Below are 64,488 nucleotides of genomic sequence, written 5' to 3'. Positions count from 1 at the left end.
AGCTCCTCCCTTAAATTTTCGGCCGATAATCTGAAGCCGATCACGGCTCATCATCTTCAACCAAATCAAAACCTTCAAAGAAACTTATCGCCGTGAAGTAAAACCTCTAAAGTTTCATCAAAAGGCGACATCTCCATAACCAATTGGGATACCCGTGAGCATTGTGAAATCAAAGAGGGTAATCCCAAGCTCGCCCCATGGGAAATGGAATGTGTGGGTAGTTTGTCACCACCGCTCAACTATCCCAAACAACAACGCTTTGATCATTTTGTCCTAAATTAGAATTTGACAAGTTCCCCAAATGGTGTGGTGGATATAATGTCGGGTAGCGTGACAAAATTAGGATCGTTTTTTGATTTCATACAACGCCACCACGACACAACATTTGAAAGTGCACAACGCACTTTCCATAGTGTACTTCTTACATTCAACCAACACGCAATGTCCCGATAGAATTACAACTAATTTTTTTAAAACAATCGCGACAAATTCAAACTAATTACACAACAACAAACTTGATATAAACTAACATAAAAATAATAATTAACATAAAAAATCAAAAACTTACTTGAGACTCCGCCACTCGATTTGCTCGTGTCGGACCGATGTCGACGCTAATGGTGGGTGTTCCCTCGATTTCCACTAGCGGTGGAAAATTGAACCAAGTTTAATTTCATCCTCTACCCACATTCTGGCGTTCTTGGCAGCGATCCTTTTGCCCTTTTTTTGGAAATTTTGACATTTCCAAACCATGAAATGCTCTTCATGTGGTGAGGTTGGTGGGGATGCATTGGGTGGTGGAAAGTCATTAGGAATGGAAGTTTGTGTAAAAGCTTGTTAATGGAGGCTAGAAAATCGCTTAATTTTGGCTCGGAAGGAAGTGAAAATGGAGCCTGTTCACGTCTGTTCATATTGAGTCATCAGACGGGATGTTACATCCCGTCTCGTTATAAAATATCAGACGGGATGTTACATTCCGTCTCAATCAAAAACCTCAAGACGGAATCTAACATCCCATCCGAGATATTTTATTCACCTTTGTATTGCACGACTTCACCTTGGTTTTTACCGGGAGTGAATAAGTGATGAGGTGGCGGTGAATAAGGAGGGGGGGGGGGGGACTTTCACCTGCATTGCAAATGCTCTAACTAGGAAAAACAAACACTCCCTTAGGGGCTATTTGTTTTTTTGGGTTAAGTTATAAGAAGGTCTTATAAGACCATGTGTTATAAGAGGGTCTTATAAAGTAGTTTGTTTTTCATTTTAAGTTCCTCTTACAAGTACTTGTAATAATAGAAAAAACAAATACATGACATCTTATAGATGGTTATTTGACAAATATAACCCTACTTTACATCACATTTAACTTGAATAGATTAATTTGAAACAAGCATATAGTTTGATTTTCGATTTCAAATCAATTTTGATAATTAGAATATCAATTTTAGGAAACTACCTTAATTGGCGGTGGTAGTAGTGGTCTTAATAGCACGGTGGTGGTAGTAGTGGAGGTGATGATATTAGTCTTAATAGCACGATGGTGGTGGTGGTGGTAGTAGAAGTGGTGGATGTCTTAATATAGCGATTGGTGTTGGTGATAGTCTTAATAGAATGCGATGGTAGTGGTGGTGATGATGATGATATTGGTTTTAATGTAATGCGGTGGTAGTGATGGTGGTGGTGGTAGTAGTAGAAGTGGTGGTGGTTTTAATACTTACGGTAGTGGTGGTGATAGTAGTAGTAGTAGTAGAAGGCGATTGGATGTCTTAATAGCACGGTGGTGGTGATAGTCTTAATAGTCACGATAGTAGTGGTGGTGGTAGTAGTAGTGTATGTGATGATATTGGTCTTAATATACGGTGGTGGTGGTGGTTTTAATAGCGCGGTGGTGGTGGTGGTAGTAGTAGTAGTAGAAGCCGGTGGATGTCTTAATAGGCGATTGGCGGTGGTGGTGGTGATCTTAATAATGCGGTGGTGGTGGTGGTGGAGGTGATGATATTGGTCTTCATTACACGGTGGTAGTGATGGTGGTGGTGGTAGTAGTAGTAGAAGTTGTGGTGGTTTTAATATCGCGGTGGTGGTGGTGGTGGTAGTAGTAGTAGTAGAAGTGGTGGTGGTTTTAATATCCGATGTGGTGGTGGTGGTGGAGATGATGATATTGGTCTTAATTACCGGTGATAGTGATGGTGGTGGTGGTAGTAGTAGAAGTTGTGGTGGTTTTAATAGCGGTGGTGGGTGGTGGTGATAGTCTTATGGTTACGTAGTCGTGGTGGTGGTGGAGGTAATGATGGTGGTGGTAGTGGTGGTGGTGATGATGGTAGTGAGTGGTGGAACTGGTTTTAATAGTTTGGTGGTGGTGGTGGTGATAGCGGTGGTGGCTAGGACAATAGAGTTATTTGGAGAAGAAGATAATGAAAAGAAGAAGAGAAATGAGGCTAGGGGTATATGGGCCGGGGGTGTTTGAGTAATTTTCAAGTTATAAGACTTATAAAATTGAAGTAGATCAATTTTGGTACTTATAGAATTGGAGCCTCTTATAAGACATTTCTAATAGAATGCCTCTTATAAGAGGCAAAAACAAACTAAAAAAATGTCAAAATCCTTTGGGCTACATCTTGGCGACCTATTATACGGACTTGCTACATAGATAGCTAATGACTCAAAAGCCTAAAGTCGATTGAATAAATAATATATGTATATTGATAGCTAATGATTCATTGCATACTTTGTTTGAAGAGTTTATGTTTTTTCTATTTTGTTTAAGAGATTGTAAGCTTTCAAACCTTAATCTGAAATGCGTGTAATGCGCCACAAATCGATGTCAATTTCAAATCTAGATGAATATCATGATATAGATGACAAATCTAGAAGAAAACTATAAATATACAAACATTCACAAAACCTAATACCGACTTATATAGTGCAACACATTTATTCGGTCATATAACTAAGTTATTTGTCTTATATCAATTTGGAATGAAACAAATGTACTATCAAAGAAATGCACTTTTGCCTAATGGCCTTCCCACAGAACGCATTGTTCTTCATACCTCTTTAAATTATATGCATTGAAGGTACATTTTAACAGGTCATCCCTATTAGAAGTAAAACCATTTTCTTGCGTATATGTATATATACTAAAACAATCGACATAAATTCAAAGTGAAAAAGCATTGTACTCCCCATCTTGCTTGAATTCAGTAAATTTTATCAAGTATGCAAATTCATTCCAAAATTTAGTGCTAAATTAAGAAAAGTACTTGATATGAAATATTCTTCTGGAAAGGATCAAAAGACAGTTTAGGCATACATATTATCTGTAAAATCAAAAACAAAAACCAAAAAACATATATGCAAATTCAATTAATTTTTTTTTCTTTCTTTTTGATGATGTACAACACAATCATTGTGTAGCAAAGCGGACCTTTGTTCATATCATTTTAAAAGCAAGTTAGATTATACATTTATCAACTAAACAAATGAAATAAAAATGAGATGTGCCTCGGCTAATTCAAATTAGAGAATTACCCACCAACTATACCATGGTGTAGCACCAACAACTTTAATAGTAGAAAATATTTTCCGAGGTTGGGAAGCAATGCCACGAAGGAACCATGATTAAGGACTTGAAGTCACGATTAGGTGGTGCCATTACTTTCTCAACAGAGCGGTTTGGTTAAAAGAAAATTGAGTAGGAGCAATTTCTAAATTGTGCACTAAGCTATCATTATACCTTGCTCAGATCCAAAGGGACAGACTCTAAACACAATTTGAATTACAAAATCAGGCCACCACCAATGTAAAACTACCACCAACCCATTGTGTAAGTCTGAAACAGGGTCCTGTAGGTCCAAAAATACTTGTATAGGCTAAGATGTATTTTGTTTAGTCCCCCATAGAATTTAGAGTGGAAGATATACTATGTTTCGACACTCAAACAGATTTTGCAACCTAAGCTATGCTTTTGTTTACAATTAGGCTTATCAGAAATTCAATATTATTGCCACGAAGATATCCAACGGTTACTGATAATATGATCAGTAACCAAAGATATGTTCTTTTAGTTATTCTTTTATAATTAGGCTTATCATAAATTCAATATTATTGCAGGAATGGATTGAGAGAAGAAGTATTTGGATGTAATGTCAAAAGGAATAGCTACTGTGCTTTTGATCTTGTGTCTACTTGTATTGGTTACTGCTGAAGATGATGAATTCCCGCGGGGTAATTGCGATGAGGAAGGATTTTGGAGTATTGAGAGCATTATGCAATGCCAGCTAGTTAGTGATTTTCTCATTGCGGTTGCATATTTCTCAATCCCTCTCGAGCTCGTCTACTTCATAATAAGTTGCACTAACATCCCATTCAAATGGGTTATGGCTCAGTTTATAGCGTTTATTATGCTTTGTGGAATGACGCATTTACTAAATAGATGGACTTATGCACCTCATACGTTTAAAAAGCTGATGTTGGCGCTTACTATTTTCAAAATCCTCTTTGCTTTGGTCTCAGTGCAAGCTGCAATTACTCTCATAACTTTGATACCTCTTCTTCTTGGGTTAAAAGGTAAGAGAGCTCTTCTTGAAGAAGAAAGCTTGGGAGCTTGATAGGGAAGTTGGGATGATGAAGAAACAAAAGGAAGCAAGTTAGATATGCGAATGTTGACTCATGAGATTAGGAAGTCTCTTGACAGGCATAGTATCTTGTACACCACAATGATTAAGGCGTCCAATACTTTGGATCTTTAGAATTGTGCGGATTTGGATGCCCAATGAGGATAGGGCAGAGATGAATCTTATCCATGAACTGAAAGGCAGGAGTCATGTTTTCAATCCCATATGATGACCCGGATGTATTGAAAATAAAAAAAGTGAGGAGTGAAAACACTAGGCACGCAGTTCCGCTCTTGGGCAGCGATGGTGATGCTAATGAATCAATGGCGCATTGCCATAAGAAGTAGGAGTTGTTGAGACTACCGGTCCACTCATAAACTTACCACGGACATGTTTCCTTATCGTGGCTCGCAGCTGATTTCCACAAACGCCTACCGTTGATTGATCTTGTTGGCTTTTTTCTTTTGTCTTCATCTCTTCATCTCTTATTCTCTCCTCTGCGGCGGCTCTTGCTCCTCTCGGCAATTTAGGTGGATGATCTTATGATTAAGGTAGTTGATCTTTATCGAGCTATATTCAGTTGATTATGTGCTGCATCTTTAATTTCCATAGCTACATCCTTATCGCCTTTACCCATTTGCATCAAGTTACGCATCGGTGATTTCATGAACATCTCATGTTGGGCCTTCACAATAATCGGCACATTCGCATAACCTGAAATTCACATTTTCAGCAGAGACATTAAAGATGCTCCCATTTCCTCGAACAACAATCGAGACCCTACCTACTTGATTGGTTCATCTCCCACTATTGTCTACAACAACCTCTTCAGCGTATGCGCCTGCTTGAGGCTGGATCTACTAAAATTTGAATTAGAAGCCATCAAACCATATTTCTCCTAAACTGGTTATATAGTGGCGGATACTCCTTGGACAATAGAAAACCATCAATCTCAACCTTCTCCTTGTCGGTTGACAAAGGTAGAAGTCTTTCGAAAAGTCCTTCTTTCTCCTCAATAAGCCCGGCATCAACAACTTTCGGTTGGTAATCCAATATTATCACCTACCTCCATCAAAGTCATTTTATGCCATGCCTTGTCTCTAACAACTGTTATTAGCTCTCTGCTAGCTATTCCTGTATCATTCCCACTCTCATCTAGCATATTAGCACCCATATCTTGCTTGTCACCGGTTTGAAATACATAAAATCGAGATTTCAAAGACCAGCGTCGCATCGTGGCAACCGGCGAGAAACCTAGGCGTGCTAATGAAAGACCCACATTGGCTGTTGTTGTAATCTTACGATAAAGATAAAATTGAATAGTTTACCTACGAGATGAGCGTTGAATCTCAAAGCGTAAGTAAACTAAAACTAATCTTATGAGTCTATATTTATCAAAGTTTCTACTCTCAATCCCTTGAGATATAGTGGAGTAAGAAGTTAAGTTCCACTCCTAGTGCTCTAGCATGGAATTGTTTTCTAATCTAATTGATGGGTCTTTAAGTCAATGAGAGCTTTCACTGAAGGTGTGTTATACTACGATACCTATATGAAAGTGATTATGTTGAATCTAACTATGAATCTTATGGCAATATGATTGTTTTGAATCTAGATAAAGGATTAGAGGGAATTGAATCCACCTCGAATCCAACTTAATAGCCTAGCATAGATTCTTGTATCTCGATTCTTCACGTTCTTACGGCAAAAGAAATTCGAGTTCTAATCCCCTAGTGTTCATGGCATTTCTCACCGAAAGTACTAACTAGCATGTGAGGTCGTCCACCCATTCTCATTCGCGAATCGACCTTCTAGATTGGAATAGACTCTACAATGCTTCTACACTATACCATTAAGTTTTCATCAAGGCTTCATCAACCCCTCTAATGGTGGTTTTAGCCTTGAATCATTCATAATCATACCCATATGAATCTAAACTACACATATTATCAAGATTCGAAATTTACTAATCTAATTAAACAATGATTAAATTCTAATTAACAACTAAGAAATGGTAACCAACAATAATTAAAACTAGATCTAATAGATTGAAATAACACAATTCGAAATTGATAAAATAACTATTTTATTTATCTAATCAATCAAGAACAATGATTCAAAAACTTAATCTAAAACAAGAATTGAAAATGGAACTAAAACTTAATTTAATTAATTAAACTAGATCTAGAATTATCTATATTGTTTTTAGGTCTAACTAGCTACCATTAACCAAGAGCTAAGCTTTTGTTTTTTATATGTCCAGATCCAAAATCGTGCATGGGCTTGGAGCCATGTTTTGGGGTTGAGAGAATCGGGCCCAAAACCCAATATTTTCGGTCTAAAAGGCATCTTATTACAATTGGCTTCAACAGACTTTTCGTCTACTTCTGCTCCTTTGATTGGGTCAAGGCTTGGACCATTGGAAAGCTCTTTCCGAGCCAGTCGTTTTGACATAAGGTAGGCCCCATTCCGAGGTCACGAGTCCAAAGATACGACGCCCGGGAAGTTCTGTGACTTGTGTCTTTGTTCGGCCCGTGTCGACTTTTCAGCTTTTGGCCGAGGGCTTTAGGAAGGCTTTGTCTTCTTGAATCTAGGCCTTTAATCACGGAACTCCTTAGTAAGCGACCTTAGCTCCTTTATCGCAAAGCTAAAGTGGCACATTTCGCACATAATGGACTTTGAAACCCAAAATGCATAAAAACACGTAATTAGTGTTAACTCTTAATTATTACTCACATAATTGGTCTTAAAAGTATGGTCATTATAGGGTTAAAACTACAGTTTTGGCTCTTATCAAACCACCCCTTAAACAGCATTTTGCTTGTCCTCGAAGCAAAGATGAGAAATTAGAATAAGTGACCAAAAATGGAGTTATCTACTCTCGTTTATTTGAGTCGCGATTGCATTGACAATTATACAACAAGGCCTTAAACCACTAGGAATTCCCTAGTGAGCGAGTTATAGCCTCGTGAGAGTTTTTCGGTGAAGGTACTCACAAACTTCAACTATACTACAACGACTAAGAAATAAAACTATTGTTTCCTCATTCATGTCTCAAAAATTATCTATACATCTCACTAGCAATGAATCTGAGAATAATCATGTAAACCTAAGCTAATATATATGCATAATAATCAATCATCTACAAATAAACATATATACAATGAGTAATACTATGAAATGTCTAGCGGTTCATTTCTGAAAACTTCGAATAAGCGTCCTTAAGTAGGTCCTCACATAAATGTCAAGACAAAACCACTCGATTTTTTCGCTCAAGTTTAAGCTACTCAAGGTATGCGGTGGCACACTTTACCTTACAATCTTAATGACAACAAGGAAGCTCTGGTCGATCAAACACATTTGCCACTTACTATCCACACTAACCTATTCCTAATTGAGCTAGAGGTCTTTATTAGGTGTTGTTTCGGGGATTAGGGAGATGGTTTAAGAAGGAAAGAAATGGATATTCAAAAGGACAAGTCCCGAGATAGTAGAGTCTTCATATTATGTAACTTAGAAAACCTTATTATTTACTTTTGCTTCTATACTTTGTTTCCATCCTTAGCCCATATTTTTTTTTTCTTTTTTTCTTTGGCTTTTGACTCTTTTTATTCTATTTTTTGGAGTTGTTATTTTATTTCTATTTTTATTTTTTCTTTTCTTTGGATGGGAACTTCTTTTCTTTATTTTCTGGAAGCAATTAACTAACTTTTGTTTACACGGTTTTCTCTTCTTCTTTTCTTCCTCATTCTATTCTCGGACTTATTCTAGATTGGGTAGGTTGTTTTTTTTTTTTTTTGTTTTTTTTTGTTTTTGTTTTGTAACAGGGGTAAAAGGATTTGTGGTTTATGAAAGGCTAAAGAAAGGCTCGGAGGGGCTGACTAGCGGAAAATAATTCATAGGTTTGAATTTCTGGCTATATCGATCCAAAAGGGCCTAAATTCTCGCTTAGGATATGGTTTAGTGATCAAGCAAGTGGGCGTGTGATTTCTCTATCCGGATTTTACTTCTCCCCTTGTGTCATTTCTCAAATGTTTGTTTCATATAAAGGCTTTAGGCTATATTCTCACGAGGATTTGTAGAATAAGTACTCTAGCCTAGATTTGAGAAACTTTCTTGCTAACAATCATAGATACTCATGTAATATATTTATAGATAGATGCAAAGATTATTACCTACATATTAACCCAAGTTTCTAACAATTATTACGATGCAAAAACTTCATTGAGACTTCTAGATTGTTAAGAGCATAGAGAAAGAAAACAATACCAATATTCCTAAGTGTATAGCATAACTTATTTATTTATATTTTTGAAATTTTTGATTTTTTTTGAAACTTTAGCTAGAAAACAAATGCATATTATACATATCTATATCCTAACGGATGCCTTAATTACCGTGTTTCTATGCCCCTCCCCCCCAAACAAGAATCATGCTTTGTCCTCAAAGTATTGTAAATAAAGAGGATAGGAAAAATACCATTAAACGTGTGAAATTAGGGAACATCGCAAAACAAAGTTAGAGCGATACTAATATAGGAAATAAAAGACGATCCCCTCATAAGAGTTCCACCCATTATGGGGTTAACGAATTAAATTGCTTGGGACATAAGCGGACACTAACAAAACTAAAACTTACCTTATCTCCGGCAAACATCCTCTACCGCAAATCGGTGGGGCGAGGTTCCTTCGCGATCTGCCCGGTCCATTTTGTAATTTGCCAAGCTTGCCGGCGGTTATCATCTACTAATGCTAACTTTGTTAAGTGTTATCATAATACGATGGGATATCGGGGCAACCAAATGAGGCTGCACTGCCATCGGATAAGTCATTATTCGGCGGCGGCGAACCACCGATTGGTGGGTCTCATGACTTCAACCCTTTTCCATCTGCGGAATTGTGCACGGAATACGTGGGTAAACAACTACGCATGATGCGGCTTACTAAAAGCGGGCATAAGAAGATACTTACGCCTCATGGTTTGGGCTCTCTTAAGACTAGCGACTAATACTCGGGGAATGTCATCACTACACCATAACAGGCTATTTGCAACGGCAAAAAACCGTTGCTAATAATATTTGCAACGCTTTTTAAGTGTTGCAAATATGGCGTGGGTAAAGTGTTGGAAATATTTGCAACGGTTAATAAGCGTTGCAAACAGAAATTTCCAACGGTTATTAACCGTTGCAAACAGAAATTTCCAACGCTTTTTTATAATTTTCGTACACAAATTACCAACGGTTCTTAACCGTTGCAAAGTTGTAAGTGAATTTAAAAAAAAATCATTTAAAAATCATTTGTAACGGTTATAAACCGTTGCTGATGGGTTGCTAATAAAAAAAAAAAAATTCTCATATATTTTGTAGCGAGACAAGCTAAACCTACAATAAACATATATTACTATGTGCCCGTATTCATAGCCACGCTCACACACATATACAATATAGTGTATCACACTCTAACAAATAGAAAGTCATATCAAACTAAAGAAATTACTAAACTGATCAAGAATTTTTAGTAACCTTCAAGGAACAAAAGCTGATCCCACAGAGACCATTACTCTAGATAGATTCCCATATTATGTGAAGATATAATACAATTTCTTCATATACAAAAAGTGGTGTTAAATTACCAAAATCAGCAGGAGATTTGATTCGCTCGAGGGAGTACATGCTTGAGATTGAGACCTTGAGTTCTCAAAATTCTTAGATCCGGGTGCTTTCGACGAGGAACTATCGAGCTTTTGAATGAGAGAAACACCAATCTGTTCTTTGTGTAGTTTATTCCTATCGGGATGCTCTTTGTCCAATTCAAACCTATTACAAGACAAGGAACAAACCGAGTAATGTTGGCATGAACTGAAAAGGCGATAATTTGCATATAAGCCGATATGTGAAGCAAATATAAAGGTTCCGGCTCTTACAACTGCCTACATTAAAATGGAAAGCATGTTTGTCAAATTAAAGGGGCGTTCCATGGTCATTAACAATAAGAAGTGCTTGCGGGAACATTTGAGAATAAAAAGTGATGGTCGAATTACACTACTTATTTATCAACAAAAGAGAAGGGAAAGGAAAACTACTTTCACCATTGTACGAGCTGAAATCTCTTTTTAGTCCATATGTTTTTCTTTGTATCTTACAAAATATATTGAGTTTTACATTAAAGAGGTCAGGAAATTCAAAAGAGCTGATTTTTGTATGACTTTCCTTCTATGGAGATAATGTTCATCAAGTACATGTTGGCAATCCATTAGTTACTATAACCTCGTAAATACAGTCTGAAGTTTTTTGGAGTATGGCGCCATTTTTATTTTTACTTTTATTTTTTCATTCTAGTTTTCGCTTTCCACACTTGTATAGCATTACTAATATGCTGAAGTGCCAGGATTGGTGAGATTTTAATGTCTAACAACTTATACATATATAGTAAAGTTTCCAATGTTCAATGCAATATAGCAAAACAAGTAATTAATTAAACAAATTCAAGTACAACTTGCTTACCAATGCCGCACACTCTTCTGCAAGGCCAGGCCCAGCTGCAGCATGCAATCCAGGGCTGCTTTGTGCTTTGTCAAAATTCTGTTCATCACATCAAGTCACAAATACAATAGTTCATATACATCCGCTGAAATATTAAGCATGCTCAGCATACACGAATTTGAATTTCACCATAGCTACTCACCTCATTAGTGGAGTTAACCACAGCATCAACTTCAAGGTTCCAAGGATTTCCCCGCCACAAATATATCTTCGAATTAACATCATGGTCAACTGGAAACCTCGAATGCATCCTACTTGTCCCACTCTCAGCTCCCGCCAAAGCCGTTAAGGATCCGAAAAATAAGGATTAAAAGAAGGATCCTCATTATCACAAACCAATGAAAACCTCTGTTTCGCATCTATCCAACGCGGAACTTGATCAAGTCTCACAACAGAATCCCCACCTTCTGTAGGCATCCCGCCTCGAGTAGTGGCTGTAGCCACTCCTATACATATTCCTAATCCAAAAATCCTATATCTTCGATACCCAACTCTTTTTACACAGCCACAAATCTCAATTCTACTCCAAACTCCAAAAACTAACTAAAACAATCCACACCAAAACTTTATTACACTCGCTTTTCAAATCAAAACCCCATATTACATAAATTTAAATCCAAAGACCTGAATCCAAAGACCTAAAGCGATAACCACTTGGCTATACTTTCATTGAATTGCGCTGAATGCCAAAGACCTGAATCGAGAAAGAGTATGACAGTCCTATCGCCAACCCAAACCTGTAAAGTATAATTCAATCGGAGAAACTCCAACATTAAAGCAATACATTGAATATAGTATGGCGGATTATTTGTTCAGTACCTCAAAATCACACCTTAAATTAATTCCATTTTGTCCTTCGCTTCAACACCAAGCGAATTGTTCATATTTGAAAGAAGTAAGAAAAAGTAGCTAAACTAATCAAAACCCTATACAACCATACATCTTAGTTGACAAATATGACAGTATGGCCTCCTTATTCAAACAATAAGGGTCACGCATTGAGAAGACAAGTAGAAGGCTATGTTGTTACCTTCTGACAATTTCATAGCCTTTTAATTCAATCTCTTGACCAGCAGAAGATACAAAGAAAAGAAGATAATGGGTTTGAGCAATTTTTTATCCTAAACTTATTTGAAAGAAACAGTGTAGATTTAAGGTTATGTTTTGGTTTATCAAATCATCACCTTCAAAATCTTGACATAAAGCATGACACAGAAAACATTACTCTATGTTAGATTTTAAGCATTACTTCACAAACTCTGTTGTATAATATCTTGTTCACCCCGATTTAAGATAGAGCCCAAACCAATCCCCTTTTTCATGGTTTAAAATCTTATTTCTCTGTAGAATACTTGGACCAAGATGTTCTGCTCTTCGTGGTAGCCTGAAATAGGACTTTTCAGGAGTCTCCAAGAATAACCCAGTTGAAGTACTAATTCATATCTTTTATTAAGTAAAGGATTTAAGTATGAGACAGTAATGGAATTCAAGAAATTCTGAGTTGCAATAACCAAAAGTTACATTATTCGAATGGGCAGCGGGCATGGTCTTCACCAAAATATAAAGCAAAGCATCTGCATTTCTACCCCGGTCCCCAGACCAAACATCATGAAAGAGAAACATTAGAAAGACTAGAAAAGCACTAAAGCGTAAAATCAAGAAGAAAGTCGAGTGTCAACCGACATACCACTCAAAGATACAACAACTTTAAGGAAGTCACTTCTCTTTCGCAAAACCGATGAATTCTTTCAAAGTCTAAACAACATAATCAAATAGTTAACAACCACCATCATGATCATAATGAAAACTCTTTTCTATATTAAAATGTGAACAGCCATTATCATACATACGGTAATACAAGATAACGTATATCATCGGAGAGGTCGAGATAGTGCGGCCTTGTTGAAATCCCCGGATTGCGGCTCCGGTCATCGTCGGTGGCAGAATCGCCAGCGTTGATCTCAATGTGCCTCCCCAAGGGTCGTCGGGTCCATTACATGGGCTATTTTTTTTTTCTTGGATATCACTCAATCTACACTTTCTTCTTCTTCCACTCTTCGAAAAAGAAAAGAAAGACCAGATCTGAAGCGACCAATCTGTGGTGCTGCTACTTGTTAATAATGCAAGTAGAATCGACTTATTTTTCCCGCCCAATAGAGCAATTGTTTTTTACTAACTTACTAACTAGTAATGGGTACCCAGGTCTCTTTGCTAACCCATGGTGTATCAAATGCACTTCAACCGATTTAATCCGTACACTATAGTCTATAACTCCATATACACCAAGCATTTCAACTCATTTGCACTATCAGAACTTCCTTACACACTTTGGCGTCTACTTTCTTGCAAAATCTCACCCCCACCCACACACACACACAAATGATTCTATTGTTTTATTATTTACTTGTTCACCATATCCTTTCATTATCCTATTAACTAGTCAAAATGCTTTCTTATTTTCTATGAAAAAGAAAGCAGAACTGCATCTGTGCATCCTAATGAGAATGATAAAACCAATATCTTTAGACTTTTTTGGTGCTACGATTTGATCAAATCAGAGCTACTTTTATTGTAAATATGACTGTGTAAAATTCTAAGTGTTGTTCGTATAAAACTAAAAAGAAGTAATTCAAATTTCTTCTAACCCTTATCTCCTTTAAAAACTACTTACTCTGCAAAATGGTTTACCACACATCTTTTAGCAAAACTCAAAGATTTTGTGTAAGGCATTTGTTTAACTATATATCAACAGCAATGACCTTTCTAACAGGTGGTATATCAACATAGGCATAAATGCATAATGTCATTAAGTAGGTTGACAAAGTTTTGAGAAGCTGTCTCGAGTTCAAACATCAAAAGAGTGAACCACATTATAAGTGTAAAGTCCATTTTTTAGATTCATTCCAAGTTTCTAATATTGTGATGCATGTATCAAAGCACAAAATTTCATTCTGGGTTATGTTAACCTAATCAAAGCTAAAGTGTAAATTATAAAACTGAAGAAGAAAAACAACGACCCTTAGCGATATCTGAACTTTACACCTTGGGAAATGAATCGACTTCATGGATTACGTAATGCATAAACTGAAAATAGTAGGAAAGAAAATTAAAACAAAGCGAGAATCTAAAAATAAATAAAAAAAAGGGAAATTGATTGTTTCTACTTACTTGCGTAAGACATGGTTGCATGTTAACGATCTGCCAATTTCAATAGACTCAAACTGCAACAGAAAAAAGAATATCCCAAGATTCAAGAACAAAATATTTGAGAGAAATTGAAAAGTCTATTGCATAGATAATTATTACCATATTGGGCATTTGAGCTCTCTACCCATCTCTAAATTAACATAAAAGGCACAAAACTTCAACAATAGCAACAAATTCGAGTTGTGAAGTAGTTTCACCTTCTTAGTTTGCATCATCAAGCCATTGCAGGTGTAGATACCTGCATCTTGAAGCTTCTTAACATCTCCAGCATTGATTCTTTCTGAAATCACTACAAACAAACAGAAACGTCAAAATTAGGTTGAAATAGTATTGTTTCTATTTCATTAAGAACAATCAACAAATATTCTCAGATCTGAAGTTAATCAAACACAAGTTTCACTCCAATTAACGATGAAAACTGAAAAACACTCAGTTATGAAGTGAAAAACAACTAGAAATGAAATCCACAACAAGTGAAATCGATTAATAGATCATTAATCATGTGAACGATCTGAACTCATGTTGAGTTTTGATCTAAACATGCAAATCTCCCCCTTATTACGAAAACTCCGCATAAACTTCTTCAAATCAGTGTCCATGTATTCAAAAACAAGATACAGAACATTTTTCCCTTCTTTATTCTGTGCTTGTTTAACATCCAACAATCTAATTTGAACAAAACAAAAACTAATTAAATAAAGATTGATTATTTATACCTGACGATGGAGGGATCTAGAGAAAACATTCTGAGAATGGAGATTTCACGGAAGGTTGAAGGAGAGAAAGAGGAACCCTAACCTAGCGGCTGTGAGAGAGAAAGAGAGGTTTTTTATATACCGAGTCGCGATTTCTTTTTTGTTCCCCTCTTTTCGAAATTTTGATGTTGTTTTGGTTTTTTGGATTTGTAACACTTTTCAAACGATTTTCAAGCGTTGGTAATTAATTCTATAAATTCACCAAAATAAAGTAACGCTTTTCAACATTGCTAACGCTTATATAGCGTTGGCAACTTACTAACGGTAAATAACCGTTGCAAAGCAAAAAAGGTGCGTATTGCAAATATCCTATTATGGTGTAGTGCATATCGGCGACGTCCCTCAGCTAGAGCGAGGAAAATGTCACCAGCAGTACTGTTTGCAGAAATGAACTGTCATTCCCCCAAAATATTCATCAGGATGAATAACATGGTGGTGCCTACGTTTAGGGAAAGGCTACCAAGGGCAATGCTATATCGCCCCTGGTCCATTACTCGAAATACCCCTCCCCCATAATACTCATGGAAATATGTATAATCATAAAGATATGCATTATCGGTCATATACGCCCATGTGTGAACAGGATCAGGTATTGGTAATCTTGAAACTAGAGCGACCACATTTTTATCGAATTGATGTGTTGTGTCTTCGACTACGACAGAGAATTCTTGTTCTCCATCCTGATTACAATAGAATTTAACATGGTCGTAGAAATAAGCAGTAAGTTGTGGTGAATATGAATCGTCATCACTTACGGTAGATGGCGCCATCCTAACTGCGAGGATTCTTTGCCGGAACCAATGTCCATAGGTCACCGGTGCCCAACACATCTTTGAAGGATTTGTTCAGGTATGACTATAGGAGATGTCATCACAATAACTCTTTGAATAGCTCCACAAAAATCACGGAATGACCGTCTGAAAATTGGAATTTTCAGCGTTATGAAGAAGCGGAGATTGCTCACATACAGAAGCGGCGATGGGCTCGTGTGTTAATGCTTTTACAGTGTTTTGAAGCGAGGTTAAGCTCAAGGGGAAGCTGGTGGCGCTCGACAAAAATTTTCGAAAATGTAAAAGGGCGGCTTCGTCGTAAATCTTGAACCGGAGTTTAGAGCAAAAAGAAATAAAACTTGGAGTGGAAGGTCGCGGGATGATGGTGGGATGTAGTGTGGTTTGTTAGTGTAGAAAGAAAGGAGTTTAAATAGGTTCCGAGCTACCAAAGCGAATCGGGGAAGTTCCCAAATTTGTTTGAAGGCAATTTAGGAAATAGGAAAAATCCAAAACCGAAAAGCGGAAACAAACCATTTCCATGATTTTCTAAAAATCCTGGTATCTTTCATACTGGATTTAGAATAGTAACTTCTAAGCTCTCCTAGATTTCATGCTAGCACCAAACAAATCATAGATATGCCGATATCGGCCAAATTATCAACCTTTCCTCCAAGACAACTTAACGTGAGATGATCATATAGCGACTTATGCTTTCGGTATAAATAGTACCACCCCAAACAAATTCGGGGAAGGTGGGATTAATGATAAAAACAAGCAGTACTCGAAAATAACCAGTTATATTAAAAATAAAATTTAAATGCAAACAACGTAAAATAAACACATTACTATTTAAATTTAACTACTGAATTAAAATCCAACTAATAAAATGAAATTAGGAAATAACAGCGAACTCCAACTGGGGGTGAACACCTAGTTTTGTGATGATGATGGGCCCTGGGATGGAGATTGGCTTGAACCATCTGTCCTTTGGCGATGATGCTCATGCCTGTCGGACTCGGCTGAAACGAGTCCTCCACGGGTGGCATCGTCGTAGCATCTCTATTCGAACAATATTTGGGCTTCCATCTCGATACCAAATCGCATCTTGGGTTTGTTTATTACGGTGGATAGTCTCCATGTTAGACAAGATATCGTCGGAACCCCCGAGCATTTCAAATCTCCTCGAGAAGGGTTCCCTTGCTTCTTTTGAACTACACTCTGTCTATCTCGGATATTTTCACAAATACCATAAAGCGCGAAGGCGGTTTGCAATACTTGCATCGTTCTAAATTAGAATTACAATTATCTAATGCATCTTCATCCGGACATGTCATGTCTTCCCTTTCATCTCGACTCAACCATTTTTTCTTGGACAACGCCCAAGTCTCTTGGATGCAATCCGATATAGATACTTGCATTAGAATGCAATTTGATCTTAATAGGGCCGGATCTTGCGATGACTCTAAAGGAGAGCATGATCTTAGTGATCAATACGGGGAAGAGGCGCCAAGCTCTTTCCCACTCCTGAATCACATTAAACATTAAATCAAGGATGCAGAAATTATACTTATTTGTTTGCAAAATCCGGAGAGCGTCACCGGACATTGCGGGGCGATATCGACTTTGTCTTTCAGGGGCGTTCCTACCAATCCACCGAGCTCTGACCCGGTTGATTGGTTCTCGAAATGGATGGCGGATTTGCAATGAGATGTCGGATTGTATTCACCCTCCAGGACAGTATCCTTCATCAAAGCAGGAACTCCAGTATACTGGGATTCCTGAATTGTCGTTACCAGGTTGCTTTCAAGCGTAATTCCTAATAGTTCGGCCAACAACTGTCTCGTTACTTCCCTCCTCGTTCCTCCTAACTTTATGAAAATCCTATCCCCTTCCAATTCTCGCTTTTTATAAAACTGTTCTACCAAATCATAGTGATAGAACTCCTCAGTCGAGTACCACAGTCCGTTCCAATGCCTCTTAATCATCTCCGCGTCATAAAATGGTGCTTGGCGGTAAATAAACAAGCGGCGTGTTAGGCAAAATTCTACGTCGTAGCGCCATTGAAGTTTTGTTAGACAACTAATGGTTTTGTAGACTCTGGGGGAGGCGAGTTTGAAGAAAACAACTAAAAACAACGTTGGTGGCGGTGATGGCGGTGGTGGAGACTTTAATTGGTGGCTGTTTTTCGGAGTTGGGTTGGTTTGGATGATGGTTTAGAGAAGATTTTAGGTGGATTTGATTTTCTTCTCTATCTCTATTTTTATTTTGGTGTTCAAGGTTTGCTTTAAAATTGGTAACCGGCGGATTCAAAGGGAAACAACTTGTGCGTCGCGGTTTGGGCCCAAGCCCAATGTGAATTCGAAATTTCGATTTTTCCGCGCAACTTCAAATTCAATTTGCAGCCGTTCTTGGCCGATTTTGGCGAATGAGTTATGGAAACGATCAGTAGAAATTTCCAATCCAATGATCCATAAAATATTCAATTCCAACCATGGGTGACGTATAAGAGGGTGGAAGAACGCCTCGAGAAGTCGTGTGTGGCGTAAGTTATGCGAGCGAAGGAAATCTAAGTTTAGATTACGTCAACCCAATTGAACTACAAGTAATGGGCCTAAGAAACACAAATGGAAAGTTCGAGCAATCCAGATGGAAAGATCACTGCCCACCCCCAAACAAATTTTTTAAAAGCGTGGATGGATTTAAAAGTGATTCCCAAGACTTGTTGGATTGCTATTTCTATGATTTTAGAATTTTTATTTTATTTTATTTTTTTATTTTTTTATTTTTTATTAGTTTATTATAAGAAACACGAAAAACAATAAATACATAATTCACCCCATAGAGAAACATGACTCAAAAACCGAGAAAACATACAAAGGTGGAAAAGCGTGAATTATGTTACCGTGGACTTAGGATCCGGTACTACGACCACACACTCCATAGGGAGGGGCCGGTTACCTGAATGGTGCACTTATCACTATATGGAAGTGAAAGGAAGTACACCAATGACAAAGGTCAATCCTCATAGGCGAGGGTCTGTAAAAGGACTTCCCTACATCGGGGGACGAAGTTCGTGAAAATGTTTTAACCGTTAACCATTAACTTGAAAGATACTTTGTTGTCATTTGGATTTACCAAGGTGATTGCCCCGTAAGGGGTGACTTGATAACGAGAAGGGACCGGACCAGCGGGTTTTAGTTTCCCTAGGAAAATGTGTAGGCGGGAGTTGTAAAAGCAAGACCTTTTGACCGACCACAAACTCTTTTTGCGCAAGATTTGTTTATCATGAACACGTTTCATGTTGGCTTTATAATCCTGGCGAGATCGTACGAATCGCTACGGATTTCTTCAAGCTCATTCAATTGCAACTTCGCGTTTGACACTGCCTCATCAATATTGAAGTTAAGGCTTTTATAGCCCACAAAGCGCGGTGCTCTAATTGTGCGGGCAAATGACATGGTTTCCCAAATACAAGTCTAAAGGGAGACATACCTATAGGAGTTTTGAAAGCAGTTCTATCGCCCATAAGGCATCCGATAGGCGCTTTGACCCGATCTTTCCTATCGGGGTTCTGAGTTGTTTCTAAAATCTTTTTGATTTCCTTATTAGAAACTTCTACTTGTCCGCTAGTTTGTGGATGATAAGGAGTTGCTACTTTGTGTGTAACTCCATACTTTTTCACTAGGGATGCAACAACTCATTTGCAAAAATGTGTTCCACCATCACTAATGATGGCTTTCGAATGCCAAACCGATAGAAAATATATTCTTTAATAAAAATACAAGCGGTCTTATGGTCATTGCTTTCACGGCAAGCTAGGGCCTCTATCCATTTTAGACCGTAGTCCCGCGGCAACTAGAATATAAATGAAACCGTGGGAAACGGAAAAGGACCCATGAAATCAATGCCCCAAAGCGTCAAAAAAATTTCTACTATCAAGATTGGATTTAATGGCATCATATTACGCCAGTGATTAAGCCCAAGTTGTTGGCAGCGAATACCGTCTTGCAATGCACTTGGGCATCCTTAAAAGGGTAGGCCAATAAAATCCACATTGAAGAACTTTAGCGGCTGTTTTCATCCCACTAAAATGGCCACCACACTCTCTGTCATGGCGAGCGATAGAACTTTATTGTATTCCCCTTTGGGGGAATACAACGGCGAATAAATCGATCCGCATAATACTTAAAAGATAGGGCTCATCGGTAGTATAACTTAACTTTCGGCCAAGAACTTCTTACGTTCATTTCTTGACCAATTATAAGGCATAACATCAGCCGCTAAATAATTTACAATGTCGGCATACCATGGTGCTAAAAATATGGCATCTGGATGCTCATCGGGGAAAAGAGTCGGTATGGACTCGGAATCAATCGATCGTCGTTTGTGAGTCTAGATAGGTGGAATTCGGCAACTCGTTTTCGACCCTCTTTTGTCCTTTATTTCTAATGTGAACTCTTTGCGGGAGAAGGATCCATCGGATTAATCTCGCTTAGCATCCTTCTTCGCAAGAAGGTACTTAAGAGCTGCATGGTCGTGTAAACTAAGGTTTTAGAACCAACCAAATAAGGCCGAAACTTATCTAAAGCATAAAATAACGACTAAGAATTCTTTTCGGTAGTTGAATAATTCCGTTGAGCATCGTTTAATGTTTTACTAGCATAATAAATAACGGTGGACTTATTATCTAGTTTTTGTCCAAAGATCGCACCAATTTGCATAGTCACTAGCATCACACATGAGTTGAAAAGGTTTAGACCAATCGGGGAGGCTGTATAATTGGTGCGAGAGGTTAGGGTGGCTTTTAAAGTTTCAAAAGCCTGCTTACAATTAAAATTAAAATCAAAGATTGCATCTTTCAAAAGCAGATTAGTTAAAGGCCTAGCTATTTTTTAGAAGTCTTTAATAAATCGCCTATAAAAACTTGCATGGCCTAGAAAGGTTCTAATATCGCGGACGGTCCGTGGTTTAGGTAGAGTCGCTATCTTATCTAGTTTGGCCTTATCCCGCCGATGCCATCACTAGATACAATGTGACCTAGTACTATGCCCTTTTTCACCATGAAATGACACTTTTCGGTTTAAAGCGAGGCTCTTTTCTTCACACGTGTCAAAACCTTAGACAGGTTAGACAAAAGTCTGTGAAGGAGTCTCCATAGATAGAAAAATCATCCATGAAAACTTCCATAAAGCTACCATGTCACTAAATATATGAAGCATATGCATTTGGAAGGTTCAAAGAGCATTACAAAGGCCAAAAGGCATTCGTTTATAGGCATACGTTTCAAAGGGACATGTGAAGGTAGTCTTTTCTTGGTCATCAATATCAATAATAATCTGAAAATAGCACGAGTAGCCATCGAGGAAAACAATAAAAGCATGACCAGCTAGGCGTTCGAGCATTTGATCTATAAAGGTAAAGGAAAGTGATCCTTTCGTGTCATTGCATTTAACCCGTCTGTAATCAATACAAATCCTCCATTTCATAGGACCTTGTGTGACAACATAGTCACCCTTCCCATTTCGTATTACCGCGGTAACTCCGATTTCTTAGGAACTACATGAATGGGGCTTACCCATTCGCTATCGAGATGGGGTATATGATACCCATCGAGTAATCATAAGACTTCTTCCCTAACCACCTCTTTCATTATGGTGGGTCAAAGCGAGGTGAGGCGAGCGAAGTCTTGGCGTTATCCTCCAAATGGATACGATGAGTGCAAATATTAGGGTCAATTCCCTTAATGTCGGCTAGGGACCAACCAATGCGCAGACCGATGTTCCTTAATCACACCGGATTAAACTTGTCTCTTCATTCTTAAATAACAGAGAAGATATAATTACGGATGACTACCATCGGATCGAGTTGAATATATTTTAACTCACGGGGAAGGGGTTTAAGCAGGGGGGTGGAAGGAAAATCAATAGATGTTTCGTCGGGGTCCTTATTTTGCATAATGAATACTTGCTTAGGTAGCAAGTCTTCATACTCAATATGTGGAGCAACGAAGTGTCTACAAATTGGGGTGGACTCAAGGATGGTGTTGACTTCCTCTAAGTAGGAGTCATTTACAAAATCGACTTTCAAAAAAGAAAGGAATTTGTACATATTGTTTTCAGGAAGCGTGTTGTTAAAATAATCTTGAGCTAAGCTCTTGATCATGCTAACCTCCCCATCTATAGAGCGGATCGGTAATTGTTTCATCATTTTAAAAACATTTACCTCAACTGTAAGATGGCCAAAAGATAAGGACATCTTACCATCGGCGATTTATAAAGGCGTTGGCGGTTGCTAAGAAGGGGCCCTAAGATGATCGATCTGAGTCGTTGGCGACTTACGTATCGAGGATAACAAAATCAGCGAGGATAGTAAAAATCACGAACCTTAACAAAGCACGTTTTCCACTACACCCTTAGGATACTTAATTGACTGTCCGCTAATTGCAGCGTTATTTTTGTAGGTTGCATTTCCTGTAGACCTATTTGTTTATACAAATAATATGGGAGTAAGTTAACACTGCCCCGTGTCTAATACTTGCGATCGTCGTGTGGGAATCTCCTAGGGTGCATTTTCTGATAGGGCGACGGGGGTCCTTGTACTTAACAATTCCATTATTTTCGGATAAAGTTGAGAATTGTTCGGTTAAAAAGCGTCTTTAGGTATGTTGGTCTTACGCCTAGTAGTGCACAACTCTTTAAGAAACTTAAGCGTGATTAGGTAGCTTTTTAATAGCCGAGAAAATGAAGGTTTATCGTTAGATTCTTGAAAGCGTTCCTAATCTCCTCAAAGTTTGTATCCCCGGTTAGCATGGCTAACCGAGGGAATGGTGGTTTTGCTCTATATTTAGCGTATGGCTCGACTTGATTTGTTACCTTGGCTTTCTGTTTCTTAGGTTGTGGTTTAAGCGGTACCTCTCTTGTGGTAGGCTCTTGGGTTTCTATTTCGGTATCTAGTTCGATATCCGGTGTAGGAATCTTGATGGGGTAACTATAGGCATAGTTACTTTGTTATCAACCACTCTTCGAAGCGGAGAGTGGTGATGGCATTCAGTCACCTACTATTGTCGTTTTCATTACTAGTATTACCGTTTACCTCAAAAGGCTGTGTTTGTTGTTTTAGGGTTTGGTATAGCTTGTCACGGAAACCGCCTTTTGGTTGGGCTTTCTCTTGGGCTAATTGTTGTATGCCCTAATTTATGGATTGTAAGATCTGTTGATTTGATTGAGTCATTGATTGGAAAAGTTGTTGGGTAACTTGTATAAAGCGTCGATCACGGGTCGGTTGTGTAGGTGTAGTAGTCAGGTGGTGCGGTGGAACTATCTCACGTTGATTATTTATGGGTGGGTTTTGATAGTTACTATTGTTAACCGAACGATACCTCTATTGGTATTATAACTATTATAATTACTCGACCTTGTGCTACACCTTGTCGTGGTCAAGCTTGGTTGTTATAATTATTATAATTTCCTTAACCTTGTCCCCTGTCCTTGCCTAGGTGGAGCTTGATTATAGTTGTTTGCTTGCCTAACATTTTGGTTATTAAACCCTGGAGGTGTAACTTGTTGATTGTTTCGCCAACTAAAGTTGGGATGTTGTCTCCATGGGGCATTAGGAATAGGATAGTTATTAATGGAGCAAACATTATCTTGCTCTAATTGTTGTTGTTCATAGGCGAGAGGACAATAGGAGTCAGGGTGCTCAGGACTCAAACAGAAATTACATGGGTTGGAGTTGACATTCATGACGGGGATAGGCTTTTGTTGAATAGAAATAGCATCTACCTTTTTAGTTAGAGATTCGATTAAATTTTTAAGTTCTGGATCGGGTTTCATCTCAAACATACCGGCGGCCTTAACTGTTGAAGAGGAACTAGCAGAGCGGGGGATATCATCACCCCCAATTGTTATTGCGTTTAGTTTGTTCTTCTAAAAATTTGTAAGCCTCCGAGGCTCCTTTACTTAGAAAACTACCCCCATTCATTATGTCAAGGACTTCTTTATGGTGATGTCGAAGTTCTTTGAAAAAGGCACAAACTAACGTGTCTTTTGCTAGGTTATGGTGTGGACACTCTATAAGCAGATCGGTGAAACGATTCCAAGCCTCAGAAAATGATTCGTGAGGATTACGCCGAGAAAAAATGAATCTTGGAAAGCATCTCATCCGTCTTTAGGGGTGGGTAAAAATGTTCCATAAATAGCTGAACAAGTTTAGCCCACGAGTCCTGAGTTAAGTTAGGCTTGGGGCGGTTAACCAAAGACGCTGCCTTATCGGCTAAGGTGAAGGGAAATACCACCGGTTTAATTTGTTTCACCAACCGTAGGATGATGGAATGTTGTAAGAACTTGTTCAATCCTACGCATGTGTTGGTAAGGTTTTTCATGGCCTAAACCATGGAAAATGGGTAACAAATTAAATATGTTTGGGGATTCGAAAATCCCCCACGGGTCCGCTAGAAACGATGCAAAGATTTAGGGCTATCGCTCAAAGCTTTGTAGAAGTCGGAGAGAGGAGTCTCTCTTTCTTCACCCATTATGTCGGTATGGTTGGTGGGATAGTAGTTAGAGGTGTAGTGATTGGTATACTTTCGATATGTTTGTTTGTTGACGGTTAATTACGTTCGGTGTTTTTCTCCGACCGGACCTTAATCTCATGCAAGTCTAAGTCTAAAACGAAAACAATCCAAACAATCTTGATATATTAGTATGAGCCTCTGGCGGAGATCGCGAGGTATGGAAGAAAGGAATACGATGATAAGCGTCCTTGCCGCTTATGAATAAGCGTCTTGTTTACGCGTGTTCGATTGTAAATAACAAGTTAGAACACCGAAAAACTTAAAAATCGAAGTTTGAAACAAACTGTTGAAATCCGGGATTTTTGGCTTAGAAGCGCATGAAAGCTTTCGGATAGAAGCGTGATCGCTCCTTATTCGATGAGTTAAGCGGTCCGCTTCGGTGTGGGCGGGTCGGGCTCGTGGTCCAGTAAAATAGGGCAGGTCGCGCTCGGTCTGAGGGCGGGTCGCGCTCGTGTTCCAGACTATAGGGCGCAGGTGCGCTCCTTACAGGCGCGGTCGCGCTCAGTGTAAATTTGTCGGAACTTTTTCAACGCTGAAACGGATAACCACAGTATGAATCAAACAAGGGTGGGTGGGTTTAATGGGACTTTAAAAATGACTAATTTTACTATGAAAACAATGCTAAAGTGCAACTAAGATGGCAGCGGCGCCATTTGATAAAGATAAAATTGAATAGTTTACCTACGAGATGAACGTTGAATCTCAAAACGTAAGTAAACTAAAACTAATCTTATGAGTCTATATTTATCAAAGTTTCTACTCTCAATCCCTTGAGATATATTGGAGTAAGAAGTTTGTTCCACTCCTAGTGCTCTAGCATGGAATTGTTTTCTAGTCTAATTGATCAGTCTTTAAGTCAATGAGAGCTTTACGAAGGTGTGTTATACTACGATACCTATATGAAAGTGATTATGTTGAATCTAACTACGAATGCTATGGCAATATGATTATTTTGAATCTAGATAAAGGATTAGAGGGGAATTGAATCCACCTCGAATCCAACTTAATAGCCTAGCATAGATTATTGTATCTCGATTCTTACGTTCTTACGGCAAGAAATTCGAGTTCTAATCCCTAGTGTTCATGGCATTTCTATGAAAGTACTAACTAGCATGTGAATTAGTCCACCCATTCTCATGGCGAATCACGACCTTCTAGATTGGAATAGACTCTACAATGCTTCTACACTATACCACTAAGTTTTCATCAAGGCTTCATCAACCCTCTAATGGAGGTTTTAGCCTTGAATCATTCATAATCATTCCCATATGAATCTAAACTACACATATTATCAAGATTCGAAATTTACTAATCTAATTAAACAATGATTAAATTCTAATTAACAACTAAGAAATGGTAACCAACAATAATTAAAACTAGATCTAATAGATTGAAATAACACAATTCGAAATTGATAAAATAACTATTTTATTTATCTAATCAATCAAGAACAATGATTCAAAAACTTAATCTAAAACAAGAATTGAAAATGGAACTAAAACTTAATTTAATTAATTAAACTAGATCTAGAATTATCTATATTGTTTTAGGTCTAACTAGCTACCATTAACCAAGAGCTAAGCTTTTGTTTTTATATGTCCAGATCCAAAAATCGTGCATGGGCTTGGAGCCATGTTTTGGGCCAGAGAATCAGGCCCAAAACCCAATATTTTCAGTCTAAAAAGGCCTCTTCAGCTACAATTGGCTTCAACAAACTTTTCGTCCACTTCTGCTCCTTTGATTGGGTCAAGACTTGGACCATTGGAAAGCTCTTTCCGAGCCGGTCGTTTTGACATAAGGTAGGCCCCATTCCGAGGTCTGAGTCCAAAGATACTGACGCCCGGAAGTTCTGGCCGACTTATTGTGTTTGTTTGGGCCCGTGTCGACTTTTCGACTTTTGGCCGGGATTTAGGAAGGCTTTGTCTTCTTGAATCTAGGCCTTTAATCACGGAACTCCTTAGTAACCGACCTTAGCTCCTTTATCTCGCTAAAAGTGGCACATTTCTGCACATAATGGACTTTGAAACACGAAATGCATAAAAAACGTGTCGGTGTTAACTCTTAATTATTACTCACATAATTGGTCTAAAAGTATGACTGTTATAGGGTTAAAACTACAGTTTTGGGCTCTTATCAAGTACCCCGAGATACTAATACTGACATCTAACGTAGTGATGCCTTCTCTATTTCATCTATAATTTCAATGTAGAACTAACACCTCCAACACTTAAAATTCCTCTTCCAACAACACTGACCAAAACAAAAGCAAAACTGCCAAAGGCTTGGAGTATCTTTTAAATCTAACTACTTGAGGAAACCATAACTATTTGTCTTCTTTCACACAATTTGTTTGAAAGAACATGACATTGGAAAATTCAAGGATACACAAAAAGTACAACAAAAACACTCTTCACTTTTACCTCCTTCCTTTAGATTTGGAATCAAAATGATGTTTCTTCAACTTCTTTTTGCGAACTATAGCAGTTTGGCTTCCACCCTCTTTGAATGGCATCCCCATGAGTGCAAGTAGCTTTTGACCTTCTTTATCAGTTTTCGTTGTGGTGGTTATGCAAACATCCATCCCCCTTGGTTTACCAAGGGCATCATAACGGATCTCTAGGAAGACACCTTGCTCTCGCATACCAATGCTATAATTTCCATGCCCATCAAAACTGTTCGGGCTGACACCCTAAAAATCCTTTGTCCTAGGAAGCCCCAAGTTTATAAGTTGGCCCACAAATGAGTACATAATCTGCGACATTTTCAGGGGAGCCTAATAAGATAATGAGTTGATGACCTAGAATGTCGAAGTTTAATCCTCATACAAAAACCATAAGCAAGCAGTGAGAAAAAAGAACACCCACAATTTATCCTCGCTTGATCATCTAGGCGTTGGTATCACCATATAGTCGATTATGCACCAAGTATGTCGGTTGAAAAGAAGAAACTAAAATCACACCAAGAAGTAAAGAGGATATTACACGGTGACTTATCGATCGGCATGTAAATCTCATTTGCGAATATAGTCCTCCAAAGGCGGCGCGCTTCGGATACCGGTCGACATCGAGGCACGATCACGGCGATGCCAGATTTCATCAACCAACATCGTTAAGCGAGATACCATCATATTATTTTAGAAAAAGCTAACTTTGGATGTTAAACTGGTTGTGCAAGTTTTTGCCAACTCATTGTAAATAGAAAATAATTCGAGGGGCGTGTCACATACTCACATGCACTTCAAACATGTCCCACCATTGGAATTTTCTAGGTTAATAGTAGCAAAAGCTTTATAATACTATTATAAGGAGTCATTGAATATAGACACCAAAACGGATCAGCGGCAATGGTGAAAAGAAAAGAAATGGTTTTCATTTTGATGTCCCCTGGACCGGGTTTGGACATATAAAACACGCTAAACTTTTGCAACTGTCTCGCTACGATCAAAACCAACCGGTTCATGAATGTTGAGTGTTTGAACCACCATTTTGGTCCTCACACTAATTTTACGTATTCTCCATTGCTAATTCCAATCGAAAGACCCCCGATTGGAAATGCTCTAAACTCTTTAAACAATGAGAATATTCCAAGTGGTAATCCATTTATGGTAGGTTAAATGAACATCAAAGCAAAAAGTATATGAGCTGAAGTAAAATACAACATCATTTATTGTGATATTAAGTAATTATATAAATCGAACAAATACAAAAGATTGTAGGTATCCGTCCAATTATGATCCCAAAGAAATGGGTGAACTTCGAGAATGTAATGAAATCTAGAAAATCATATGATCCCGGGAGAAGCGGGAAGAAGGCGTATCGAAGAGGGACAACTGCCAAAATATCAACCGACCCAGTGAAGAACTTGATACATAGGTTAATCCTGGCTGATTTTTATATTCCCCTGAAATGGCAGGGTATTTTCTTAATACCCTGATATACTTTAACAAAAGGAAAGTAGTAATTCTAAGCAAAAGGAAAGTAGTAATTCTTGATATATGAAAATATGGAATTTAGGAGTTACAATCTTAGTACCGGGCCAGTTCCTAAGCAAAAGGAAAGTAGTAATTCTACATTGAGATGGGAAGAAGAATAAAAAAAATAAAACAAAATAAGTTAAATGGATTATTACTGTTTGGTGTTAGGTGCATATTTGCTCCTCCGATTCTTGATATAGTGAATAAGTTAAACTTGTTTGTTTGTAATCTCCTCCTTATCAACAATGACTTTTGGAACATGAGGTAGGATGCTCCAATCCTCTGTCCCCTAACCGCTCTTTCAACTTGGACAATTGGTGATACACAATTCTTGAAGCATGGTTAGATGTTTCAAATCCTTGAGCTCGAAGTCAAGGGATTCACAGCGACCTTCAAAATGCAAGCACCGAATAGCGATAATATGGTTGAAGCCCTGGGGAGTGTGGAATTCGATTGAATTGTAGATTGTTGAGTATAGGACCTTTTTGTTGAGTATAGGACCTTTTTCTCTACATAGATGGCACGACTTGAGTCTTGGGCAAGTAACTCCTGTTGTTGTGGGTGCATACCTCATTGTGAGGAAGAGACCTTGAGAAAACACCTCCTAATTTCAGCTTCTCCAAGAGTGGAGGAAGGCACATATCGAAGAGGACAAGATAATTTGCCAAAATATCAACCGACCAGTGAAGAACTTGATACATAGGTTAATCCCGGCTGATTTTTATATTCCCCGAAATGGCGAGTATTTTCTATACCGGGCCGGCATATATCGTGGGATATATTTGTTATCCATCCATCCTGTAAAATCATCTTCCCCGATCATTTCTTTTTTATTTTGTTTAGGATTCCTATTCCTTCCAACTCTCCCGATGAAATGTCGATCATTGACTCTTGACCAATTAGAGAGGAGTTGAAAGTATGATCTAATAGTAAAAAATTTCTTAGCAAAGGTAAGATCGGATGAGACTCGATGGATCATCCACGGTTGTTGCAAACATTCCTCTGGATTGGCATAAAAGTAATCCTCTTCCTTGGGTCTATTTGCAATCAAGAAGAGAGAAGAATACGAGAGAGGGTTTGAAGAGATGATTTTTTTTTTTTTTTTTGAGAGTTGGGAGTGTTTTGTAGAATTGAAAAAAGAGTATAGAAAGAGGTGTTTATGTATTTTGGGTTACGAACAATTGAAATCGGCAAAAAAAGGCGTAGAATTCATTTTTTTTATGTAAAATCTGATGTGTCATTCTCAGAGAAAAAAGGGGAAATGACGTGGGTCACTGGGAGCATTCTCAACTACTTAGTATTAATGGTCTTTGATAGGTTATAAGACCTTGCAAAGGGGCCATTTGTTTTTGCCTCTTATAAGACCTCAAGTCTTATAACCTCTTATAAGATGTGGCCTAGTGATTTTGGACATTTTTTTTGTTTGTTTTTTGCCTCTTATAAGAGGCATTATACTAGAAATGTCTTATAAGAGGCTCCAATTCTATAAGTACCAAAATTGGATCTACTTCAATTCTATAAGTCTTATAACTTGAAAAATTACTCAAACACCCCCGTCCATATACCCCTAGCCTCATTTATCTCTTCTTCCTTTTTCATTATCTTATTTTCCAAATAACTCTATTACCCTAGCCACCACCGGCTACCACCACCACCACTGCCGCCACTACTACCACCACCACCATCATTACCTCCACCACCACTACCACCATACTATTAAGACTATCACCACCACCACCACCACTGTGCTATTAAAACCACTACTACCACCACCACCATCACTACCACCGTACTATTAAGACCAATATCATCACCTCTACTATCACCACCACCGTACTATTAAGACTATCACCACCACCACCACTATGTTATTAAGACATCCACCACTTCTACTACCACCACCACCATCAGTCTTTATTAAAACCAATATCATCACATCCACTACCACCACTACCGTCTTTATTAAGACCACTACTACCACCAGCGCCAATTAAGGTAGTTTCCTAAAATCGATATTCTAATTATCAAAATTGATTTAAAACTGAAAATCAAACTATACGTTTGTTTCAAATTAATATATTCAAGTTAAATGTGATGTAAAGTAGGGTTATATTTGTCAAATAACTATCTATAAAATGTCATGTATTTGTTTTTTCTATTTTTACAAGTGCTTATAAGAGGAACTTAAAATAAAAAACAAATCACTTTATAAGACTATCTTATAAGACCCTATTATAAAACATGGTATTATAAGACCCTCTTATAACTTAACCCAAAAAAAACAAATAGCCCCAGTCTCCAAATTTAGCAATTTTTTTTTATCCCTTTTACTTGGTTGGAAATCACGTGGGCTACTGAGTTGTTGGAAATGGCGATGTGGAGAAGAGCAGCATGTGTTGTTGGATTCTTGGGTAATAATAAGCTGGTAACAATTTTTCCTTCTCTTTTCCATTCCCAGACTAGTTCTACTACTTCCTCTTTCTCCTATTTTGTACGAGACAGATGCAAGTCAGGAACACTTGGGCTTGATGAGGCTTTGAGTCTGTTTAATAAGTTGATTAAGACTCGACCCTTGCCTTGTATTTTACCTTTTAACCAATTACTAGCAGCACTGGTCAAGATGAACCACTTTTCTGTCGCTTTATCTATCTCCAAAAGGATGGATGCCGCTGGTATTCAACCTGATATTTTTACTCTTTGTACACTAATCAATTGTTACTCCAATATGGGTCGGCCTGATTTCGGTTTTGCTATTCTCGCTAGTATTCTGAAACGCGGATTTGAACCAGATGCTGTTCCTTTGACCACCCTACTCAAAGGGCTGTGTAAAGGGGGTAAAGTTGCCGATGCTATAGATCTTTTTACCCAAATGCTGAATAACGGATATCCATGCAATGAAGTCAGTTATGGGACAGTAATGAATGGGATTTGCAAGTCTGGGAATTCTATTGCTGCTCTTCAATTCAAGAGGGCAATGGATAACAAAGAGTTTACTCCTAATGTTCATATATACACTATGCTTATCGACACCCTTTGTAAGGAGAATTTGGTGAACGAGGCATTGAATCTATTTCAGGAAATGACCTCCACAAACCTTACACCTAATGTTATCACCTACAACTCTTTGATTTGCGGGTTATGTGGATCTGGTCGATGGAAAGAATCCATGCATTTATTTGGCAAAATGTTGGCACAGAATGTCACACCGAATGTTGTAACTTTTAGCATTTTGATGGATGCTCTTTGTAAAGAAGGCAGGACAAACTACGCTTATGATTTGTTACAACTGATGTCTCAGAGAGGTTTAAAACCTAATGTTTTCACATTTACCTCTTTAATCAGGCACCCATGCACATCAACTAAGTGGGAAGATGCCAAGAGGGTATTCAGCCAAATGTTGACCGAGAATGTCTCACCGGATGTTATAACTTTTAACATCGTGGTGGATTCTCTTTGCAAAGAAGGTAGGACAAAGGAGGCTTTTGAGGTAATACAAGTAATGTCACAAGGGGGAATAAATCCTGATGTTTTCACGTACAATGCTTTAATTGATGGCTTATACACTTCAGGGAAGGGGAAAGATGCAATAAGATTGTTCAATGAAATGACAAGTAGGGGAATCTTACCAAATGGACACACATATGGTATTATAATAGACGCAGTTTGCAAAGATGGGATGGTCGATGAAGCATTTGAACTATTCCAGACAATGATTGAAAGAGGTGAAGAGGCTGACACAGTCAAATACAATAGTTTGATGGATGGATACTGTTTACAAGGGCGGATGAAGGAGGCAAAAAGTGTTTTCGATTTGATGGTCGCTAGAGGTCATGGTCCTGATATATTCAGCTATAACATTTTGATCAATGGCTATTGCAAGGCTAAGAGGATGGACAAGGCAGTTCAAGTTTTCAAGGAGATGCAACTTAAGGGATTCAAACCCAACACTATAACCTATAGTACCCTGATAGATGGATTTTGCAAGAGTGGAGAAGTTTCGGTTGCAAAAGAGCTTCTGAAAGACATGATAGCTTGTGGGGAAAAACCAGACCAGTTCACATATGGTTCATTAATAGATGGCCTCTTAAAAAATGGTTGCTCTGCTGAAGCAATGGAACTGTTCCGTGTGATGGAACATAATGGAACGAAAGCTAATGTACCGATTTACAACATCATCATTGATGGCATGTGCAAAGAAGGAAAATTAGTTGAGGCAAAGGAAATCTTTTATAGTCTCTCAACTAGGGAGTTGCAGCCTGACACTAGGACACACAACATAATGATTGATGGATATTTTAAAGAAGGGAAATTGAAAGAAGCCGAGGATTTGTATTATGAGATGCAAGAGAAGGGTATTGCTGTAGATGATTTAACATTCAATATCCTGGTCCAAGGATTCCTAGACCAGAAAAATGATACACACAAGGCAATGCAACTTCTCAATACCATGATTGACAAGGGTTTCTCACCTAATGCAAAAACTACTTCTCTTCTAGCGGACTGGTTTGTGGAAGGTGGATCAAATTGTAAAGAAATGGAGATGCTTCTCAAGCACCTGCCAAAAGGCTATTCCGAAGGTAGTGTGTTCAGTTTTGACTTTATGGTTAACTAGTATGTTCTTCATATACTGTCATTACATTAACTAGTATTATCTGTTTTTTACTGTCACTTTTCTTCCTATCATCTCTTCTTTACCGTTAAACTTTATGAGTTGCTTGTTTCCTGTTTCTGTTTGACTACCTTTCTAAAATGAGTACATTCTTCTTGTATCTCCTGGTTGGATTTGTTTGACTTTAGAAATTATTTTACAGATCACTTATTTCATACCGTGCATTGGTTGGAACAGGTTGAATGTGATGTTTTGTTATACTGGCGGGTCTTGTTTATGATATTATGATAATTATACTAAAGTAATAATTTACTGAGATGTTCCTTTTCCCTATTGCAGTTCTTCTTAACACAGTGAGGTGTCACCATGTCTAAGTATTTTTGTTCAGTGCGAAATCACGTAAGTTCTCATTTCAACTGTTCTTCCCTATTGGCATGTGACTGTGAGCTTAGATACTTATACCAGATGTCTATGTTCAATTTCAGGTTCACAAGAGGAAGTTGTTGAATCTCGTGAAGTTTAGTGCAGCTAAGTTTCATGATCAAAAGTCTTCAGCAACTTTAACATAAGAGGATGTGATAAGCAACCATTTTTTGGATCAGTTTTTCTGTTGCTTCATCTATGTCCAAAAGGATGGATGCTGCTGGTATTCAACCTGATATTGTTACACTTTCTGTACTAATTAATTGTTACTCCAATATGGGTCGGGTTGATTTCGGTTTTGCTGTTTTCGGGAGTATTTTGAAACACGGATTTGAACCTACTTAAGGGGTTTTGTATGGAGCATAAAGTAGCCGATGCTATGGATCTTTTTATGTGAATGCTGGAAAATGGATATCCATGCAATGAAGTTAGTTATGGGACAGTAATGAATGGGATTTGCAAGTCTGTGAATTCTACTGCTGCTCTTCAATTCATGAGGGCAATGGAAAAGAAACAGTTTCCTCCTACTGTTCATATATAACTACGCTTATCGACACTCTTTGTAAGGAGAATTTGGTGAATGACTCCTGGGATCTTTTTCTGGAAATGACCTCCACAAACCTTACACCTGATGTTATCACCTACAAGGCTACAACTCCTTGATTTGCGGGCTATGCAGATATGGCTGTCCAAAGATTCTGGCTATTAGTCATTGATCATCCAAATTCTAACATCGATGCTTTTTCCGGATAGTTTGGCTACGGATGGATTCTGTGAGAACTCTACAGTTATGTGTGCTTCAGCAGGAGTAATCCAAGGATGGGTGAAATCCTGGGAAGCAGCTGTGTGGAGTTAAAACCCAATATAGCCGAATATCTGCAGTGACTAAGTGGGGAAAGTATCGACGTACATTCTATTTTTTTTCTGTTATTCAGTATTTATTCTGAGGGTTTACAGGAAAAAGGGTTAAACTTCTTTGCTTCTGTTACATTTTTCTTTTTGGGTTCAAGTTACAATGCATCTGGGGATTAATACTACTGAAAACTACCAGTGATCGATTTTAGAGATTCTATACTGGACATTAGAAATAATGGGTGTACTAGAGAGTCCTGTTTCCATTGGAACACCGGACTAAGAGAGTAAAGTAGACTGTTAATGGTAGTTCTTTAGACAGTATAAAGAGAGAGGATACCATGCGTTGGAACTGATCATTTGTTCTCCTAAATATTTTGCTTTATCTTCTGCCTTTTTACTATATCATGGACCTTTAGTTATTGAGTTTTCCTGTATCAATCCTTTGTTTTGATTGGAAGGCAAACCGGCTTTTACGAAGAAACAAGCAGATCTGTTATTCCCACCATATTTTACTGATGACTTCCCAGTGGCAATACAGGTAACTTTTCTAGTGGTAATTCTTGTACACAGTTTCGGTAATATATCAATATTAAATCATGATTGTTTTGCTTTGACAGATATCCCACAAGTACGGTTTGATATATGTGATCACGAGACTTGGACTTCTATGTCTATGTGATTTGGAGACAGCTACCACAGTTTATAGAAATCGAAATAGTCCAGATCCTATAATCTTGACTTCGGAGGCGTCATCAGTTGGAGGATTCTACGCTGTTAATCGGCGAGGGCAGGTGTTACTTGCCACTGTTAATGAAGCAACAATTGTGCCTTTTGTCATTGGTCAAGTATGTCATATAAGTTTACCCGTTGTACTAATATAGCGATCGGAATTGAAGTATCGGATAATTGTTTTGACGAATTTTATTTGTTGACTTTTGCAGCTTAACAATCTGGAGCTTGCTATTAATCTTGCTAAAAGAGGAAATCTTGCAGGGGCTGAAAACATTGTAAATATCTTAGTTTTAATTTGTGTCAACTGCATGTTGTTCAATTAGTTGGAATGGCCAATAATTTTGAAACGGGACTTCTCAAATTTTATGGCATATTTGAAGCAGTAACCTGGGTTCTGAAATTTGAAGGTACTTTGACTTCACTGTCATACTGGTGCTTTCACAATTCAGGAACTTTAAATAGTATTGCCTTCCCAGGAAAAGAGTTCCCTCATATAATACAGAAGAGGGTAGAGACGTTTCTTGTTGAATTTAGGCTGCTATTTCTTACTCTAAAACCCATCCGTGCTTCTTTTACTATTGAAAAACAATGAATTTCATAAAAAGCAAGACCTCTGTATCTTATACTAGGCTATGGAGGAACCCAATAGTGATACATAATTATATATATTTTCTATAGACTTTTTGTTTGTTTTATATTTGTTTCACGTCTCAAGATTCCTTAACAGGTACGTATGTTTGAGTAGCCTTTGTGTATGCTTTCTTTAATATCCAAGATACTGGGGTTATCATACGCGCCTATAGTGTCTTAAGTACAGCATTCTTTCTTTCAGCTTCGGCTAAGAAGGAGAACATGCCATTGGGATCATTTCTGAGAAGGGTGTGTGCTTCATCACAATAAGCGTTAGTGGTATAGGTAATAGATAATACTAAGAAGTTAACATATGCTCAGTTGAAACTCCAGTTAAGTGGCGGGGTGCGCTCTTGGTATGTTCAATTAGGCATTTGACCTATCAGTATAGAAACCTGGGATTTTAACTCCTTGTTGATAGAGTGATGTCAGTGACCATACTCAGGAATGTCATCAGTTATGCTAAAGATTTCTATTGGACATTGAACTTTACTTGTCAAAAACCTGGGATTTTAACTCTCCTTGTTGATAGAGTGATGTCAGTGACCATACTCAGGAATGTCATCAGTTATGCTAAAGATTTCTATTGGACATTGAACTTTACTTGTCATACATTTTTTAATACTTCAGTTTGTTGAACGGTTCCAAGAACTGCTCTCAGACGAAATACAAGGAAGCTGTCGAGCTTGCTGCAGAATCTCCACAGGGAATCCTTCGAACTCCTGACACGGTTGCAAAGTTTCAGGTAAAGGTGTTCTGGTGTCAATATGTTTTACCATTATGTAATCATTATCCCGGCCATATTCCATATTTACTGAGTTGCATCGCATGGTCACAATTTGTTAAAATCTTACTTTCTCACGCTTTTGTACAGTACCCATTTCTTTCAGCATAACTTTTTTTCCAACAATTTAATTGGATACATTTGCTATTAAAATGTGGAAACCCTCAGTTACTTAATCTTTCCTACTTGAAATTAGACCGACTTGTAAGGCTTAAGACTTACATTCATAACAACTCATTTAAAATAAATGAGTTATTGAGGTGAAATGCAAAATTCTAATAAATGATGCATATTTGTAAGACCTTATTAAGCCAAGTAAAATTTATCAAACTTGCTACTTCACATAGAAGACCCGGGCTGACCCGACCATTAAGATATATAGGGTTTATCGGCAATGCATTTCCAACCCCTGTAACCACACAAACCAAGTATATAATGCACTCGCTCAAGATATAGAAAGAACAACGAATATGTCCCCAATAACTCAGGCCGAAACTCTAAAATAAAGTGAATTGAGCACAGAATCTACAATGGAGGAGCCACTACTTTCATTCCAGCTGCCTTTCCAGCCATAACTCCAATCGTGGTTCAAATAAGGTAGATACATAAGAGTTTATGGCACTAAGCTTTGATCATGGGCTTCATGGTGTAAATGGATTCTCTCAGCTCATGGGAAAATGTCGTGTATGTTCTACTATTTTTCCCCAAATCCCATATATATTAGTGGCCAGGTCACATATGATAGGAAAAATAATTATGCAATAAACTGTGTGTTAATTTGATATATGGTTGGATGTGTATTTCTGATTAACTTAGCATCTCTTTAGTGGAGAATAATTTGATTGCAGAAAATACTATGCGGGCCACATGCGGAGAAAAAACAGTAAAAAGTTTCCGCAATATAGGCAAGCAAAAGGATGGATTTTAGTTTATTAGTTGCAACCGCGTAACTGTACATGACCTGCAACACATAAAATGGTTGGATTAGAATGTGAACGCATTTTCTTGAGAACTCGATTTCATACAAACAATAACACCTAAACATGATCGCACTATATCAAATAAGTCTTGCCCCTAAAAAAACACAGGACACACTGTAAGTCATGCGAGATAGTGATGGATTACTACACTAAAACAATTCTTGAACTAAAACCCATTCAACAGGTTATATACTTGCACAATTGCTTAATGGTCTATGAAGAACAACTCCTCAGCATGCTTATATGGAATATCAAGCTTTTCTAAAAAAAAAAAAAAAAAACTAATTTCGTTAGCAATTGTATATGGAATCCATCAATCAGATGCCATTGAGACAACTTTTGATTGTTGTGCCTATAAGTAAATTACAATCACATATACAAAAGCCATAACGTCTTAAGTGGCTTAAGCTAATACCTGAAATGGACGAAATTCATGAATAGTTACCCATTTTATTTTGGGTAGTCATATCAATCTAATATAACTTCAAAGCTCACATTCAATCCTAATTATCTTTCTGCTATACATTAGTTTTGTGATGATGTCCGATAAAAGGAGTGCCACCATGAAGAACAAATTACACTTCGTGTAGATGGAATCTGCAACAGGCTACATTACCCTCAATCTTAAATAACGTAAGAGTCTATTCAATATAATGTGTTTCTAGTTCTGTCTCATATAAGTTCAAGAGGTTATAGTAATAAAAAGGTTGATGACACAGAGTATACTTACCTGATACCGATAATTTAACTTGAAGTGTTGAATTGCGATGCTCCACGTCTAAGTCCCTCTGTATAAGTGCATGAGCCTATATACTATTAAATTGTCCATCAGAAATTCAATCACATGGCTCATATCTAAGTTTTGTATTTCAACATACACCACTTTTGGTACTTCACTCCAACCCAACAACAAACCGATCCCAATTAACATCCCCATTGTAATTCCAGAAATTAAACAAAAAAAACCTCTAATTGTATTAAGTTTGAAATTGGAAATTGCATACCCAATCAATCATCAAATTGTGGAACTTTAATTCGTTTTGGCAGTGGTGCCAGTTCATCCTTGCATGATAAATTTTAGGTTTATTTACTAACTGCAAGGATGAAAGATTAAAAAACATCAGTTATAGAAACATTGATTGTCAAACAAATTAAGGAATACCTGTTTGGATGGAAAATCGATTCGCTACATCTAGTTCAGAAACCTTCTTTCTTCGTGGAGAATGGATTTTTGTCTGGAATAAGGGTTTTTTTTATATTAAGGAGTCCAAGGTTTTTAAGGTATTAAGAAACCTTCCTTCTTCTTTCTCGAGATGCACATTCCAAGTAGGTCATTCCGAGTAGGGACTAATTTGCAATAAATTGAAATAGGTATGAGCATGGTGGAGAAACTTCAACACTTCTTTTGATGATAAATTCAAGCATGCATTTTGCGCTCTATCAATTATATTTGAAGTCTAATGATCTGGTTTTCTCACCTCCAAGGGCAACAAAGCTTGTGGTGTTGTTTTTGAGGTGTAGATTCATTCCTTTTAATAGGTGAAGATGCTCCATCCAAATCTTAAATCTTTTGTTAGTCACTTGGATTTATGCCACAACAACAAAACTGAAATAAATAGGAAGACATTCAATAGTATTAAAAGCTTGGTATCTTACCAGAGGAAAACTTTTAGAAATTTCCGGAGACGTAGAATGCAACTGCTAATGAAATTTATGTAGTTTGAATGTTAAGTTGGGTCCTGAGGCGTCCTTCCAACTCTTAGATATGGCAGGATGACCTCCATAGGCCCTGCAACATTCAAAAATTCCTTAAGACTATCCCGTTTCTTATCCCATAACAATGAATCAAACATATACGCTACAAGTTAGCTAAATACATATATAAACACGTGCAAAAATGAAATTATGATGTTAATGCTTCTAATCAATTGATCTTAATCCACGCCATGGCAAAGAACCCCAGATATATATTCCAAAAAACAAAACAAAACCCTACAACAAACAGGGAAAAAAGGATGCAGAAAAAAGGTAATAGGTGTGATAGCAAACACCATTATCTTAGCTATAACAATTATTCAAAAATATATGAAATTCGATTTTCTAAGAAACACATTTAAACCTTGATGTAATGTTGAACTTGCTAGATATGGTCACAAACTTCAGTAGAACATACTTACATTAGTATTTATATTATGGCTTTTTGATCTGCATTGTTAGTGAAAGGATGCAGATAACAATTTAGATCTTGGTTGTTTCACGCTTTGTATTTGCATTTGTAGAATGAATGATCACATCGATAAAGAAAACCGATTGATCGTTCCAAGAGAGGGGGAGATAAACTTTAACGGGATAAAAATCAGATATAAATGTTCCATTTTCCATTCATTTCTAAAACCCCAAATAAATCCTAAAAGTTCAATTCCATAAAAGTCCAATCAATTCCAATGCTAAAAAGACACGCTAATGAAGCTGGAGAATGTGTATACCCTGATTAAACATGTTGGTTTAATTACAAAATATAAGAAGACACATACTTGATTTAGAACGGCAGTGAGAAATGCTCCAAATGGATACACATCATTATGTGTACTTGTTTTTCCAGTTCTAGCAAGCTATTATGTAATATAACTGAGAGTACCTGCCATGGCAAGAAGTTTGAGAATCACCTCCATGATCACATAATTTAGCAAGGCCGAAGTCCCCTAACTTCGCATTGATTTCAAAGTGTGACATATAACAAATATTTTCAGTTCACAAAATTAAATAAGCATTGAGTGAAACTATAGTTGATCCATCGACTCTACAGTAAAAGCTTAGATATTAGGAAGTTATATAATTATAATCCTCATTTTTGTTGTAGATTAATAAAGTTTAGCTCTTCCAGTTTCTTTCATGAAAAAACAGAAAATGTCTATGTTGCTTACGTGTATCAAAAGTCTAAACTACTAAAAATGATTGCTACCATATATATAATCATGTTCTCTAGATGTTGCTTGCACGGGAAATATTTGCATATAAGTCGATTTTCCGAACAAAAATATATGCATATGCTTGAATTTAATAGCAACCCATACACAATTACACCAATGCTTAATAAAATTAAGGATTTTGTATTGAGTTAAGGGTTTTAGGCGAAAACTAAAAAACAATGACATACCTTAGTTTCATTTTTGATTTCTTTGATTTTTTGCATATCAGTCGGCATATTTGAAGCTTAGAAGAACGTTAAATGGATTTTTGATACTGTGAGAGTTCGCGGAGATATTAAGTTTTTGATTTTATGGTTCGAGGGGAGTGATCTAAGAATTGCAGAGAGATCTCAGACCAATGAAACAGAATCGATTTTGGTGTTTCGGAGATGACTAACGTAGAGAGGAGATGAGTAAACCCAAAAGATAGCTTTGGTAAATCTTGTGAATCTTTTCAACTCTAACAGTCTAACTAATATTCCCGTCCTCTTCATCGGTATATCGAGAAGTAAGTTCTCTGGGCCAACTTTTAATTTTCTCCTAATTTTTCGTGAGTAAAATTTGATACGTACACCTTGAGCTAATAGAGCTCAAAAGGGAAGCTAGGTGAGGTGCTTCCAACTTATGACCACTAGGAATCCAACTCACGCCCACAAAGAGTCTAGAACATAAGATAAACAATACAATACTATATGTAGCAGTTCAAAGTTTGAAAATTGTTAATTATAAAGAAAAAGTGATACCTGATTCTAGTGTTGCTCCTCCTTCTCAGATATATATATAATACGGTGACAACTAAAAGTGCGTATCAATGTCCAAGATCCCTGATTAGTTCACATTGCAGATTAATTATAATCATCAGCCTAATGAAAACAAATTGTAGAAAATTGTACATGCGTGTCCATGCATTTACACAATAATCAATCAGGTTGTGAAAATTGGTAATGACAGTAAGTGCTAGAAAGTTTTGAGCCCTATTAATGTTGGTGTTATTCAATTGGTCCAAGCACAACTTCAACTGGTCAACATATTTAGAGGAGAATCTTCCGTAGATTTTATCTTTCCTTGATAGTAATAGTAATAATAATAAGGTATAGAAGAAGAAAGGATTAGAGTATGAGTTATTGGAGTTATTTCTTTTGAAAACAATGGAGTGATTCACATGCATGTCAATAAGGATTGTAATCTAAAATGGGAACAGGAGAAACGTTTGTGACCTATTCAGAGACTAACATAGGTTGGAGACAAATCGTCCCACAAATAAAAAAAAAAGAATAATAGCTTCCCGAATCTACAACATGTTAGGCTTAAACTAAATTAAATAAGGATTAGTATAATTCTGAATCAATACCGACACATATCTGATAAAGTTTGGTTATCAAAATGGATATCTAATCAGAACTTCAATATAAGTATAATAATATTATCCTAATCCAAGTTCATGTCTATGTTTTTTATTGTCATTATCTTTGAAAAACTCAAAGACATTACATGTATGGTTTTCAAAATTTTCCTATACATTATGTAACTTATTAAAGGCCTTTTATTCCATTGTATACAATGGTGAGAGAGGGAGTAGTCATCCATGGATAGATTTGATTTTCCAAAAGGAAGCATCGAAATTAGATACAATATCTGTTCAGAAGAAAAATGAATGCATAAATTAATAATATAGAGAAATTGAAAACAATAATAATAAGAAAAATGAAAAGGAAAAACCATACCTAATTTATTGTAAACGAAGCGGCAGAACTGGCATGGCGAGAGACCAAAAAGTAGAAGAGAAAATTGCAAAAGTGTAGAAAGCAGAGTTTGATATGGTTTAATAAAAATCCCAAAGTTTCCAATAAAAAAACCTTAGACCTCGTAAGCAAATGTAAATGAATCCTTTGCTTTTTAATAGATTACCTGATAAATTGATTATCGGAGAGTGAGAGCGATTAAGGTTTTAAGGGAGACAATAGAGGGTTTACTCTTTAGTCTTCTGTGAACAATTCAAAGAAAAGTTTTAGATTTAGATAGTTGTCTTCAAGCAAGAGGCTGAAACATAGCTAACACAATTTGTTGTTGGGTTTAAAGACTATCGAGCTTATCTCTAATTTGCCAAGCCATTATGTTGAGTGGAACCTAAACTTTGATAGAAAACCATATTCATTAGAGAAGCATATATCACAAAGGTAAGAACCCAAGAACCTATATAGCCCTATCAATGTATACTTATCCGGTTATGCTCTAAAGAAGAAAATTTGAACAACTCAAACTATTAGGGCATGAGGCAACCTTGCTTAGTCTAAAGTGACTTGAAGAACAACACATACGTCTAGATGAGATAAGACACGCAGAGTATTAAAGAGTCATTATTAACAGAGATTGAAAATTAATGATTCCATTTCCTCCAACTTTGACTGTAGGAATCTAAACTTTCACAATAGCCTCTAGACATCTTTCATATGCTATTTCCAGGCTCGTATCGAGCATTCTTCGTGTAATCAAACCATGAGGATTTTACAATCCTTTTAAATTAAAAGCTCTGGTCTCAACCCGTTTCATCGCATTCATGTCGGTTTCTGTAAAACCAATGAAATAAACTAATCAAATGAACTTATATATATCAATTAACTAGACAACTTAATGTAAATATGGGCATAAATGTGTAGTATTTACGTGCTTATCTCATCTCCCAAGATAGAACGGATTTCAATCCTATGACTATGGCACTCCAATTCGATCAAAGGACTCAGCGAACGCAACATTGTGTTTGTACTCGAACAATGAAAAATTTGTAGAGAGAGAGAGAGAGAGAATACATGAAAAATTAATGCAAATGCAAAAGACTTTTTCCTTCGACCCTTTTAAGCAAAACATGCGATCGAGTTTTATAGAAGAGAATGTACCTACCTTTCAAAGAGGTACACCTTTTCGAAAAGACACAGTTTGAAAAGACACGACCGTTCAAGCAAAAAGCCAAATTCGGTTACGGTAGTTACATAAATTACCTTGTAGATGAAATATTACTTATACACCATAAACCTAAGCCTAAAGTATAAGTCACATTATTTCTACTCAAGTGAGTACACTAGAGACAATTTTTCATTTATTATTAAATGGTTTTTTTAGACTGCTCAAATGTCTAAGAATTCTTAACACAAGGAACTTCATTTCTAAACCATTTTTCCAACAAACTATTTTTTTTTACTAAAAATTGTGAGAGTTTAAAAATACAAATTTTCTTACAAAATGTATAAATCAAAGTTGATTGACCTTGAATACCCTCGAGGAAAATCCTGGGTCCGTCCCTGGATGAAATTGTAGGGTATGTAGGTAAATATAACAAACAAATTGGTAGATTAGAAGGCATTCAAAACACCAACCTAGTCTATAACCATAAACCGTACCCCTCCAAGATATCCATTTCAAAGTTTGGTTGAAACGTAACACTAGCTGGTTTGTCTAATCCATGCCAGCACTGATAGTAAAAGGAAACCATCTATTCCTAATTAGAGTCATTTAGCTTATGCTAGTGTGTAAGCAAAGTTAATCAAACAATAAGGAGTGCATAATGTGGACAATTAAGCAAGCACATTCTACCTTGGACATTCAAACCCAAGTGATTCCTTCTTTTCTAGGGTTGCTTCCATGTGGGGAAGATTTCACAACATCCACAAAAGTTCAAGTTTTTTTTTTAAAAATTTTGAGTGACATAAACCATTGTACACGAAACTCACTCCATTTTCAAACACTTCCTATATTTTTGTGTTCTTGAGGAAATTGAGATATGGTTCCCTGACTTCAGTTAAAGTTTTAACTTTAATTACCAAAAAGAATTACATTCGAGTTTAAGGAAAAGACTTGGATAGTTTTAGTTTTGTTAATTAAATCTCGGATGCAGTCGGAGTTATCTATTAACATTGGTTGGACACCACCTCCTGGTTGGATCAAGCTAAACACTGATGGATCCGTGCTGAATAATGGAGCTGCAGGTGTTGGTTATGTCATTAGAGATGATGCTGGTAAGTTCATGATGGGTGTTGCTCTGCCAATACCATATGCCACAGCTATGTGTGCTGAATTCTTGGCACTAAAAATTAGACTACAAGTTATTATCGCGAAGAATTTAGATATGGTGATCATAGAAACTAATTGTTTTTTACTTAAGAACCTTGTTTGCCATGATGATCACTAGATTCCTATCGCGGTGAGCACCATTCTTGTAGATATTAGAGTATCTTCAATGCTACTCTATAGTCCTACATGTTCGAGTGGCAGCTCAAATTTTCCACACCAACCCATGCTCTATATCAAGTGGACAACTCACCACACTCCATTTTGGGGGTCAAATATAAATTTTGATTTGCTTTATTAAGTGACACTCCATACTAGCCTGCCCAGCCTAACTTGTCACATGTGCAAACAACCAATTTTATTACTTTTGTATCATTACACTCCATTTTAGGGGTCAAATATAGAAGAAAGATGTGGGGTGTTGGCAAGTTGAGAGTGGTCAAAATATTTTAGCATAAGTGTCCAATGGGTCTATAAGATAAGTTTCATTATAAAAACAATAATATAGAGTGTGTGGGTTAAGTTGGTGTGGATAATTTTCAAGACTTCAATTAACATCATCTTTTAACTTGATGACATCACTTTGGACTTTAATGAAGTGTATGCATTGAAGATGCTCTTAGAGATCTATTAAAAGAAGTTCAACATAGAGTTGTATGGAGCTACAGGGAAGCAAACTTTGTTGCCGATAAGTTAGTGACTTTTCTGCCAAACAAAGCAAATGAATGTGATTGGACAACCATTCTTTGAAGAATCAAATAAGAAACTTTTGTATTGAGCGTGTTATCAGGGTGTAAGTTGGTATTTATGGAATGGCAGGCTACCTTGACATCCATAACTTACACAATGAACTAAGTGCTAATTTTCTGGGAATATGTTCTCCATACAATAGAGAGATCTCTACAAAATATCAAGATATTTGAACATGTCTAATCTTGTCAAGAGTTGTGTTTAAGTTTGATATTTATCTAACGGTCCACAATTTTAGCACTATTTTTAATAAAACTAAACATATCCAATTGAGATGAGTTTTGGTGGAGATTCTATCCAGGAAGATCTTCTCTACCAAAAATCAGCCCTTAGTTTAATGTGCAAGTTCACTTTTAGATTTTGGACTAGATTTTGGACCCGGACATACGCCCGGGATCTATTAAATATTTTGTGGGCTGTAAATGTTTTACAAAATGTCTCACACACATTTTCGAATCAGAATATATTTTTATTGAAAATAAACCAAAATACATTAATGACCAACGATTATGGTGCATAAGTACTTGGAAACTAATTAAGAGATCAAATTGAGATAGCCTCATCACTTTGTGGTTTAGGATATTAATCCGTAATTTTCAAATAGAATTATCTTAAACTCGATCTATTTTGTATAATAGTTTTATTATATTTATGGTGATTTCGCGGCAAATTTTCGAATCAGAATATATTTTTATTAAAAATAAACCGAAATACGTTAATGAGCAGCGATTATGATGCATAAGTACTTGGAAACTAAGATCAAATTGAGATAGCCTATTCACTTTGTGGTTTAGGATATTAATCTATAATTTTCAAATAGAATTATATTAAACTCGATCTAGCTTGTCTAATAGTTTTCTTAGATTTATGGTGATTTAGCGGCAAATTTTTGAATCGAATAATATATTTTATTGAAAATAAACCAAAATACGTTAATGAACAGCGATTATGGTGCATAAGTACTTGGAAACTAAGGGATCAAATTGAGATAGTCTATTCACTTTGTGGTTTAGAATATTAATCTGTAATTTTCAAATAAAATTATTTTAAACTCGATCTAGCTTGTATAATAGTTTTATTAGATTTATGGTGATTTAGCGGTAAATCATCACAGTTCGGCTTACGTACTAATGTGTATAAATCACTAAAACATATTGATTGTTTCCATATCCTCAAATAATACACTACTCCCACTTGAAAAGATTTATCATATGAACGTGTCCTACGAACGGGTGCCGTTATATTAAATTATTCTAAAAAATATTAGCAACTATGCATAGTTATGAGATATGAAAATTATATTAATTACTCATTTAAATTTCTTGCACCACTCTCTATAAAAAGGAAGCACCAAATCTTGATAAAACTAATCGACTTTTTTTTTTTATTGTTAGGTTTAATAATTGAAGTTTTGTGAGAATGCCCAATGCGGCGAAGATAATATTGAAGATACTTGAATAGCAAGGTATTCCCAATCACAATAAAAAGAATTATAATAAACACTACTTAAAATGCAAAACTATATTTGTCGAGACATTTATTCCCCCTACATAAAATACAAATATGTTTTAGGGTTATTAGTTCAATGCATTTGCACCAAGTTTATGATTTTCCATTAATTATTCTTTGAGGTTGGTTTAATATAGTATGTTGCATCCCGTTTCTAATTTCTCATTAATTATTCTTTGAAGTTAGTACAATGCAGTTGCATCAAGTTTTCGATTTCCCGTTAATTATTATTTGAGGTTAGTACAGTGCAATTACATCCACTTTATGATTTCTCGTTAGTTATTCATTAAAGTTAATTCAGTACGTACAGTTGCATCCAGTTTTTTATGATTTGTTAATTAGTCTTTGAGATTAGTTCATTGCATTTGCATCCATGTTCCAATCTCCCGTTAATTACTCTTTGAGGTTAGTTCAATATATTTGCATCCAGTTTCTGATTTCCCGTTAATTGTTTTTCTAAGTTAGTTCGATAGTTTACAATTTCTATACAGTTTGCATACATGTAAGAGTCTGTTTTTATAAACTCACTTTCGTTTTGGGTTCATAATTACTTGTAATTATTCATATGAGAAGGCTAAAAAAGTGGATATTTATGCCTTGAGGTCAGTGCGATGCAGTTACATCCGACTTCCGATTTCTAGTTAACCATTTTTTATGTTATTTCAATGCATTTGCATCCAATTTTTGATTTCCCGTTAGTTAATCTCTGATTTTAGTTTAATGCAGTTGCATCCAGTTTTTAGTTTTCCGTTAATTATTCTTTGAGGTTAGTTCAATGCAGTTGCATATAATTTTAGATTTTATGTTAATTGTTCTTTGAGGTTAGTTCAATGCATTTGCATCAAGTTTCTGATTTCCGGTTAATTATTTTTTGAGGTTAGTTCAATGCAGTTACATCAAATTTATAATTTTCCGTTAATTATTCATTTAGGTTAGTTCAGTGCAGTTTCATCCATTTTTTAATATTTCATTAATTAGTCTTTGAGATTAGTTCATTGCATTTGGATTTAGTTTCCGATTTTCTGTTAATAACTCTTTAAGGTTAGTTCAATACATCTGCATCTAGTTTCTGATTATTTATGCTTTGAGGTTAGTTCGATATAATTATATCCAGTTTTTTATTTTCCGTTAACTATTCTTTGAGGTTATTTCAATGCATTTGCATTTAGTTTTCGATTTTCCACCAATTATTTTATGAGATTAGTTCAATGCAGTTGCATTCGGTTTTTGATTTTATGTTAATTATTTTTTGAGTTAAGTTCAATGCATTCGCATTCAGTTTCCAATTTCCCATTAATTATTATTTGAGGTTTGTTTGATGTATTTGCATACCGTTTCCGATTTTCCGATAAATATTTTTCAAGGATTTGCATTCAATTTCTAATTATCCGTTAGTTACTCTCTGTCATTAGTTTAATGCAATTTGCATAAAGTTTATGATTTCCCATTAATTACTCCTTGAGCTCAGTTATGTATTTGAATCTCATTTCCAATTTCCTTATAATTATCTAATGTGGTGTGTAATACCAACTTCTACTGATCCATCTGTAGTGTCCTTGAAAACATGACATAAAAAGTAAATTATGTTTAATTTACTATGTGGGATCATCGAAGATTATCCAGTTTCCGATTTCTAGTTAATTATTCTTTAAATTATGCATGACTCACTATGTGGAATCTTCAAAGATTATCTACGAACGGGTGTTGTTATATTAATTATTCTAAAAAATATTTGCAAATATGCATAACTATTATATATTAATATTATATTAATCACTCAACCAAATTTCTTATAACGTGAAAACCTCACTCTCCATTAAAAAAAAAAAAAAACTCACCTTTGATAGAATTCTTCAACTTCATTTTTTTGTTTAATAATAGAAGTTTGATTGAATTTTTGTGAGATTGCCTAATAAGGCTTAAGTTCATATATATTGAAGCTACTTGAATAGCAAGGAGTTCCCAATCATCTGGAAAGAGATAAGATAAACATCATTTTAAATGCAAAACTATACTTATCGAGACATTCCCACAACATATAACCCAACTATGTTTTGAGGTTAGTTTAATGCATTTGCATCTAGTTTCTAATTTTTAGTTATTTATATTTTGAGGTTAGTTCAATGCGGTTGCATCCAATTTCAATTCCCATTATTTATTTTTGAGATCGGTTCAATGCAGCGGTTGCATCCGGTTTCTGATTGATCGTTAATTATTCTTTTCGGTTAGTTCAATACATTTACATCAAATTCCCAATTTTCTATTAATTGTTCTTTGAGGTGGAGTTCAATGCATTTGCATCAAGTTTCTGATTTTCCGTTAATTATTCGTGAGATTAGTTTAATGTATTTGCATCAAGTTTTCGATTTTCGTGTTTATTATTTGATAAAATTGCATTTTGCATCTAGTTTTCGATTTCCGTTAATTATTGTTTGAGGTTAGTTCAATGAGTTTGCATCCGGTTTCGATTTCCGTTAATTATTTCTTGAGGTTTTGCATCCGGTATATTTTTGAGATTAGTTCAATGCAGTTGCATCCGGTTTTCGATTTTCCGTTAATTATTTTTTAAAATTAGCTCCACGCATTTGCATTATGTTCCCAATTTATAATTAATTTTTCTTTGAGGTTAGTTCAATATAGTTGCATCCAGTTTTCGATTTTCCGTTAATTTAATCTTTGAGGGTTAGCTCAATGCATTTGCATCCAGTTTCTGATTTTCCGACAATTATTTTTTTATGTTAGTTTGATGTATTTGTATCCAAGTTTTGATTTTCTGTTAATTATTCTTTGAGATTAGTTTAATGCAATTGTATCCATATTCTGATTTTCTATTAATTACTTTTTAAGATTAGTTTAATGCTTGCATTTGCATCCAGTTTCCGATTTCCCGTTAAATATTATTTAAGGTTAGTTCCATACATTTGCATCCAGTTTTCCGTTCCCCATTAATTGTTTTTTGTCGTTAGTTTCATTCAATATTATATATATTTTAAAATATTTATCATTATTGCTTTGCCGTTATTTTTTTTTATTTTCTATTATATATTTTGTATAATTGTTTTTAACTATGTTTTGAAGTCATGTTAAGGATATATTCGAAATAAGTCGGTGTTTTATCATAGATACTAAAATTGTATGATTTGTAATAGGAAATTAGTTTATACAAATCACCTATTTTTTAGCAATTTTTTTTTATTTGATCAAATATATAAGAATTGGAACACTAAAAGTGTTTGATTCGTATTTCTACAAATCACCTATTTTTTTTAGTAATTTTTTTTTATTTGATCAAATATATAAGAATTGGAAATACACTCAAACTCTCCAAATATAAGAATTAGAAATACACTCAAACTCTCCGAAGAGGTTCCATGTACGTGGGAGACTATTAGAAAATATTATCTTTCATATTAGAGTGCCACATAAGATAGAAAAAAAAAACTAACTCTCATATTAGAGTGCCACATAGGAGAGAGAAAATCCTTTTTTAAAGATCTCTACTTTAGTATATAGACTAGATTTTGGACCCGGGCATACGCTCGGGATCTATTAAATATTTTGTGTGCTGAAAAGGCTTTACAAAATGTCTCACACAAATTTTCGAATCAGAATATATTTTTATTAAAAATAAATAGAAATATGTTAATGACCAGCGATTATGGTGCATAAGTACTTCGAAACTAAAGGATCAAATTGAGATAGTCTCTTCACTTTGTGGTTTAGGATATTAATCCATAATTTTCAAATATAATTATCTTAAACTCTATCTAGCTTGTATAATAATTTTCTTAGATTTATGGTGATTTAGCGGCACATTTTCGAATAAGAATATATTTTTATTGAAAATAAACCGAAATACGTTAGTGAGCAACGATTATAGTGCCATAAGTACTTGGAAACTAAGGGATTAAATTGAGATAGCCTCTTCACATTGTGGTTTAGAATATTAATCCGTAATTTTTAAATAAAATTATTTTAAACTCGATCTAGCTTGTATAATAGTTTTATTAGATTTATGGTGATTTAGCGGTAAATCATCACCATTAAACTTACGTAATGTGTACAAATCACTAAAACAGATGGATTGTTTCCATATCCTCAAAGAATACACTACTCCCCACTTAAAAGATTTTTCACATGAGCGTGTCTCTAAGCGGGTGTCATTATATTAAATTATTCTAAAAAATATTAGCAACTATGCATAGCTATGAGATATGAAAATTATACTAATTACTCATTTAAATTTCTTGACCACTCTCTATAAAAAGGAAGCACCAAGCCTTGATAAAACTTATCGACTTCTTTTTATTGTTAGGTTTAATAATAGAAATTTGATTGAAGCTTTGTGAGAATGTCCAATATGACGAAGATAATATTGAAGCTACTTGAATAGCAAGACATTCCCAATTACAATAAAAGAATTATAATAAACACTATTTAAAATGCAAAACTATGTTTGTTGAGACATTTATTCTCCCTACATATAATACAAATATGTTTTAGGATTATTAGTTCAATGCATTTGCATCAAGTTTTTTATTTTCCATTAATTATTCTTTGAGGTTAGTTTAATGTAGTACGTTGCATCAGGTTTCAATTTCTCATTAATTATTCTTTGAGGTTAGTTCAATGCAAATTGCATCAAGTTTGCAATTTCCGTTAATTATTATTTGAGGTTAGTTTTTAGTGCAATTGCATCTACTTATTTATGATTTCCGTTAGTTATCTATTAAGGTTAATTGATCTGATTGCATCAAGTTTTCGATGTTTCATTAATTAGTCTTTGAGATTAGTTCATTGCATTTGCATCCGTGTTCCAATCTCCGTTAATTACTCTTTGAGGTTAGTTCAATACATCGCATCCAGGTTTTGATTTCCGTTAATTGCTTTTCTAGGTTAGTTCGATAGTTTATAATTTGTTTGCATACATGTAAAAGTCTGTTTTTATAAACTCACTTTCGTTTTGGGTTCCTAATTACTCGTAATTGCTAATGTGAGAAGGCTAAAAAGTGGACATTTATGCTTTGAAGGTCGGTCGCGATGCGAGTTACATCCGACTTCGATTTCTAGTTAACTATTTTTTAGATTATTTCAATGCATTTGCATCTAATTTCGATTTCCGTTAGTTAATTTCTTATTTTAGTTTAATGCGGTTGCATCCAGGTTTTGGTTTTCTGTTAATTATTTTTTGAGGTTAGTTCAATGCAGTTGCATCCAATTTTCGATTTTATGTTAATTGTTCTTTGAGGTTAGTTCAATGCATTTGTATCAAGTTTTTGATTTCTCGTTAATTATTTTTTGAAGTTAGTTCAATACAGTTACATCAAATTTATAATTTACCGTTAATTATTCATTTAGGTTAGTCCAGTGCAGTTTCATCCATTTTTCAATGTTTCATTAATTAGTCTTTGAGATTAGTTCATTGCATTTAGATCTAATTTCCGATTTCCTGTTAATAACTCTTTAAGGTTAGTCCAATACATCTGCATTTAGTTTCTAATTATTTGAGGTTAGTTCGATACAATTATATTCGGTTTCTGATTTCCCGCAAACTATTCTTTAAAGTTATTTCAATGCATTTGCATTTAGTTTCCGATTTCCCACCAATTATTCTATGAGGTTAGTTCAATGCAGTTGCATTCTGTTTTTGATTTTATGTTAATTATTTTTTGAATTAAGTTCAATGCATTTGCATCCAATTTTCGGTTTCCCATTAATTATTATTTGAGGTTTTTTTGATGTATTTGAATACCGTTTCCGATTTTCCGTTAAATATTTTTCAAAGATTTGCATCCAATTTATAATTTTCCGTTAGTTATTCTCTGTTATTAGTTTAATGCAATTTGCATAAAGTTTCTGATTTCCTATTAATTACTCATTAAGCTCGGTTATGTATTTGAATCCAGTTTTTCGATTTTCTTATAATTATCAATGTGGTGTGTAATACAAACTTCTCCGATCCATCTCAGTAGTGTCCTTGCAAACATGACATAAAAATAAATTATGTTTAATTTACTATGTGGGATCATCGAAGATTATCCAGTTCCGATTCCGTTAATTATTCTTTAAATTATGCATGACTCATAATGTGAAATCTTCAAAGATTATCTGAACGGGTGCTGTTATATTAATTATTCTGAAAAATATTTGCAAATATATAAAATTATTATATATTGATATTATATTGATCACTCAACCAAATTTTTATAACGTGAAAATCTCATTCTCCATTAAAAAAAACATAACTCGCCTTTGATAAAACCCTTCAACTTCATTTTGTTGTTTAATAATAGAAGTTTGATTGAAGTTTTATGAGATTGTCTAATAAGAAAAAGTTAATATATATTGAAGCTACTTTCGAATAGCAAAGGAGTTCTCAATCATACGGGAAAGACATAATATAAATATCATTTTAAATGCAAAACTATACTTATCGAGATATTCCCATAACATATAACCCAACTATATTTTGAGGTTAGTTCAATGCATTTGCATACAGTTTCTGATTTTCCATTATTTATATTTTGAGGTTAGTTCAATGCATTTGCATACGGTTTACGATTTTCCATTATTTATATTTTGAGGTTAGTTCAATGCAGTTGTATCCAATTTTCTATTCCCGTTATTTATTTTTTGAGATCAGTTCAATACAATTGCATCCAGTTTCTGATTTCTCGTTAATTATTCTTTTCGGTTAGTTCAATACATTTGCTTCAATTTCCTATTAATTGTTCTTTGAGGTTAGTTCAATGCATTTTGCATCAGGTTTGATTTTTTTAATTATTACGTGAGATTAGTTTAATGCATTTGCATCCGGTTTCCAATTTTTCATTTATTATTTGATAAAGTTGCATTTGCATATAGTTTCGATTTCTGTTGTTAATTATTGTTTGAGGTTAGTTCAATGAATTTGCAACCAGTTTCCGATTTCCCGTTAATTATTTCTTGAGGTTTTGCATATAGTATATTTTTTGAGATTAGTTCAATGCAATTGCATCCGGTTTTCGATTTCGTTAATTATTTTTAAGATTAGTTCCGCGATTTGCATTATGTTTCCAATTTATAATTAATTTTTCTTTGAGGTTAGTTTAATGCAGTTGCATCTAGTTTCCGATTTCTCGTTAATTTAATCTTTGAGGGTTAGCTCAATGCATTTGCATCCCGTTTTCGATTTTCCGACAATTATTTTTTTATGTTAGTTTGATGTATTTGCATCCAAGTTTTGATTTTCCATTAATTATTATTTGAGGTTAGTTTAATGCAATTGTATCCATATTTAGATTTTCTATTAATTACTTTTTAAGATTTGTTTAATGATTGCATTTACATTCAGTTTCCGATTTTTCGTTAAATATTATTTGAGGTTAGTTCGATATATTTGCATCGGTTTTAGGTTCCCCATTAATTGTTTTTTGGCGTTAGTTTTATTCAATATTATACATATTTTAAAATATTTGTCATTATTGTTTTGCGTTATTATTATTATTATTATTTTCATTTTCTATTATATATTTTGTGATGTTATTTTTTGTATAATTGTTTTTAACTATGTTTTGATGCTGTGTTAAGGATATATTTGAAATAAGTCAGTGCTTTATCATAGACACTAAAATTGTATGATTTATAATAGAGAATTAGTTTTTACTAATCACCTATTTTTTAGCAATTTTTTTTATTTAATCAAATATATAAAAATTGGAAATACACTCAAACTCTCCAAATATAAGAATTAGAAATACACTCAAACTCTCCAAAGAGGTTCCATTATGCATTAAGAATTATAGGCTATTAAAAATACTATCTTTCATATTGCCATATATATGATAGAGAAAAGGCTAACTCTCATATTAGAGTGCCACATAGGAGAGAGAAAATCCTCTTTTAAAGGTTTCTGCTTTGTGATGTTATTTTTTGTATAATTGTTTTTATCTATGTTTTGATCTTTGTGTTAAGGATATATTTGAAAAATAAGTGCTTTTATCATAGACACTAAAATTGTATGATTTATAATAGAGAATTAGTTTTTACAAATCACCTATTTTTTAGAATTTTTTTATTTAATCAAATATATAAAATTGGAAATACACTCAAACTCTCCAAATATAAAATTAAATACACTCAAACTCTCCAAAAGAGGTTCCATGTATGCGTAGAATTATAGCTATTAAAAATACTATCTTTCATATTGCCATATATGATAGAGAAAATGTTAACTCTCATATTAGAGTGCCACATAGGAGAGAGAAAATCCTCTTTTAAAGGTTTCTGCTTTAGTATATAGATAGTAGATAGTAGATATCAAGATAAGGTGTCAAAATAAAATGTCAAGATAGCCTGCCCCACCCGATATATATATATAGAGAGAGAGTCCCGATATTAGAAGTACATACTTAAGTTAGTTAAGTTAGTAATTAACGGACTAAACATTATAGTATTTCACGAGATTTAGTAATCCTAAAAAAAAAAAAAAACCCATTGTACCATAATCTCTCTCTCTTTTATTTCTCTCCTGTTTTTCTCTCTCCCGTAACTATTCTTCTCTTTCACCAAATTAAAGAAACAAATCTCTCTCTCTCTCCTGTTTTTGTTACTAGTTTACATGGAAAGGTTAATCTGTTTTAATATGAGAACAATTCTTTTTTACTTTCATGTTTGAATTTAATTGAAGGCAGTGATGAAAATAGAGGTAAGGGTAAGGTTGACTTCGATTTCATGTTTCTGAAACTCTTTTCTTGTAGAATTTTTTTGTTGTTAGTAATTTTATTTGGAGTTAATATTTTTTGCGGCATACAGCGTCTATGTCGAGATCACCTTCCAATCGCAATTCCATTGATCTGAAACGAGAGAGCGTCAAAATTTATTTGAGAAACACCCAGTTATAGCCAAATGCATCATTGGATAAAAAATGCAGCAAATATTCCTCACCTGAAAGAAGCATGGTTGGTGGTTCCACAAGTACTGAAGGCTATGGAGCACTCCCAAAATTCTCTCCTGCCATTACTGAAGTGTACGTATTACTTGCTATGAGATTTTTTTTTGAAGCGTTGGATATGATGCTCAAGTTGGTTATTGCTCTATTGAGCGTGAACTACCAATGTTTGTGAGAAAAATATTGTTCAATTGTTCTGGTGTATTTTTGTGCCACTTGAGCAAATCATTAACAAACACAAAACTTTAAGTTGCATGAAATGAAGGTTCTCATCACTCAGACGTTCAAAATCATAGTGTAGGATGCTCAAGTTTGTTGTGGCTTAACTGAGCTTGAGGATTAAAATTCGATGAAATAATTCCAAAGTCCGTATGCAATTCCATCTATTTTAGTAACCTAGTTGATGTTCGTAATGCGGCAGTACTATCCCTCAATATTTGACCAATTGATCAGTTTATTCTAACTCATATCCGGTTGTGATTCCATGTAATTGCTCATAGTTTTAGCTCCCGATTCTATTAATTTGGCGTCCTATTTTTTCTGTAATCTTACTACTACAAATTATATATCAAGTCTAACTAATTTTTAATTCTAACAAGGTGGATCTTTAGCTCAAATGGCAGAACACTTTGGAGGTATCCAAAGATGATGGTGGTTCAAACCCACCAAGATCCCTAATATTTTAACTGTTAATATTTTAAAAGGTAGGATCAACATAGTCTATAGGGCATATGCATAACTGTATGCATGGCCTTTGCACAATTAGGAAGCTGAACCTTTCTACAGAGGTCAGGAGGGCACCTAAGATACTGGATGTTACTGATTATTACCTTATACAGGCCAACTGAGACTAAACACGACTGGGCGCAGTGGTGGGGAACCTAACACTAGTCGGTGAACTAGGAGTGGCTACAAGTTATGAAACTGAGCGTACTGTAGTTGTGGGACAAGATCAAGCAAGCTGACATATGGCTTCCTCTCACCTCATGTAGGGAAGTTAACTTTATTGCTCACATCTCTGAAAACAAGGGAGCATCCTTATGTAGGGGCATAAAAGAAGGGTATAATTACCAACCACTTCCCCTACCTAGAATAGAGAACCGAGACACTACCTATTCAAAATTTTAGAGATAGATTGTTATAGGAAGTTGATTCAAAGCCTCCGAAGAAACTCTCAATAACCTTTTCATTTCCTATTTTCTAGAACTCCAGCATTCTTTTTGCTATAATACAAATTACCCTTTAGAAAGTAAACAATGTCATATGTAATAATTTTGTTCAATTAATTGGAATGGCCAATAATTTTGAAACGGGACTTCTCAAACTTTATGGCATATTTGAAGCAGTAACCTGGGTTCTGAAATTTGACGGTACTTGACTTCACTGTCATACTGGTGCTTTCACAATTCAGGAACTTTAAATAGTATTGCCTTCCCAGGAAAAGAGTTCCCTCATATAATACAGAAGAGGGTAGAGACGTTTCTTGTTGAGTTTGGGCTGCTATTTCTTACTCTAAACCATCCGTGCTTCTTTTACTATTGAAAAACAATGAATTTCATAAAAAGCAAGACCTCTGTATCTTATACTAGGCTATGGAGGAACCCAATAGTTTTTCTCATTATCAAAGCATGACAACTATACTTCATTCGTGCTTTCATATGACACCTCGAATAACCAACTGCCCATTTCAGAGGAAATATCATTTGTAGATGTACCATTAGGTATAGTAACACTCTGAAGAAGGAATTTGTCTTTGCAATTCAAATCTGATGGTGCCTCCTTTTGTGCTTACATCGCCACTAAACACAACAACAACTTCTAAACTGCAACTCCAAGCATAAAAACAGATCAACACATCAATGTAAGTCAATTCCCTATTTGGTCATAATTTGACAAAATTGTCCAACCAAAATTAGAGCAACACACTACAAAGTGGCAAATTTTGTATCAATCACAAAAAAAATCCAAAGGATTTTCACCTTCATGTGTATAATGATTTTATTGTAAAATATTGAAATCTACCAACAGAGTCTGTTTTCTCCACTCTCAGCAGTAAAATGGCCATAAAAAGTAGGTAGAAGAAGATCATGAATTTTAAGGGGAAATCAGAAAATGTGTGCAAGTGTATCAAACTAACCTCAAAGAATAATTTACAATAAATCAAAAATTTGAGGAAAATGCATTGAACAAATTTTAAAGAATTATTAATGGGAAATTTGAAATTGAATACAAAGGCATTGAACTAATCTCAAAGAATAATTAACGGGAAATCGAAAACTGGATACAACTACACATAACTAACCTAAAAGAATAATTAACGATAAATTGGAAACTATATGCAACTACACATAACTAACTTCAAGATGCAAATGCATTAACTTAACCTCAAATAATAATTAACGAAAAATAAAAAATTGGATGCAAATGCATTGAACTAACCTCAAAACATAGTTGTATTATATGTAGTGGGAATGTCTTGACAAGTATAGTTTTACATTTAAAATGGTACGCGTTTATCACATCTCTTTTCGTATGAACGGGAATGTCTTGCTATTCAAGTAGTTTCAATATGATTTTCGTCTCATTGGGCATTCTCACAAAACTTCAATCAAACTTCTATTATTAAACAAAAACAAAAAGTCAGAAGGTTTTATCAGGAGTAAGTTCTTTCATTTTATAGAGAGTGGGTTTTCGGCATTGCAAGAATTTTAGATGAGTAATCAACACAACATTTATATCTCCTAGCTATGTATATCTCCAAATATTTTTTAGAATAACTTAATATAAACGAATGTGGGTTTGAAAACTAGTAATATTAATAATAGTTGTCACTCTACACCATAGGTTTTTCATCTCACATTCCCCAATGGTTTAAAACGAATATGGGCCTGTTAAATGGGTAAACAAGATCACTCAATTAACCCACATTTGGATTTCATACAAAAACCCACAAAAACATTTAGGGGGTGTTTGTTTTTCCTACTTATAAGTGCTAGACTACTTATAAGCACTTGTAAGTGGTGGACCACTTGTTTTTACCCATTTGTTTTTTCCCACTTATAAGTAGCCAACGGTAAAAAAAACTTATAAGTAGGGCCGAAAGTTGTAAGCGATAAAATCCTACTTACGCCAACTTATAAGTTGGGATTAGACATAAAATTACATAACTACCCATGGACACATATAAAATTACATAACTAACCAAATAACAAATGAATTGATGCAAATGAAAAGAAGTTAATGTCTTTCCAATAGCACTTCATGATTATCATAATAAACAGTATGTCTATTATGGATTGTTTAATGCATGGTCTATAAAAATTTATTTCTACTTCTATTAAATTGATTTCTTATATGATCGTTATTAACTTCGACAAGAGAGTACACGTGTTATTCAAATATGGGTAAAATTGTAATGTCGCCACTTATAAGTGCTTGAAACAACAAACACCCCTACCACTTATAAGTACTTATAAGTAGCAAAAAATAAACAGGTGTTAGGACCTACTTATAAGTAGCACTTACAAGTGTTTGACACTTATAAGTAGCAAGCACTTATAAGAGCATTTGCAATGTAGGGAAAAAAGGGGGGTTTGTGACTTTTTTCACCGGGTTGGGACCAAAAACGCTGTGCAATGCAGGGGTGAAAAACCCGGTGACTATTTTCCCCAGTTCAAAACAAGGTGAAACTTTCCACCGAGATAGTGATTGACTTGTTAACAAAACTCACCAGACGGAATCCAACATCCCGTCCGGAGTCCTAACGGCTAGTTTACCAACGGTCAGAAAGTCAGAACGGTAAAAAATGGTCAAAATAAAAAACTTTGGTATATATACAACATTTGTTTCATTTCAACTCACACTTCCTACAATTATATATCATATTTCTTCTTCTTTAAAATCAGTTCTTAAAAAAAACAAAATATCAAATGGCATCAACTCAAGCATCTCAAGCATCTCAAGCAAATGGTAGCACTCAAGCAAAAGTGAAAACTCACTTTAGCATGTCCGATGATCAAGCTCTATGTCTTGCTTGGATAAAAATTAGTGAAGACTCCATTGTTGGTGCTTTCCAAAATGCAAAAGGATTTTGGAATCGTGTAACAAACGAGTTCAATCAAGCACGTGGGTCAGATAGGTCTTCCGATTCAATTAGCGGTAGGTGGAAATATATTTCAAAAATAATGAACAAGTTTATTGCAATTGTGAATGTGGTGGAGGCTCGACATGCAAGTGGTACAACAATACAAAGCCGGGTAATTACAACGTTGTCAATTTGATACCGCACCAACAAAGTAGAAGAGGAAGGCACGTACATACTCGTGGATTGACTCCTCACCAATATGATAGTCTTTCGGCTTCTCCTTGAGTCTATTCAAATATCTCGAAGTAAACCAACTCATATTTATAGCTCCTCCCTTAAACTCAAGCTTTCGGCCGATAATCTCAAAACCGGTCGGCTCATCATCTTCAACCAAATCAAAACCTTCAAAGAAACTTATTAGCGTAGTAAAACCTCTAAAGTTTCATCAAAAAGGAACGACATCTCCATAACCAATTGGGATACCCGTGAGCATTGTGAAATCAAGAGGGTAATCCCAAGCTCACCCCATGGGAAATGGAATGTGTGGGTAGTTTGTCACCACCGCTCAACTATCCCAAACAACAACGCTTGATCATTTTGTCCTAAATTAGAATTCAACAAGTTCCCAAATGGTGTGGTGGATATAATGTCGGTAACTGTGACAAAATTAGGATCCGTTTTTGATTTCATACAACGCCACCACGACACAACATTTGAAAGTGCACAACGCACTTTCCATAGGTGTACTTCTTACATTCAACCAACACGCAATACGATAGAATTACAACTAATTTTTTTTTAAAACAATACGACAAATTCAAACTAATTACACAACAACAAACTTGATATAAACTAACATAAAAAATAATAATTAACATAAAAAATCAAAAAATTTTGAGACTCCGCCACTCGATTTGCTACGTGTCGGACCGATGTTGACGCTAATGGTGGGTGTTCCTCGATTTCACAACGCGGTGGAAAATTGAACCCAAGTTTAATTTCATCCTCCTCACCCACATTACGCGTTCTTGACGACGATCCTTTTTGCCCCTTTTTTTTTGGAAATTTTGACATTTCCAAACCATCGGAAATGCTCTTCATGTGGTGAGGTTGGTGGGGATGCATTGGGTGGTGGAGAAGTCATTAGGAATGGAAGTTTGTGTAAAAAGCTTGTTAATGGAGGCTAGAAAATCGCAATTTTGGCTCGGAAGGAAGTGAAAATGGAGCCTGTTCACGTCTGTTCATATTGAGTCATCAGACGGGATGTTACATCCCGTCTCGTTATAAAATATCAGACGGGATGTTACATTCCGTCTCAATCAAAAACCTCAAGACGGAATCTAACATCCCATCCGAGATATTTTATTCACCTTTGTATTGCACGACTTCACCTTGGTTTTTACCGGGAGTGAATAAGTGATGAGGTGGCGGTGAATAAGGAGAGGGGGACTTTCACCTGCATTGCAAATGCTCTAACTAGGAAAAACAAACACTCCCTTAGGGGCTATTTGTTTTTTTGGGTTAAGTTATAAGAAGGTCTTATAAGACCATGTGTTATAAGAGGGTCTTATAAAGTAGTTTGTTTTTCATTTTAAGTTCCTCTTACAAGTACTTGTAATAATAGAAAAAACAAATACATGACATCTTATAGATGGTTATTTGACAAATATAACCCTACTTTACATCACATTTAACTTGAATAGATTAATTTGAAACAAGCATATAGTTTGATTTTCGATTTCAAATCAATTTTGATAATTAGAATATCAATTTTAGGAAACTACCTTAATTGGCGGTGGTAGTAGTGGTCTTAATAGCACGGTGGTGGTAGTAGTGGAGGTGATGATATTAGTCTTAATAGCACGATGGTGGTGGTGGTGGTAGTAGAAGTGGTGGATGTCTTAATATAACGGTGGCGGCGGTGGTGATAGTCTTAATAGTACGATGGTAGTGGTGGTGATGATGATGATATTGGTTTTAATAGTACGGTGGTAGTGATGGTGGTGGTGGTAGTAGTAGAAGTGGTGGTGGTTTTAATAGCACGGTAGTGGTGGTGATAGTAGTAGTAGTAGTAGAAGCGGTGGATGTCTTAATAGTACGGTGGTGGTGATAGTCTTAATAGTACGATAGTAGTGGTGGTGGTAGTAGTAGTGTATGTGATGATATTGGTCTTAATAGCACAGTGGTGGTGGTGGTTTTAATAGCACGGTGGTGGTGGTGGTAGTAGTAGTAGTAGAAGCGGTGGATGTCTTAATAGACAGTGGCGGTGGTGGTGACAGTCTTAATAGTACAGTGGTGGTGGTGGTGGAGGTGATGATATTGGTCTTCATTACACGGTGGTAGTGATGGTGGTGGTGGTAGTAGTAGTAGAAGTTGTGGTGGTTTTAATATCACGGTGGTGGTGGTGGTGGTAGTAGTAGTAGTAGAAGTGGTGGTGGTTTTAATATCACGGTGGTGGTGGTGGTGGAGATGATGATATTGGTCTTAATTACACGGTGATAGTGATGGTGGTGGTGGTAGTAGTAGAAGTTGTGGTGGTTTTAATAGCACGGTGGTGGTGGTGGTGATAGTCTTAATAGTTCTGTGGTCGTGGTGGTGGAGGTAATGATGGTGGTGGTAGTGGTGGTGGTGATGATGGTGGCAGTAGTGGTGGAACTGGTTTTAATAGTTTGGTGGTGGTGGTGGTGATAGCCGGTGGTGGCTAGGACAATAGAGTTATTTGGAGAAGAAGATAATGAAAAGAGAAGAGAGAAATGAGGCTAGGGGTATATGGACGGGGGTGTTTGAGTAATTTTTCAAGTTATAAGACTTATAAAATTGAAGTAGATCCAATTTTGGTACTTATAGAATTGGAGCCTCTTATAAGACATTTCTAATAGAATGCCTCTTATAAGAGGCAAAAAACAAACTAAAAAAATGTCCAAAATCACTGGGCTACATCTTGGCCCGGCCTATAGCCGGACTTGCTACATAGATAGCTAATGACTCAAAAGCCTAAAGTCCAATTGAATAAATAATATATGTATATTGATAGCTAATGATTCATTGCATACTTTGTTTGAAGAGTTTATGTTTTTCTATTTTGTTTAAGAGATTGTAAGCTTTCAAACCTTAATCTAGTACGTGTAATGCGCACAAATCGATGTCAATTTCAAATCTAGATGAATATCATGATATAGATGACAAATCTAGAAGAAAACTATAAATATACAAACATTCCTGAAACCCTAATACACGACTTATATAGTGCAACACATTTATTCCAGTGCGCATAACTAAGTTATTTGTCTTATATCCAATTTGGAATGAAACAAATGTACTATCAAAGAAATGCACTTTGCCTAATGACGCTTCACAGAACTGCATTGTTCTTCATACCTCTTTAAATTATATGCATTGAAGGTACATTTTAACAGGTCATCCCTATTAGAAGTAAAACCATTTTCTTGCGTATATGTATATACACTAAAACAATCGACATAAATTCAAAGTGAAAAAGCATTGTACTCCCCATCTTGCTTGAATTCAGTAAATTTTATCAAGTATGCAAATTCATTCCAAAATTTAGTGTTAAATTAAGAAAAGTACTTGATATGAAATATTCTTCTGGAAAGGATCAAAAGACAGTTTAGGCATACATATTATCTGTAAAATCAAAAACAAAAACCAAAAAACATATATGCAAATTCAATTAATTTTTTTTTTCTTTCTTTATGATGTACAACACAATCGTGTGTAGCAAAACGGACACTGTTCATATCATTTAAAGCAAGTTAGATTATACATTTATCAACTAAACAAATGAAATAAAAATGAGATGTGCCTCCAGCTAATTCAAATTAGAGAACAGTACCAACCAACTATACCATGGTGTAGCACCAACAACTTTAATAGTAACAGAAAATATTTTCCGAGTTGGGAAGCAATGCCACGAAGGAACCATGATTAAGGACTTGAAGTCACGGTCGTCAGGTGCCATTACTTTCTCAACAGAAGCGGTTTTAGGTTAAAAAAAAATTGAGTAGGAGCAATTTCTAAAATTGTGCACTAAGCTATCATTATACCTTGCTCGGATCCAAGGGACGGACTCTAAACACAATTTGAATTACAAAATCAGGCCACCACCAATGTAAAACTACCACCAACCCATTGTGTAAGTCCAAGCTGGGGGTCTGAGGGTCCAAAAATACTTGTATAGGCTAAGATGTATTTTGTTTAGTCCCCCATAGAATTTAGAGTGGAAGATATACTATGTTTCGACACTCAAACAGATTTTGCAACCTAAGCTATGCTTTTGTTTACAATTAGGCTTATCAGAAATTCAATATTATTGCCACGAAGATATCCAACGGTTACTGATAATATGATCAAGAACCAAAGATATGTTCTTTTAGTTATTCTTTTATAATTAGAAACATCATAAATTCAATATTATTGCAGGAATGGATTGAGAGAAGAAGTATTTGGATGTAATGTCAAAAGGAATAGCTTGTGCTTTTGATCTTGTGTCTACTTGTATTGGTTACTGCTGAAGATGATGAATTCCCGGGGTAATTCGCGATGAGGAAGGATTTTGGAGTATTGAGAGCATTATGCAAATGCCTAGTTAGTGATTTTCTCATTGCGGTTGCATATTTCTCAATCCCTCTCGAGGCTTCGTCTACTTCATAATAAGTTGCACTAACATCCCATTCAAATGGGTTATGGCTCAGTTTATAGCGTTTATTATGCTTTGTGGAATGAC

General features: G+C 35.6%; 1 protein-coding gene and 2 long non-coding RNA genes across 4 annotated transcripts; 1 reads left to right on the top strand and 2 right to left on the bottom strand.

Moving 5' to 3' along the window:
• Nucleotides 1-10,359: 10,359 nt before the first annotated feature.
• LOC147473028 (uncharacterized) lies at nucleotides 10,360-12,714 on the bottom strand. The gene is made up of 3 exons (XR_015210605.1): nucleotides 11,294-12,714; nucleotides 11,113-11,190; nucleotides 10,360-10,425 (listed from the first exon to the last, which is right to left on the bottom strand). It is a non-coding gene; the product is annotated as an uncharacterized LOC147473028 (long non-coding RNA).
• Nucleotides 12,715-14,331: 1,617 nt separating this feature from the next.
• LOC147473027 (uncharacterized) lies at nucleotides 14,332-15,234 on the bottom strand. The gene is made up of 3 exons (XR_015210606.1): nucleotides 15,075-15,234; nucleotides 14,556-14,647; nucleotides 14,332-14,372 (listed from the first exon to the last, which is right to left on the bottom strand). It is a non-coding gene; the product is annotated as an uncharacterized LOC147473027 (long non-coding RNA).
• Nucleotides 15,235-30,721: 15,487 nt separating this feature from the next.
• Nucleotides 30,722-35,429, top strand: LOC147473026 (uncharacterized). 2 transcript variants are annotated; one of them, XM_086587905.1, is made up of 6 exons: nucleotides 30,924-33,005; nucleotides 33,377-33,436; nucleotides 33,523-33,683; nucleotides 34,774-34,853; nucleotides 34,933-35,160; nucleotides 35,257-35,429. In XM_086587905.1, the coding sequence occupies exons 1-2, from the start codon at nucleotides 31,049-31,051 to the stop codon at nucleotides 33,409-33,411; spliced, it is 1,992 nt and encodes a 663-aa protein (XP_086444031.1). In that variant the 5' UTR covers nucleotides 30,924-31,048; the 3' UTR covers nucleotides 33,412-33,436; nucleotides 33,523-33,683; nucleotides 34,774-34,853; nucleotides 34,933-35,160; nucleotides 35,257-35,429. The 2 variants fall into 2 exon arrangements, with proteins under 2 accessions (XP_086444030.1, XP_086444031.1); XM_086587904.1 differs by having other exon boundaries at nucleotides 30,722-33,005; nucleotides 33,523-34,853.
• Nucleotides 35,430-64,488: the final 29,059 nt, after the last annotated feature.

The sequence above is a fragment of the Coptis chinensis genome, unplaced genomic scaffold (assembly GCF_015680905.1).
Source record: "Coptis chinensis isolate HL-2020 unplaced genomic scaffold, ASM1568090v1 utg545_pilon_pilon, whole genome shotgun sequence".
Taxonomy (NCBI): Eukaryota; Viridiplantae; Streptophyta; class Magnoliopsida; order Ranunculales; family Ranunculaceae; genus Coptis; species Coptis chinensis.
Note: the sequence above shows the minus strand (reverse complement) of the source record. Positions and strands in the feature narration are given on the sequence as shown.

What these genes read in the sequence shown, in the direction of transcription:
- LOC147473026 (XM_086587904.1), top strand. Translation starts at nt 30,797, where the DNA reads ATGGCGATGTGGAGAAGAGCAGCATGTGTTGTTGGATTCTTGGGTAAT. An exon ending in GCCAAAAGGCTATTCCGAAG is followed by an intron (nt 33,006 to 33,376) that starts GTAGTGTGTTCA and finishes TCCCTATTGCAG; the next exon opens with TTCTTCTTAACACAGTGAGG.